The sequence below is a fragment of the Astyanax mexicanus genome, chromosome 3 (assembly GCF_023375975.1).
Source record: "Astyanax mexicanus isolate ESR-SI-001 chromosome 3, AstMex3_surface, whole genome shotgun sequence".
In the NCBI taxonomy this organism is placed as follows: domain Eukaryota; kingdom Metazoa; phylum Chordata; class Actinopteri; order Characiformes; family Acestrorhamphidae; genus Astyanax; species Astyanax mexicanus.
The window spans coordinates 34,137,899-34,194,153 of NC_064410.1; the positions used below are offsets into that span (position 1 = coordinate 34,137,899).

At 35.2% G+C, this 56,255-nt stretch overlaps 3 protein-coding genes across 5 annotated transcripts; 1 reads left to right on the forward strand and 2 right to left on the reverse strand.

The window, feature by feature from the left end:
- Positions 1-6,397: 6,397 nt before the first annotated feature.
- Positions 6,398-11,416, reverse strand: polr3gla (RNA polymerase III subunit GL a). Its single transcript, XM_007254700.4, has 8 exons — positions 11,066-11,416; positions 10,557-10,675; positions 10,008-10,137; positions 9,125-9,193; positions 8,910-8,966; positions 8,638-8,708; positions 7,799-7,930; positions 6,398-7,250 (listed from the first exon to the last, which is right to left on the reverse strand). Exons 2-8 carry the CDS (start codon positions 10,668-10,670, stop codon positions 7,164-7,166), a joined length of 660 nt encoding a protein of 219 aa, XP_007254762.3. The 5' UTR covers positions 10,671-10,675; positions 11,066-11,416; the 3' UTR covers positions 6,398-7,163.
- A 12,098-nt stretch (positions 11,417-23,514) lies between these two features.
- si:dkeyp-92c9.4 (mucin-2) lies at positions 23,515-30,746 on the forward strand. The gene is made up of 8 exons (XM_022683424.2): positions 23,515-23,635; positions 24,522-24,694; positions 25,261-25,334; positions 26,661-26,803; positions 26,892-27,451; positions 28,238-28,408; positions 29,199-29,290; positions 30,520-30,746. Exons 1-7 carry the CDS (start codon positions 23,581-23,583, stop codon positions 29,259-29,261), a joined length of 1,239 nt encoding a protein of 412 aa, XP_022539145.2. The 5' UTR covers positions 23,515-23,580; the 3' UTR covers positions 29,262-29,290; positions 30,520-30,746.
- Positions 30,747-43,067: 12,321 nt separating this feature from the next.
- On the reverse strand, positions 43,068-55,702 carry si:dkey-81h8.1 (uncharacterized protein LOC100034657 homolog). 3 transcript variants are annotated; one of them, XM_007254705.4, is made up of 9 exons: positions 55,190-55,702; positions 52,723-52,862; positions 52,407-52,523; positions 52,212-52,268; positions 51,536-51,673; positions 48,279-48,329; positions 46,845-46,958; positions 46,000-46,068; positions 43,068-44,458 (listed from the first exon to the last, which is right to left on the reverse strand). In XM_007254705.4, the coding sequence occupies exons 2-9, from the start codon at positions 52,816-52,818 to the stop codon at positions 44,327-44,329; spliced, it is 774 nt and encodes a 257-aa protein (XP_007254767.1). In that variant the 5' UTR covers positions 52,819-52,862; positions 55,190-55,702; the 3' UTR covers positions 43,068-44,326. The 3 variants fall into 3 exon arrangements, with proteins under 3 accessions (XP_007254767.1, XP_007254766.1, XP_007254768.1); XM_007254704.4 differs by having other exon boundaries at positions 43,068-44,461; positions 55,190-55,699; XM_007254706.4 differs by lacking the exon at positions 48,279-48,329 and having other exon boundaries at positions 43,068-44,461; positions 55,190-55,699.
- Positions 55,703-56,255: the final 553 nt, after the last annotated feature.

Genomic DNA, 56,255 nt, shown 5'->3' on the forward strand with positions numbered 1-56,255 from the left:
TATGAATTGTCATCACTGCTAAAGGAAAAAAGCAAATCTGCTATTAATAGAAGCTTTCCTGTCCTCAATGAGTTTACTGAGACAGAAATATTAAAAACTGTGTGTGTGTTTTTTACTCACTCAACCTACATCACTGCAGAATACTGCAGATCACATCAGCAAGAGCACATGTGTGTTTTCTGGTTTGTACTGTGGCTGTCTGTACACTGTGTTCCAGCAGACTCATTGTAAAAGCATACTGAGTACAGAGGAAGTCACGCCGCACACACACTCACACACACCACACATGCGCGCATATTTCAACACTACACACATAACCGAGGTCATAACCCAGCTCCTGCTGTAACTGGTTTGTTTACTAACAGCTTCTTAAACTCTTTAAAAAGGATATAGAAACTTGGTTCTTGGTTTAGTTATTTAGAGAAGATTTTGGCCTAAAACACATTTTAAAATCCATTCAAGGTGGAGGTATATATGCATTTTTTTTTACAGATTTACCACATATTTAGCTTCAACATTACGTATAAGATATGATGTACATGTATATACTGTATGTATAAGTCTTATATATATGAAAAAAAGAACATGCATCAAGCATCTACAGACATCCCAAGTTGCAAAAGTTGATTTCAGGGAAAATCAACTTTTGCAACTTGGGATGTCTGTAGATGCTTGATGCATGTTCTCCCCACCCCCCCAAAAGAAAGAAAAAAAAATTGCACACACACCAAAGGATAACGAAACTTTACTTTTATATTAATTAATTTTACTTTTTTTTTTAAGTAAATTTAGAGTATTCAGAGGTGAAATGAGTTTTATCTTTTTCCTTTTTGGAAGGCCCTGCCTCTGCTTTCCTTTTTTATTTTTTTTTGAAAAAAGCCTTTATTTGACAAAAATTGACAGTTACAATATCCCAAAAATTTGCACAACTTCAAAAACATTTCATATCATATTACAATAATTATTAATATCTGCTTTCTCTCACTCACTGAACAAATCCCGTTCGGGAGGGAGGAAAAACACTGCCCGCCCACACTAAAAACTGATTGGCTGTCTCACAGACTCTTAGCAGAGAACAGGCCAATCAGAACCCTCTCTGTTTTCTCTCTCTCCTTCCCACACGCGATTAGAGAAAAAAGGTCTGTCGCCTGTGTGCGCGTTTGGAACACTCGTTCTGAATTCCGGGAGATTATATGTGACTTGCGGGGATCAGGGAGCCGCTACCAAAAGTTTCAGGGAGACTTGGTTTGTCTGCATCTATCTATTGGATCTAAGAGAACCAATATAACTCAAATGTTATCTAAACTCAAAACTTAGTAAAGCCTAAAAAAATAAATAAATAAAAACTGCAGAATATGGTTTGGTGTAACATGTGAGTAAATGATGCTCTTTAACGTAAACCTCTACCTTCCAGTCAGGCTGTGTGTCAGTGGGCTCAGGAGTAGAGTTAGTGAAAAATGAAATATGGAGCTGTGCTGTAAAATAGTTAGAGTTAAGTTGTGTACATGACCAGTTGACAGAGTAAACAGAGGTTAAATTAATACATGCTGTCGGAAGCTGTAAATCTATTTCTCGCTGCCACATGCTGACAGACACTAGATCTGACCTGGCTGTTACAGACCGCTCTCGGGCCAGAGCCCACAGCCAGAGCCATGTGACTCAAATTACAGCTGGACATTTACACCAGGGGTTCCCAGGCTGTGTTCCTGCCAGAGTACTCATGTACAGGTAGTGTTAGTCTCACAAGCCATTTAATAAATAGCAGCATTTAATGAAAAAATCTTGAAATGCATGGAATGTTACATTGCTGCACTGTAAGCTTGTGTAAATAGAATTAAATGTTGGTTGCCTCAATGTTTTTTGTTTACTGAAATCTTTTAGTAGACTTAAAATGTTTTTTTTCTTGCTAGATCAATTTCTTTGCACAATAATTCTCCTCCTCTGTTCCTCCAGCAGCTTTCTGAGATCCAGTATTTTGTGCACTTTGCCCAAACAGGCTTTCGAATGAGTGAGACAGGGCATAGTTGTCCCCTGCAAATAAATGTAAGATGGCAGCAGGGCTGTAAACAGTGTTTTTAATAAACGTATAAATAGTTTCTATGGCTTCTCTGTTTTAAATGTCAGAGCTCTCTGGATTCTGCCAATAAAGTGTGGAGCTACTTTGAGCCTGGATAACAGTAGAAAAGCAACTTATCTGCAGGGGCAAACTATGCCCCATATCACCCATTCTAAAAGCCTGTTTTGGCAAAGTGCACAAAATACTGGAAAATGCATGCAGTGTTATTCTAATTTGAAAAGTAAATAAAAGAAATTTGTATTTAGTCTTTTTTTCTGGTGTATTTTAAATAAAATAGAAAAGAAACTAGAGAACACACCCAGTATGCAAATAGACTGTGACAAAACCAATAAAAAAGATCTCAATTTGAATGTACATGTGGCCACAAATGTTCATCTAACTCAAATTAGTTGAGTAATGCTTGAAAATATTTATTTTTACATAAAATAGACTTGATTTATTTAAGTTCAAGCTAATTGTGAGTTTACAGTGTGCATGTCAGATGTATTTGAACAGTGTTCAGAGCTGCTCTGTGGGGGACAGAAAGGCATGTGTGGAATTTAACGTACAGTGGTATGCAAAAATTGTAGCACCTCCGGTCAAAATACTGTATCAGTTACTGTGAAAAGCTGAGCAAATTAAAGATGACCCAAATTCTAAAATGAATAAAGTTATTTTTTTTCCTTTAAACCAGCTCTTAGTTGCATAACATTATTGGACCATCTTGCATCTTGCACTGCTCCTTTGAGGTTGATCCACAGAAAACGTTTAGTCCGTGCATCTTGAGGTGCTCCAATGTTGTAGATTTTGAGAGCATCTTCAGTTTTGTTTAGAGGCAGTGGTACTGCTGGCTTCCAGAATCTGTGAAGAGAACCTGTGAACGTTTTTTTTTATGACACTTTCATTAAGGTCATATTTGTGTAGGTGTTGCACAGTAGAATAGTGTGTCAACCGTACAGACCCTGCTAAATCTTCCAGAAGGTTTTTGCAATCATAGAAGTTTTTTAGTTTGTCTTTCTAACAATGTTATCTTCAGTCCTGTTTGACCTCACGTTGATCATTTCTGTTAACTGTTACTTAATGATTATGTTACAGACTGAAGAAAAGTAATTTTCTTTGTTCAATAGCCCTCCTCTGCTCCTCCAGCAGCTTTTTAAAATCCAGTATTTTGTGTACTTTGCCCAAACAGGCTTTAAAATGAGTGAGACGGGGCATAGTTTTCCCCTGCATATAAATTTAAGATGGCAGCAGGGATGTAAACAGTGTTTTTAATAAACGTCTAAATAGTTTAAATGGCTTATTTGAAATGTCAGAGCTCTCTGGATTCTACCAATTAAGTATGAGCCTGGATAACAGTGGAAAAAGCGATTTATTTGCAGGGAAAAACTATGTCCCATATCACACATTCTAAAAGCCTGTTTTGGCAAAGTGCACAAAATACTGGATCTCAAAAAAAAGTGCGGGTAAACGGAGATGGCCTATTTAACTAAGGTAAACACTTTTTTTTTTATCACATTTTAATACAAGGCAATTTCACACCAGAGATCTTCTTTAAAACAATCAATAAATGCTTATAATATGCTTACAATAATCTAGTTTTTAGATTCCAAGATTTCACATACTGGTGTGTAAGTGTAAGAACTGAACTAGTCACAGGGTACTGTATAATCATTTACTCTAAACTGATCACATAAAACCATAAGTCCGCTGATCCATGTTTTACTATCCAATATCAAGGTATAAAACACAGTTTTATTGAAGTTGTTTATCAGATAAGTGAGCTTATGCTAGAGAGTAGGGTGGGAAAATAAATCAGGGGAAAATGCAGAATGACCACTGATGGCTATTTTGCAGTCTCTGATGTCTCTCAGGTCATTAAGTCCTACAGAAGTAAACAAGGTTGCCAATTAACCTTTACAGCCTTTACAAGTCCTCCTCTCCTCTCACATGACTGTGGGAGATATTGTAGGGGAGTGGTACACACAGTATTGCACTAATACAGTTTAAAAACTGCAAATTTAGGTAGCCTATGAACCAAACTGATATAGTTCATCATGCTTGTCTATATTTAGCACAAGAAACTCCCTGTTATTCTGCTATCTTTACTTTTACTTTTACTTACTTTTTCATCCTGCAGCCTCCTGTTGCTTCTGACTGTGGTTGTCAGAGTTACATTTAATTTCACAATGATATTGTCAGTTTAACCAACATATGTTTTATATATGGACTATATGTACTGTACTGTTCTGTGTTATTGGTTATTTTCTGTATGTTTTATGAACAATGCTTTATTCAAATTTGTGGTCCTGATTCAAAGATTTGTTTATTTTGGCTTTCAGAACAGACAGTTCACTTAACACTGACCTTTAATAAATATAAGCTCATTAGCATTTAGATTTGATTTCATTTTTTAAATCCAGTTTATTCTGTTATTGAAAAGTAATTTGTCCACTGAGACTTTGTATTGTTTTTGTAATATAGTAGTTTAAATTGTATTATTTTGCTTTGTGATTAAAAAAAATATATATGTCTAATTTTATCCTACTTTCTCCCCAATTTGGAAGGCCAATATTCCAGCCCACTGAGGAAAGTGTGGCAACTCAGCTCTGATACTTTAGCTAACAGAGGCCTGTGCTGATTGACATTTTCTTGGGAGCGATGAAGAGAGAGAAGAGAGAGCACCATCTACCCACCCAGGAAAATTTGCAAGGCCAATTGTGCTCGCTTGGACTTGAGCTGCTGATGGCAAGCCGCGTCATCTGATGCTGTTTAACTTTTGTTTTGCCTTCAGTAAGGCTATTCTGTAATTACTAGGGCTGTCAACATTAAAGCTTTAACGTACGCGCTTAATTTGGAATCAGTAACTAGTATTTTAATTGACACCACTAATATAAATAAATTTGCATTTTACATTTCTTCAATTCATTTTTTATTTACATTTAAATATTCACTATAAACAACATTTGTCTTAATGAACTAAATGTTAGTTGTTTTCCACATGCCAGATTGTTGAGGGACCGCTGCCCTGAAGTGTTCGTTACAGAATCTCCAAGGTCACACCACTTAGTCCTGTTTGATGACCCGCATTGTCCACCTGCCCTTCAGAGTGTGTTTCATAACATGTTTATCTCCCTCAGTGATGGAAAATGGTTCGTGCAGGAGACTGGAGCGGGGTGTGTGTATGTGCGTGTGTAAGTGTGTACATGTTTGCAGAAACTACGTGCTGTTGTTCATGTTCTATTCTGTACATGGTAACCTGCATGCAGTTTAACACGGCGGCACATTATTTCTATATGTATGAATATTGCAGGATCACTCTAAAAATCAGACACGAAGCTTCAAATGTGGCACAAAATACATTAACCGAAACAGTTAATTTCAGACTATGTCCAAATGTATGGCTCATGCACTGCACAGTGCAGTATTTAGAGTTATTCACATATTCACAATTGCAGCATATGTACTGTACACTGCACAATTTGTGTCCAAAACCACAACATTTTCAGTGCATAGTGCTGGGATGTATCTAAAATGTTAGTATATTCACTTTCCAGTGCACTATACTGAGCATGATCTCCAAATATGCAACTTAATTACAAAATAGTGCATTACTTGGGGCTATTTGCAAATATGCAGCATATTTACAATATAGTACACTATATTGGGATAGTGTCCAATAACACAGTATATTTACTGTACAGTAAACTCTTTATGCTATGTCCAAAACTACAGTATGTTTACTGTATAGTTTACTGCATGATACTGGAAAGAATTTACATTCCAATTTTCCTTTTTTCAATGATAAATATTGCAGCATTAAACAATGCAGGGTCCATGACGTCACCAGTCCCGCCCCCACCCGCACGCTGTCTCGCATCCTAACCGAGCAGAGTTGCCAGGTTCGCGTTTTTTTCGCCAAATTGTGGCGGGTAAAAATTAAGGGGTGGCGGGGTGTGGTTTTGGGCTACTTTTAAAAATTACCACGGCCAAAAATGTACAAGTCGACACGAAAATCAATCTTATTCATATATATATAAATATAAATAGGAATACTAATAATAAATCACTTATAAACAAAATACTAAGTCGTACACTCAGTTGTTTTGCCATTTGCTTCAAACATGCTAAAGAATAGACTGACTTCGGGTTGGATAACGGGTTGGAGATAGAAAGAAAGAAAAAAGGGGATAGAGAAAGAAAGGGAATAAAGATAAGTATCTGCCCAATCTCTGTGTATATGTGTGTGTATAAGAACATTTAGGTATGGTGCTAGATGTATGGGATGGTTATCTATGGTGGTAAACTATGAACTTCTGCATGCAATGCATCACATTATGCAAATTTAAATCAATGCAGTTTATTATGGCACAGGTTTGGTTGCATGGAATGAACAAAGTAACTGAACTTCTTTGGAGAATTGAATGCAAACCAGTCAAATGTTCTCTGTGAACACACAACACCATATCACACAACACCCCTCTAAACTTTACAGTCAAGCGAGTACACCCATGGGTGCAGATTTGCTCCTTTATAAAGCTTCAGCATGACCCCTGCTGGAGGATTTTATATAGCACAGTGTAGTGATCTTTTATACAGCACTTTATCTTCTTCACTCAGACATGTTAATACAGTACTTGACACAAGCATATTCCAATGAACACAATATCAATACATAATCAGTTGTACACAAAATATGTGTGAACAAAAGGGATGTTTTCAAGTTACTGTAGTAAACAATAAACTGCTCTGAAAGGCACATGATGAAATTATATCCCTGGGTTCTCATAAACTCACTAAATGCTACTAGTTCAGCAAAATACGTCAATATATGTCAGATCTCTGTAAACAGCTTAAACTGTATATGTCATAAAATCGAACTGCAGTAAAATCATATAGTAACAATTAAATAGCAGCATTGTTGCAGCAGCACAGATTTTTTTTTAATGTGGTTCTGGCAACACCAGAGCTAAAGGCATTCAGTGTTCAGGTCCTTAAATGTGTTTTCTGAACAGTACAGCAGCATTGACATCTCATATTGGTGTGTTAATAATAAAAATAGCTCACAAACACTCATTCTAAAATAAATAAAATGTTCCCCAAGAGGTCTTTAGTAAGTGGCTTCATCCATATTGTCGTCACTATCACCTCCGAAATCCTCACCGTTGTCAAAGTAAGACATGATGTAATCCGTCTCCTGTAACACACAGTGCAGCAGCGTGGTTGATTAAAGAGGTGTTTCAAAACAGGAGATTTACAAAACATCAAAATAAAAATACATTTAGAACACAATTCACATTGGTTTGGAAATGTTCATTATTGATTAGTTTAATTTAATGAATGTTTTATGGTCTCTTAAATATGAAGCATAGTCCTGTTAGATCAGGCATTGAGACAGCATGTTATTCACAGCAAAAAAATCATCAGGTAATCATGTGAAAAAATATGTTAGCTCATTATGTAAACTGTTCACTAATATTAAAGTGATTTTACTGTGTTTTTAATTTATAGCAATTTTAACCTAAGTATCTGGGCTTTATTAATAAAAGAAACACAGGAACTTGACTGGGACATCCCTACAACACGCCACATGAATTTGTTTGATCTTGCTGGCATTTTCAGAGTTTCTTAGCAATGTTAGCCTAGCATCTCCTGTAGTAGACTATAACGACATACATACTGATTGGATTTGAGATTACTGACTAATTGCAAACAATTGCCACTGTTTTTTCCCAAAAAACTTACTTCCTCAAATTCTTCTTCATCATATTGTTCCCCTTCTTCAGACTCTGCTTCTTCCTCTGCTGCTTTCTTCTTCTTCTTTTCCTCATCTTGCTCCTCCTCAGAATGGTTCTCCTCCTCTTTCTTTTCAAGAGTCTGTACAAATGTGATAACCAAATCACAATGAATACATGTTTTCATCATATTTAACTCCAGGTCTGCAGTGCAGTGTGTAAAATGACATAGATTTATCTTTTTGTTCCAGTTGGCATTGTGGTCAATAAAAATGTAACAGATTATGAAAGACAATGAAGACCTATAACTGATAATAATGTTCAGTAGTTCACCACTGTGCTTTAATTTTTTATAAATTAATCATATATTAGATCTTCAACAAAACATTTATAACAAAAATCACAGCTATAATAACAGAAGGATTCTGATGAGTCCACTTGGACATTTTGCATTGGGCTAGTCTGTGATGTTTTTTGTATGTGTTGCAAATGAAACAAAATAACAGTCTGGAAGTAGGCTATCGTATTTTTATTTTTTAAAAATCTTTAATTGGTTTCCTTTTAATCTAATTCTGGAAATCAGCTTTTCCTCAGTTTTTGAAAGCCATTGGTTGTTGATGCAGCACAACAGCTGTACTTATCTGAATTGGCTAAAATGTGCTCTTGCGGCAAGCCAGCTTTCGCACGTAACAGTTTTCTCATGTAGCAGCTCTCACATGCAGTAGCTCTCTTATGTGGCAGCTCTCACATGCAGAAACTCTTACATGCAGCAGTTCTTTCAATTGGAATTTCAATAGGATGCAGTGAGGTAAAGTGTCAAGGAAACAAGTACAGTAATATAATATTTACCTCTAGTTTTTGGATCAGTTCTGCCTTACCAGTAGCATGCTTTATTTTAGGCTTCACTTGTGACCTGGCCTCTGTGGATATACAAACAAACATCACACATGTATAAAAATGAGGAACTTTTTTTCATATGGTGTTAAAATTAAAAGGGTTCAGCAAGGCTCAGTAATTGATTGCTATAAAGTGTGTAATTTGCAATCTATTACTATGTGATAACTGTTTATTGCTGAGCTCTGAAGTTCTTATGAGCTTTTAAAATGTTTTCATTCACTTACTTGCTTTCCGTGGCTTCTGTTCTTTGATGCATAGCTCTTTAGGCAGCCGGCTCCAGTCTAAAACAAACATACAAACACACAAATATGAATCACATTATTTAGAAATGCATAAAAACTGTAAGTACATGAACTGTATGCAGAAGACGTGTATTGTAATAAGCATTCACTTCCACTGGTACACTGGTATTACTGGTAAGCTCTTTACAGTAGCTCACCTGGGCTCCATTCGATGCTGTTGTTTTTTGGTTCTCCAGTTTGGTATTTGTCTGAGTAACGATCCACATCTGTAACACACATATAAAACATGGCTTAATTGTAAATTCTGCCAATACCTTTACAGCCAAGACACATCTGGATCACTACTGTGATGTTATTACCTTAAATAACATATACATAATGTAACTTAATAATAATATATAGTACAATAAATGAATAAGAATTAAACAGTGTGACTGTATTCTGATTTATTTCCCCAGAGGAGTTTTAGTTTTTAGAGAGATTGCTGAAGAAGTGGACTTTGAACATGATACATCATGTTCCATATTTTTGTATATTTTATTGTTATTCTTCTTTCACTGATCTTATCAGTACCTCTGTATTGGTTTCACATAAGAGCACTGATTTGAAGTTTTAATAACATTGATAGACTGCAAATGTGCACTTAACTGTAAAGTGAGTAACTTGCTAGACAACAATTCATTTACATATGGAAACTGTTTCCATTACATTTGGTTATCTTTTTGCAAGAATGTATGAAATTTATATGCTGGGGCAGAAGCTTAAGTTTAATTCATTTATAATTTAAATATATCACAGTTCTATTGTATCAGATGTCATATAGTTAAGCACTGACCATCAGGCATGTGGTGGTCAAGAAATCCTTGAATACTAATGTTTTGCATTCACACGCTCATTCACACTCTTCATTTAAATGCAAAATCGAAGCCACTCTTGTCAATGTCATATGCATAAGCAGTACAACTGTAAGTGTTTAGCACTACTACAGTAAGGACTTTTATATAAAACTGCTCACTTTCTCTCTAAAGATGATGTTCTAGATTTACATATGCGTGACTCCAGTGTGATAATCCTCCTCACCTCTCTTTGCTCTGGCTGGGCGAATGTGGAAGGGCAAGTTTTTGCTGGACGCTCTCAGTTCTTGTTTTAGAGCCAGCATATAGTCCACCTCCTCCCCTGTGTGCAGCGGAACCGGCCTGAACTGCATCGGCTAAGAATACAGACATTACAGTTCTGTCAGAAAGTATACCTGCAAGCTACATTATAATTGTTATTACAGCTTACACAATAAATGTATTACAAGATTACTATAATAGAAAAGCAATGTTTTAAATGACATTAACTGCAAAAATATATTTATTAACTACTAAGATATTATCAGTTCTGCATATGAAAGTTATTACATTGTTAATACAGAATTGAATTTATATTACAGCTCTGGATATTAATATTCTTTGTGGTTAATTTTGGACATGAATAATATTAGAACATTTTACTGTATGGTAATGTAATTAGAGGTTCAATCTGGATATTAATGTAATTAGAGGGTTATTCTGGATATTAATGTAATTAGAGGGTCATTCTGGGTATTAATGTGTATTAATAAAATAAGCAAAATCAAGTCCGTACTGGGTACAGTGGAGAAGGGGCATGGGCACTGGTGGGTAAAGCCTCTCCTCTTCCAAATCCCAGAGAATCCACATTAAAGGTGAACAGACTTCTTCCTCTTCCTCTACCTGCCATGTTTTCTACAGAAATAAACAGAGAGAAACACAATATTTCAAATCATCCTCTGTGGAGACAAAGAAAAGTAACTCTCTAAGCATTTTAAAAGCAGGGTTGTAAACTATTGTTATTACAACTCTATTACAAGCGTATGGTCATTAATAACGGAACAAATAGTTATATATAGATATAACATCCCCTATATAAGTTACCCCAATATACATAAGACTATGTTATAAACAACTATTGTTATTGGAGCTATTTGCTGCCTTTTTCTACAGATACAACACTGTGTACAGTGCAGTAAAACTAATCTATCTAACATCTTCTAAATATAAATGACTTACACAAATCACAGCACAGACACATGCTGGTACTGAAACAGCTGTCCTGCAGTGTTCTCTCTCTCTTACCTCTGCTGGTGTTGGTCTCTCAGCTCCTCTGACTCCTGAGCTCCTGTGAGGTTTCCACAGAGGTATCTCCGGCTATTTGTTCATCTTCAGGATTAGTGTTTATGAATTTACCTTCTGCTTTCAAACTGAAAATGAGAGGAATCTGCTCGACCACGTGAGTAGTGTTTACAGTACACGCGTGTTCCTGCTGTGTCTCAGTTCCTGTCGGTATGTGCTCCGTCATAATACGCCCCCCTACAAATCCTGCCTCCCTAGGACCGTTTGGTAGCTGTGCTGTTACATAGTTTACAATTATCACAGCTGTAGATTGGTACATTACTACTTACCGTAAAGCCTTAAATGCACTGTTAAACCGCGGTTTCTTTATTTTTATGTGATATATGTGTTTTATGTAAAGTTACCGAATAACCGATATTTATCCCATGTTTGACATTTGTGAAGCAGAGCCGAAATAAATTATTTATAGTCAATAAAATTTACTTAAGTTACCCATTTCTAACGTGTTTTTAACGTGTAAACTATTTTTTACCTTTAAATATAATTAAAGCTAATACTGATATACTAATGTTGATGTATCAATACAGCTAATGAAACTAATAAAAATGTTTTAAAGTCAAGAAGTCAAACCTTACAATCAGGCAGGTTCCCAACTACCTAAAGATTAGAGCACCGCCCAACGCCGAAGTTCCTCCGCTTTTAACCAATCAGATCGCGGCTATAATCGTGAGGAAACGGATTTCAGCAGCATACTCCCTGAACAGGAATTTAATTTAATAATGTAATGTAATGTTTTTTTTAATGTAATCTATAATATAATATAATATAATATAATATAATATAATATAATATAATATAATATAATATAATATAATACACAGCTCTGGAAAAAAAAATAAGAGACCACTTCAGTTTCTGAATTAGTTTCTCTGATTTTACTATTTATAGGTATATGTCATATTATCATTTAGAGCATTATTTGCAGAAAATGTGAAATGTCTGCAATAACAAAAATGCAGAGCTATTACCTCAAATAATGCAAAGAAAACAAGTTCATATTCCAACATTTTAAGAGTTCAGAAATAAATATTTGGTGGAATAACCCTGGTTTTTAATTACAATTATCGTGCATCTTGGCATGCTCCTCCACCAGTCTTACACACTGCTTTTGGATACCTTTTTGCCACTCCTGGTGCAAATATTCAAGCAGTTCAGCTTGGTTTGATGGCATGTAATCATCCATCTTCCTATTGATTATTGATTAAAACCAGAGGTTTTCAATTTGGTAAAATCAAAGAAACCTATAATTTTAAAGTGGTATTTTTTTTTTTTTTTTTTTTTTCAAATCTGTATATATACAATACAATATATCGTGTAGAGGAAATAATAATATAATTATCCATACACAACTAGGTAAATTATTCTTAATATGAATATAAAATCATAGCTCATTCTTTATAGAACCGGTAAACTAGTGCCATACTGCACAAAAAAGTAAACCACTGTGTTCCAAGTCCACGTGCTCTGTTCATTAGAAGTGTTTTTATTGTAGCATGTGGACGGTCATTCCGCTCTATGACCGGTAGGGGGCAGCAAGGTACTGTTTATTATAAAGCTTAGATTAAGACTTTACTACTCTGATAAACAGGACTATTTACACTGACTGTAATGGGTGAGTAAGAGCCTAAGTGACCCTATGTAGCCTCGGCTAATTCAAATATTAGTGAAATTGATTTATTTCACCTGTTTACAACTGGCAGTTTTACAGTCTAGAGTCTCTCTAGATATCTCTCTTCTTTTTAGGTGTTTAATTGAACCATGGTTAACATCCTGAAAAGTACATTGTTTGAAGTACAGGGTAGACTGGAGAAATTATTGAAGGACTAGAAAACAACTCAAGTGACATTATTCATTTATTAGCTCAAAATTCCTGTCTATTATTGCAATTTGACAGATTAGTCTTTTTTTTTTTTTTTTTTACTTTATTAGGTTTTTTTATAATATGACACAGATGTGTTACACCAAATCTGACATTTTTGGTTTTGATATGGGATTAATATGATTTTTTGTATGTGGTATTAATATCCAATACATATCTGATACATGGTAATGAGACTTAGTCTAAACAGCCAGATAGGAATTAATTAATTTAATCCTACTTAACATTCATCATACATGCATCTTAAAGAGTTGGGAAAATGGAATTCTCAGACAAATGATGGATAGTGGTCTCATAGCTGTGTGAAGATAGCTTTAGAAACCCATAGTTTGAGGTCCAAGTTTTGTTGATGTTGTCTTCATTTGTACATGCATATACAGTGGCCAATAAATAGAAGCTCAATGAGGAGTGTTTCTAAAAATGTTCAGTGACTTCAAATATTTAGTAGGTGTTTCATATAAAGTGGTCAGTGAGTCAAATCATAAGGGATTCTAATAAAATGGCCAGTAAATGCTATTTTTTTTATTGTTTTTTATAAAGTGATGAAAATGTGATGTTTGCAATTATTAATTTATTGATTAATTTTATTATAATGTCTTGTACAAAAAACTATGGAAATATTCTATTTAGAATCTATTTGCTAACTTAAAAAGAGAACTAAAAATAATTATAGTGACACTGCACTCAATGCAGAATACAATACTGTTAGGGTTAGAAATTGGAGCAAAGTGTGATGCCTTTTTAAAGTTTTGCCTCTTGAAATAGAAACACATGTACAGTAAAAACACTAGACCAAGAGAAAAATAAATAATTCACTGACGTGTCAGACCACTTGCCCTGCCTTATATTCACAGTTTAAATCAGTTCATTTGTAAGCCATAACAATAGACCACAAAGCTGATCTAAAATCAGCGCACATTATCAACATCCACCCGCAGACCCTTGAGATAAAACCCTTAGAGCTGACTGCAGTGCAGCGTCAGTAGTGCTGTAATTAGGGTGGATGGAGTTTACTAATCAGGTCTATTATTGGCACAAACTTGGACCACAATCATACAAACTTCCGCACTGCAGGGCTTGTTCAGTGCAAACATTTAAACAGGCATTAAAGTCTCATTCTGCAAACAGACAGCAGCCCAGAGACGTCAGAGGAGAGGCCACACTGTGCCCTGCCCACTTTCACTTGACGGGTGAGCTGTAACACTGCTACTGAAATAAAACCCAGCGTTTACTAAAGTAGTAAAGTAGTAATAAAATGTAACAGAAAAAAAATCATGATACACATTAGTAATAATTATTGAATTAATGATGTATTTTGTAGCAGGGTTACATTCTGCAGATGGAAAACAGCTACTAGCTTAAGATCATGTACTTAGAAAACAGAAAAATATCAGAAATAGACGTAATAATCTATAGCAAATCTGATCTGATGGATTTAATAAAGTGTCTAAATCTAATGGTGTGCCAGTGGTCAAGGCTTAGTATTCAGTAGCAGTGCTTCTGCTTTCTGGTTTGGAAACTACCAATCAAACCATTAGACTGTATATTTGTATCCTTCTCATGTCTGCACAAGTAAATTCATCTATGCTATGTTTTCTTTTTCAGCTAATGAATAGATTTTGTGGCACATTTAAATCTGCAGTCTGTAGTGGATTTGTCCATTTGTTTACACTTTAAACAGGGAATCCCAAACTTTCTCTTTCTCGCTGCATTTGCTTTTTGTTACTGTAAAAAATGACATATGAAACCCTGTGTGATTCAAAGATCAACAGTTGTCACATGTCACATGTCATGATGGTTTGGTGTCATGTTGTGGGGTAAAATTTTGTACAATGCCTAATCTTCATTACAGGCACTTTGTCAGCCCAGCATTACGTTAATGAGATCCTGCAACCAGCGGCCTTACCTTTACTGAACACATATTCCTGTGTGCTATTTCAGCAGGGCAATGCTCGTCTACATAATGTTGCTATCTCAAGCGATTGTCTTGAATACACAAGCTGCATCCAAATTGTGTAATATACACTTATTCTATGAGGACTATACTATATAATAATTTAATAGGTCTTATATATTTGTTTTCATTTTACTTGTGATCTGTAGAATGAATAAACGCCATGTGAGCTGTTTTTTGGGGGAAAAAAGTGCTCCGGTGATCCGGTATAACAGTGCTCTACACTCTAAAAAACAGAGGTACGACATGAGTACTTTTTTGTACTCGAAGGTACACTCTTTATAATTGTACCCTCAAAGGTACAATATTGGTCTTTACAGGGTCAGATTTGTTCCCTCTGAAGTACAAAGTCATTTCTAACAGCAATAGGTACAAATTTGTACCATTTAACCAGCCAAAGGGTACATTCAGTATTCTGCATCACTGTACTAATAAACAATATATATTTAAATTGCACATTTTTTTATTTGAAAGCCAGACAATTTTGGATCATCAAGTTTTTGAGCCATATTTAGTTGATGATAATGTTTATAATCTTTATGATCTTTACTGGCACAAAAACCATGGGTACAAAAAAGGACTTTCACTGAAAGGTACTTTTTTGTGCCTCAATATAAGGTACAGCCCCAGCGACAAGCTTTGTACTCTTTTAAGTACAAATCTGTACTTATATTTCTTAGAGTGTAGTCTGGTGGAGGAATGGAGGGAGAAACATAGATTTCGGCTCTTGCTCATGAATATTTATACATGCAAACATATTGCCTCTGATTGGCTAACAGCACTGCGACACCAGCGAGACTGACAACAGTTAGAAACATTTTAATATAAAGAGATTTTTAAACTAATGACGGTCTTTGCAATGTTATATTTTACTTTACAACATGTGTTATCCCCTACTAAGTGCAGTTCAGCCACTGACCTAGCCTTAAAGTCTCTGTAAAAAAGTCTACTGGAGATCCCATGTAAACCTATAGTTACACACAGAGGTGGGTAGTCCAGATCCAGAAAGTTAATATCCACCCCGGGGTTTTGTTGGCTGAGCTATAGCAGAGCCGCCCAGGCAGTTTGAACAAAACCCCTGGGTGGATTTTTACTTTTAACTAGTGTAAACAGAACATCTTAAACATACACCTACCTATCTCAACTCTACTTCATTGGTGGTTGTAGATATAGACAAATTCTAACCATTTGTTCTTTAGCTGTGAGAATAGCATATAAGATATTTAACGTATTTGCACAAATAACAGGAACTAACTCGCTGTTAGCTCCTGTCTGACCAGCCGTGCCTGGTTCTAAGTATGTATTGTTGATATTTAAATACACTTAACTTTTACACTTTTATCTTTTCTATAATCTACATACTCAGAAATTAGTTAGTATTAGTAAGTAGTAGGCAATTGGGATGCACCCACAGAGGCTGCTAGAAAAAGAAATTTTATATCCAGAAATAAATATATAAAAAATATATGCAGTTAATTTGTTTTTAATTAGTCTCCCACTTCCTTTAAGGCAAAACATTAAGGCACAACAGGAACCCTTAGCTGGGATATTTGTTTTGCATTTAATGGCCCCTGAGCAATGAGAAAATTGTTGTAAATTGATTCTGTTATATAATGTTCATTTACACACTGTAGACTGTACCTGCCATATCAGTATTGCAAAAGATAATATTGCAAAAGCAATGGAGACACTCTTTTAGCTCTCTTATTGTACTGTAACACTGAGTAGCTCTATTATTGTATTGTTAAGTGGACCAGGAGTTTTTAAAAGCTTTCTTGTAAAGACAATAGTTAATGACATAACAGTAAATGAGTCGTACAGAATGAAGTGCTGCTACACAACAAAAAACATTAAAGCTCCAACAAAAAGCAAGAGAACCACACCATAGTTCACCTTTACACTTAACAAATAATTTATGCATGAAACTTAGAAAAGTTCTAAACTACAAACTGAAGAAGTATGAATATTAAATGAGTTTATTTATAATCTATTGTGAATATATATTTATGTATAATGTATCTTATAAAAGAAGGTGTTGAGCTGAACTCAACCTGATTGTTCCTTTTCTACCAATCAGCAGAGGTATGTTAGGCTAATAAAATCCACTATAGGTCACTGTGTTTTTTAGTAGTATACCTGTTCATGTCTCATCTTCACACATGTGAAGGGTATTTATATAATCAGCATATTATAATTTTAGAGGTTTGTTTAATGTACTTACTTTATACAACATACAAAGTGTCTTATATAGAGGTATATATTAAAAAAAACTGTGGGGTCTTCAAAAAACATTTTTCCATTTATTATTCCATTCCATTGCTTTTTTTTCTTTGGTGTGGACGTGAATGGGTAAAACATTCTAGTCTATAAAGCAACAGTGATGAAGTCAGTCTTGGTTATTTTCCATCTCTACAAGTTTGCAATGTCACATTAATAAGAAATCACATTATAATGAACTGAATGAAGTGCAGCATAATCAATTACATTTTAAGTTTTAGAGTGACTCATTACACATATAACAAAACCCAGAGGGTTTCTGGAGCTTCTTTCATGATTTTATTCATTTTTATTAATAAAACATGTTTTGATACAACTGTTTATGAGTTATGCAGTGGCCTAATGTTGTGTGTTCATACATTAATTATTTTTGTAATTAATCTTAACTTGTTAATCTGGTGTATTTTAAAGGCTACACATTTGTCTTGAAGGCATGAAACCAAAACCATGTCTGTATTGTATTCCTCAACGCTTAAGTGTGTTTTACGAATAGAATAGAAACTATTGACTGATCACTGAGTAAACTGGGTCATCAGGATGGTCAGTGTGGTGGATAAACTACTTCATTAACACTGGCACAGGAGAATGGAACAAACCTATTGTGGTGTTTTGATGTTTTATCTGTTTTGCACATGAACTCTTAATGTAGGCAAATATTTATTTATTCTGTGATCAGTATCATCACTGTAAAAATTAATTGTGGCAACAATTAATTTAACTAGGCTGATTCAACACATAGAAATACTCAAATGAATTAATTTTTGAGCTGGATAAACCTAGTTAAGCCACTTGTTACCACATAAAGTATTTTTTTTTAATTAAAGTGAATTAAAGTCTGTAAACATTTGTTTGGAATGTGTAATTGCACTGTGCATGCTAAAAAAAAACGTTTTAAACATGTGCGAGGATTAGCAGCAACACGGTTCCTCAGGTAACCAGAAAAAGCTGTTAGAGTAAGAAAAAGGTCCCAGAACCTACCAAACCCTCTGTTTTTAAAATTAATACATGTGGCTTTGCAGGAATGGTATACAAAGCACATTGATGCCATTTATTATAATATTTTGCCTTCTTCCCACTCAGATACAGTGCTTCTTAAAATTTAAAAGAAAAAATCTTAAATGTACATTCAGAAGGAAATGAGTGTGAAAGTGTGAAATAGCTACAGCAGTCCAATTTTTAAAACATCACGGAGAGTTTTTGAGTGAGCTCCCCAAGCACAAAGCTCACTCGGGTTGTCAAGTTGAGGAGGCTGAATCTACACAAATCAGTGCAGGACTTCTAGGTCCTCTATTGATAAATGTACATCATTATAAGTCTTTTTGGATAAAATGGTTCACTAAATGCTATGTAACGTAATTTAATGTAATGCAATATAATATAATGTAACATAAAAAGTTTAACAGAAGAATTTTATTCTGCTTCTAGGTCATAACCTGGTTGATCAACTGACTTTTCTATGCGGTTTTATCAGAGTTTGAGAAATATTCTGAAGCATCAAGAAACATTCTATATTCTATGATTCACACTGTCAAGCGTCATCGTTTAACTAGGGTTTGAGTTGAGTGATATGAGTCACATGCTCAAAAAGAATTTCGAAAGCTTAGTGACATCGATTAACTAATTAATCTTCTTTGTCTTTAAGCGTCAGCCACCCATGAACTAGAGAGATTATTACTAAATACCTGAATTATAGATAAAGAGTCACAAAAAGGTGTGAAGATCTTAGGGAACAATGGCAGTGTTTTACTTATCACTTTTCTCCACTTATGATATAAGAACTCCAATTAGTGAATGAAACTCTTATAATATGAATTTTGAGACGTTAATAACTAAATTGTTCAGTGCTTATTAAGATTTATCCAGTCTCTACTGTGAATTGATCAGTATCCACTATGATTTATTTAGTGTCTACTATGGATAATTTAGCACAGCAACTACAACAAATTATTCAATATCTAGTTTGAATCTACTATAAATTATTTGGGATTTGGTTTAAATGAGTCAGTAACTGCTATAATTTATTCAGTGTCCACTGTGAATTATCTGCACAGCAAAAACTGTTAGTGTTAAATGAATAATGTGGGTGTATTCTGTATCTGTATGAATTTGTAATATGTATTATTCAGTCTACAGTATACATTTTCTCAGAACATGCTATGGATTTTTTTATATCCACTATGAACCCTTCAGTAACAGTGTCTACTCTAAATTATTTGGCTTGTTCAGTACTGAATATGGATTACTCAGTAACTGCTATGAATTTAGTGTTTCATATGAATACAATTTTAGCTAATATAAAACTAATACAAAAGGTAGGAACCATATTACAAGTTTGTGATCATATAAGCACCTACAGTGATTCATACAGATTGATATTAAATGTGATAAACAAGCTGATTTCTTTCATAATGCATTGCCATATGCATTCTAAATGTTTGTCCATGCAACCTTGCAGATTACAATACACATCAATAAGACAATTAGCTTTTCCCAGTGTAAAATTAACTTTTAATATGGCCAAAAATGTGTTCTTGCAATGTATATGTACATCCACTGGCCACTTTATTAGAAACCTCTACCTCATCGCTGCACTAAACAGCTCTGGAAAAAAAAATAAGAGACCACTTCTGTTTCTGAATCAGTTTTTCTGATTTTACTATTTATAGGGTATGTTTGAGTAAAATGAACATTGCCGTTTTATTCTATAAACTTCGGACAACATTTCTCCCAATTTCTGAATAAAAATATTGTTATTTAGAGCATTTATTTGCAGAAAAAGAGAAATGGATGAAATAACAAAAAAAAAAATGCAGTGCTTTTAGACCTCAAATAATGCAATGAAAGCAATTTTATATTCATACAGTTTTAAGAGTTCAGAAATCAATATTTGGTGAAATAACTCTTATTTTTAATCAGTTTTCATGCATCTTGGCATGTTCTCCTCCACCAGTCTTACACACTGCTTTTGAATAACGTAATGCCACTCCTGGTGCAAAAATTCAAGCAATTCAGCTTGGTTTGATGGCTTGTGATCATCCATCTTCCTCTTGATTATATTCCAGAGGTTTTCAATTTGGTAAAATTAAAGAAACTCATAATTGTGGTCTTGATTTTTTTCCAGAGCTGTATATGTGTACTGACCATGGGGCCACTACTGGAATATTATTGAGGTGGTGGGTCATTCTCTGCACAGCAGTGTAACATAGAGTAAAACTGTTACTGTGATACTGGTGTGGTGTTTGTTTGTGTGTGTGTGGCACTTATTTGAGTGTGTCAGGCACAGCGTTGCTGCTGGAGTTTTTATACACATTAGTGTCACTGCTAATATGAGAGTTAATCCACTACCTAAAAATATCCAGACAAAATGATCTCTGACCACTGACGAAGAACAAGAGGATGACTAACAGAAGCTGTACATCAACTAATAAGCTACAATCTCTAACTAAACACCAGCCAGGTGGAACTGTGAGGGAGGGGTTTCTATGTGGGGAGTGTATATGTTTCCAGGACAACACATCCTGAGGAATGAAAGGGAAATGTCTGTGTGAGAGTATGGGTGCAGCCGGTTATTGACACAGGAATATGTTGATAATGTGGTTTTGACGCAATCCCAATTCAAGTTGCCGTGCTGCATGCAGAACAAATAAACTATCCAAGATGCCACACTCTATGAATCAGATTCAAACACACAAACTCACACGCATGCACACACACATATGTACGCACACACACTTTTAATTTAAAGCCAGAACATGGGGTAGTGTGCATACAGTGTACACAGAAGAACACAGTTACAAAATCACAATTGGAGAGGTTAAGATAGCGACAGATAAAAAAAGACAATTAGAAGATTACAGCTGAATGGAATACAGGTTTAGAGTTAAAAGGACAACAATAGCAGAACACAAAATAGTTTATACAACAGTTTATTTCAGGTAAAGAAACACTGTTAGAAGAAAGTTAGTTAGAAAAGCTCTGTTAGAAGAAAAGAGTTAGAAAAGCAATGTTAGAAAAAATAAGTTATAAAAGCAATGTTAGAATAACAGAGTTAGAAAAGCACTGTTAGAAGAACATAGTTAGAAAAGCTCTGTTAGAAGAACATAGTTAGAAAAGCTCTGTTAGAAGAAAAGAGTTAGAAAAGCACTGTTAAATAAAAAGAGTTAGAAAAGCACTGTTAACACTGTTAGAAGAAAAGAGTTAGAAAAACAGTTAGAAGAACACAGAAAAGCACAGTTGGAAAAGCACTGTTAGAAGAGAACAGTTAGAAAAGCTCTGTTAGAAGAAAAGAGTTAGAAAAGCACTGTTAGAAGAACATAGTTAGAAAGCACTGTTAGAAGAAAAGAGTTAGAAAAGCACTATTAGAAGAAAAGAGTTAGAAAAGCACTATTAGAAGAACATAGTTAGAAAAGCACTGTTAGAAGAACACAGAAAAGCACTGTTAGAAGAACATAGTTAGAAAAGCATTGTTAGAAGAACACAGAAAAGCACTGTTAGAAGAGAACAGTTAGAAAAGCTCTGTTAGAAGAAAAGAGTTAGAAAAGCACTGTTAGAAGAACATAGTTAGAAAAGCACTGTTTGAAGAACACAGAAAAGTATTGTTAGAAGAACACAGAAAAGCACTATTAGAAGAGCACAGTTTGAAAAGCACTGTTAGAAGAGAACAGTTGGAAAAGCTCTGTTAGAAGAACAGAGTTAGAAAAGCACTGTTAGAAGAACATAGTTAGAAAAGCATTGTTAGAAGAACATAGTTAGAAAAGCACTGTTTGAAGAACACAGAAAAGTATTGTTAGAAGAACACAGAAAAGCACTATTAGAAGAGCACAGTTTGAAAAGCACTGTTAGAAGAGAACAGTTGGAAAAGCTCTGTTAGAAGAACAGAGTTAGAAAAGCACTGTTAGAAGAACATAGAAAAGCACTGTTAGAAGAACATAGAAAAGCACTATTAGAAGAACAGAGTTAGAAAAGCTCTGCTAGAAGAACATAGTTAGAAAAGCACTATTAGAAGAGCACAGTTTGAAAAGCACTGTTAGAAGAGAACAGTTGGAAAAGCTCTGTTAGAAGAACAGAGTTAGAAAAGCACTGTTAGAAGAACATAGAAAAGCACTATTAGAAGAACAGAGTTAGAAAAGCACTATTAGAAGAAAAGAGTTAGAAAAGCACTGTTAAAAGAACATAGTTAGAAAAGCTCTGTTAGAAGAAAAGAGTTAGAAAAGCACTGTTAGAAGAGCGCAGTTAGAAAAGCACTGTTAAAAGAACATAGTTAGAAAAGCACGGTTAGAAGAACACAGAAAAGCACTATTAAAAGAGCACAGTTTGAAAAGCACTGTTAGAAGAGAACAGTTGGAAAAGCTCTGTTAGAAGAAAAGAGTTAGAAAAGCACTGTTAGAAGAAAATAGTTAGAAGAGCTAAGTTAGAAGAAATTAGTTAGAAAAGCTCTGTTAAAAGAGCACAACTGGAAAACACTGTTAAAAGAATAGAGTTAGAAGAGCTAAGTTAGAAGAAAATAGGTAGAAAAGCACTGTTAGAAGAAAAAAATTAGTACAACACAAAACACATTTGGTTGCTGAACCAAATTTCAGTCTCTAAACTGATTTTTGTTGATTTCCACTAGTTTATCACTGATTTATTTTTCTAATAAACAAATATTTAAATGGGAACTCAAACTATTGTCCTTTATTCATTAGAGTTCCATAAATAAGAATAAAAATAACCTTAAGTGCCAAAAAGGTTCACTTCCTATGAGTCAAATCATTCTTAACTGTGAAGACATTTTATTCTAAGCTGTCTGGGGGCTTTTGATGGCAAATTTAGAATTAATTTACTGTGTGTTTTTTTTTAATTATTATTACATTACAATGATGTTTAAACAATTTTACAAGAAGGGTCATCCACAGTACGCACAAAACAGTGTACGGTTCACAAAATGTAACTTCTCACTCTTATTATTCACATATTGCAAGTTTAACACAGTTTTTCATTGTTAGGGCTCATTTAAGGTGTTTTTGTGTATTGTGAAAGTTTGCATTACACACAAAGCACTCATATGCACACATACAAACAACACAAACAAACAGTTACATCTACTAACTGTACCAGTCTGTGCCCCTCCCAGACACACCTCTCTCCATATCAGTCACTTAATAAAGGCCAGGCCAGGTATCTGCCTCTTCAGAAGATAAATTACTGTTCTCTCAGAGGACTCCCATTCACTTAAAACTCCCATAACCACCCCACATACTCCTCAGACCGCCACTGCTTCAGTCCAGCACTGAGCCGCAACTGCATCCTTTAAACCCTGAGAATTTTATCCGTTATCAGAGATTATTCCTAGAGTGCAGTTTTTTCAAGATGGAGCTCCGATTATCTTGGATTATCTTGATCTTCACAATCTTCATGATTTCAGGTAAACTGGTGATTTTTATTATTTATTTCTTATTTTGCTTTATTGATAGTGATATTCATTGAAACAAATTATATATATATATATATATATATATATATATATATATATATATGTACAGTCTAAAAAATAAGGGTGATTCGTAAGATTCTTTTGCACAACAGGAAACAATTTTACCAATTTTAAGAGTCTTTTTGTGGATTCAAGGGGAGTTCTTCTATAGAATTGCTCAGTGAATCCTATAAGGCACCTTTATTTTTAAAAGTGCATACAACATGCCCATGTTGTTCTCTGTGTGCACCTGCAGCTATCAGTTGTATTGTACTAAATCAGATATGAATCATCTGAATTATGATTGATGTAACAAATACAGTTTAAAAAAATAAAATGCAAAAAAACTGGGCCAAATATACCAAATCAATAACAAACCAAATGCTTTAATTATGTAGTTATTTTACAGTAATCAAAATATCCATTGTTTTCCACAGATATGTTTACATATCAGATATTATAACTATAAAACTACTGGATGATTTATTCTCTTAGGTTTTGCATTGCCAACAACTATTTAATAATAATAAAAAAAAAAACTGTTTACATTTTTACACAATTTGCTCTGATCGTGATCTAAAGATTGTATCTGCACAGTATTTGCCAAAATATCAATAGTAATTTCAATAAGTTTCATTTGAAATGACTTAACTTAATATTTGAGACTTTAAACACTGTGATGCCCAACACAAGCCTGAGTGAAGCCTGGAGGCCTAATTAAAAATGAGGATTTTGTTAGTGTGCTACTTAATCTCTGTGGATTATTTGTAAATGAACAGCCGTCACAGTGGGTACGGAAGTCAGTCAGATAGTGCTTATCATTTTGCCCTCTTTGCAGGATCTCCTGCAGCTGCTAGTCCAGCCAGAGCATTGGAAGCAACGACCACAGAAACTGTCCCTGAATATGCCTTTTACCTGTGCATTGAGGTCACCAACCGCATCTACAACAATTCCCTCAAAAATCAGAATTCAGCTGACTATAAAGCCATGTATGCAGATATTAGCGGAGTGGTGAGTACCTGTGTCAAAATTAATGAATAATTGAGTGTTAACTGCTTTTCTATTATTTTCAACATCCAGGGGATTGTACTAATGCTATATTAATATGCTTATTTAAAGCAAATATTTGTATTTTTGCTCTATTACATTTGCAAGAGAAAGAACAACAAATTGTTACATTTTTATTTAGGCATTCAAAGTATGTACAGCATATCTGTACATTTTCAATATTGCAAGCAAATCAAACATTTATTTAAATTCAGAAAATGTTAATTGAAAAAGCTCATAGCTAATCTAAACATTTATTTACGCAGTGATCAGAGACCCAATCTCTGCTGTTTTGATTGAGTTAGATTAAGTTAGAGTTTCTGTTTGTATAATTGAGCTACGCTATAATACAGAACCTGTGCTTTTACAATGGTACAAATTATTTTATTGTAATTAAATTTTGATGCAGCACCAACACTTTCCTCATATAACACTTTCTTCTCTTTTAATTGAGTTAAATTACGATTCTGAAATGAACACTCATTGTTGTAGTTCCCTGTTCTAAATGTAACTCTGCTGTGTTTTTACAGCTGGAGGTAATCTATAACTGCACTGAATGTGGCACATATGGAGCCTACCGGGGGATTGCAGAAATGACCTTCAGGTACCATCTTAGGACTTTACAGCTTTACTAAATACTAGTTGTTTAAGTTTTGGGTTACACAGTGTAAAATATTACAAATGTTTTAATAATACTTAAAATGAGTGCTAGTGTTAACATTTATTAATAAGATACTTGATGTTTTGAAACTGCTGATAAAACCTGTTTGAGAACAGTCTGGCCATTGTCCTATTATTTTACTAAGCACACTTTTGACATTTCTATATTTAACACTCATAGAAGCCTGCTACTGAACTTCTACAAAAATAAAAGGAACTGTTTATTTCAGCACAATCTTAAATGCAGAAAATAGCACATTTGGAGTGCACTCATGAAAAAGTATATCGATAATCTGTTAACAAGGTAGGATTAGCATTAGCTGGCTAGTTAGCTTTCATTTGCTAAGCACATCCAACAGTCTGGTAGCTCCGGAATGGCAACAGTTTAATTGTAATGAATAAACAGTAGAATTATTTGGAGAGGAATTAGTACCAAATTAAAAAGCAAACCCTGCTGTGGAAAAATGTAAATGCAATCCACAAAATGCATTGGTGTTTCTCAATAACATGCAGAATAAAAATAAAAACTACTATTACATTACATTCTCTTCTAAGACTTACTGACTTAACTTAGATAGTTAGGACCAGAGCTTAGACTTTTTTGATCAAGACCATTTTCTTGTGTGTCTAAAATCTTGCTCCAGACAAACAGTTTCTTGATTTACTTACTTTGCTCAAAATAATGTCCCACACCTGGCTTAGCCCCTCACCAAACACTTTTATAATAACAATTTTATAATAGATTTACAATAAAATACTTTTTCTTTCATTTCTGAAATAAAAGGGTGTCTGCCTTGCAACTTTTGACTTACCCTGTTCATTTCTAAAAATGGTCAACAGTCTATCATTACAGAAAAAGGCCTCATGCTTTTAGAACCACTAATACATTCTGATCTCCTCTTAAGAGGGGTTTAGTAATAAGAATTTAGAAACCATTTGTTAGATCTGCCAGACACACATTCACAAAAAAATCTTTAGAAGGATCTTTAGTTTAAGTTGAACGAGCAAACAAACTGCATATTAACCTTGTAACTGGTGAGGGTACTGCTTATTTAAGCATTTCCAAGTTTCCTTAAAAGCAGAAAAAGAAATACAATAAAACATACAGTATGGATTATTTATTTGTCTCATGTTGTAATATAAAGTGTGTGTCCACAAGGGAAGATAAAGCAGATAAAAAAAAAAAACAGGGACTTAAATTTCCTAGGGCTTAAATTGTATCTAATCCTGATTTCTAATATGATCCTTTTGGTCCTTTGTTTGGTGACAGCAATGGCTCTGTGATTGCAAACTGTACCATCGTGTTCCAGACTGTGTATATAAACGCTGTTTTGGTCAAGAGTCTTTTCGGCTTTAAACTCCCAGCCAACAACATGATCAATGGCCTTAACATCAGCCGTGAATACACACAAGGTAAGTGTCAACTGGGTGAACTACTATAGGAAAAAAAAAATCTTGTAACATCACAAATAATAAAATAATAACACCAATCTTTCCACAGATAAGGTCACACCTGTACCAGCTGCAGTACCAACCACCACCACACCTCTCCCGACCACAACCCGTACCACCAGACCAGCAACCACAACAACCACCCAAAATACAACCACAGCGACTTCAAAACCCCCCAACAACACCACAACCTCTTCAGCTCCATCCAGCACAACCACAGCCCACCCTAACACCACCACAACCACACAGCCTGCATCAAACTCCATCACCAGTCCCACAATACCCAACAATACCACAAAACCCTTTTCCAACACAACCACAAGCCACACATCAATCACCAGCCCCAGCACACCCAACAACACTTCCAAAACTACTATCACCAGTTCCAGCACACTCAGGAATACCACCACCCCCACACCCACCTCCAACTCCACATTCAACTCCACTACTAAAACCAGAAAAACCGAAGCCGTTAGAATTCCCACCACCGCTTCTCCAGTGAGTCCAGGTGGGGCTTACTACTATAGAGGAGTCCCAGGCTGGGCCATTGCTTTACTTGTACTGGCCTGCATCATCCTCCTGCTCCTCATCATCCTCCTCATCATCACGGTGAGCATGAGCTTTGCTTTCCTGAACTTGCAGTTCATTACATATCTACAGAAAATTAAATATGAAAAAAAAAACATAAAATTAATTTAGCTTCTTATGGATTGGGTTTTTAAAAGAGTTAACTGTTCTATCAAAAGAAGGTTTAGCTATTAATATAACTGCATTTGAATAAATATTGTCAAATTTTCTGTATATTTTTTTTACATTTATACATTTCATAAAATTTCAACCTTCGACTGATTACTCTATACTGTCAGCATGTATGACACCACGACTGAATTGCTTTAGATCTGAGTAACATATTCTTACTTTATGTATCTGTGTGTTTTTAGCTCTAGTGCAGAAATAAAATGTATTACAGAGAGACTTTGTCAGTGGCAAAAAAAATGCACTTTGGCAGAAAATGCTGCTGTATATGGAAATCTTAGCCTACTTAGCTAGCAGCATTAGCAACAACAGCTAAAAATGTTTATTTTTTGTTTCTGCTGTGGGTCAAAATGGCATAAACATGGCATTAAAAGACATGGGCAAGTCTTATAGAATGTTTCGCCTATGCAACAGTGGCTAGAATTGGAAGCTATGAGGTTAGCTTTGCTAGCCACCTAGCTAACTAGCTTTTAAACTCAGATTCTGTCCAAACTAGCCTGCAGTCACTATAAAAGAACCCTTTTTGAGGGCAGAACACAACTCATTCAGCTCAAGTAATACAACACAGTTCTTTTTGTATTTTTACTTTGGTAATAAATAAATGAATTCATTCTTTTTTTCTCTTCCTTTTTTTTGTAGCTCATCCGATGTTGCTGTTGGGATCCAGAGAGAGACCCAGAGCCAGAACCTTTACCCCCACTACCAGAGCAGCACACACCTTATGAGAGAAAAACTTTCAAAGAACCACTTTCTACCCCCAGCTACAGCCCCCAGACCCCACAAAAGAGCCCCATCCCCGCATCTCCATATGTAAGAGAGCCTCTTTAAATGCCAATATGTTCCTATGTAAAGTGACAGTCTATGGTAATGAGACATGATTCAGTGCATCACAAATGTATTTACTTCACCATTCAAGTTCAATAAAACTGCTAATAACAGTTGTAAACCCTTAATTTAAATGTTAAATACAATACAGCTCTGGATAATATAAGAGACCACTTAAAACAAGAGTCTGAATGAGTTTCTTTGATTTTTCCAAATTGAAAACCTCTGGAATATGATCAAGAGGAAGATGGATGATCACAAGCCATCAAACCAAGCTGAACTGCTTGAATTTTTGGACCAGGAGTGGCAAAAAGTTATCCAAAAGCAGTATGTAAGACTGGTGGAGGAGAACATGCCAAGATGCATGAAAACTGTGATTAAAAACCAGTGTTATTCCACTGAATATTGATTTCTGAATTCCTGTTATTTTGTGGTCTGAAAGCTCTGCATTTTTTTGTTATTTCAGTAATTTCTCATTTTTTGTAAATAAATGCTCTAAATATCAATATTTTTATTTGGAATTTGGGAGAAATGTTTTCCGTAGTATATAGAATAAAACCACAATATTCATTTTATTTAAACATATATATATATATATATATATATATATATATATATATATATATATATATATATATATATATATATATATATATATAGCAAAATCAGAGAAACTGATTCAGAAACTGAAAGGATTTCCTAATTTTTTCCAGAGCTGTATATGTATTGCTAACTTATCTGGGTTAATTGTATATGTCTGTTTTATGTTGACTAGGAGGATCCAACAAAGCCTAGAGTGAACCGAACAGGGATGTATGTGGTGAACCCAGAGAGCTGATGAAGAACAGCAGCACCACATGGTGAGAGGTGTGTGAGTTTGTTTCCTCTTACTTATATGAAAAACATCACTGACTGACAACAAAGGGCAAAGAACTACCAGCTCCACCTCTGGTGATTACTTTAAGGTTAAAAGCTTTCACTGTGGAACAATTATTGAGTTAGTGAGCAGAAAACATCTATTCAGTCTGAACAAACACTTCACAGAATAACAATACACAGCCATGAATTCCAGTCAGCTGGGTTGAGGCACATTAAGCAAAGCAATGCATTCAAAGAGGCTTTCACTTCTATTTGTCAAACACTTCTACCAGTACTGTTATACAGCCATTCTTCAATGCAGGCAAACAGATTGTGTTTGGCTTTAATTGAGGCAGGCTTAACGGTTGATTCTGTCTCTTTCCGCCCATAATAAATTCACTAAGCAGTCTCATGTGTCAAGTGCAGTGGGTCTGATTCAAAGCTATCACTGGGAGAGGCTTGCTATACATGAAAACTGATAACAGATCATGTTTAAAGGAGCTATACTAGAGCCGGAAACTACAGAAACACTTTCAGGCCATTTCCAGCCCTAGCCTAGAGTGTACCATTCAAATAGCCACATGGCTATGAAAACTAAAAAATGTAAATATTAAACTATATTAAAAAAAATAAAAGTTACAATATTAAAATTTGGTAATAGCAGAACGATTTTAAAATAAAGTACCTAAAAACATGAGTTAAAAAATATTGGTCTTTTTTTCTATAATTTGGTTTGGCGCAACGTCTACAGAGACAAGTCTGCATCTATGTGCCTTCTCCGAAACAATACTCCAAACCATTAAATGACTAATACCAGTGTCTTTATTTATTTTTGCAACATTATGTAATCAATTATGTCACACCTTCGGCTTAAATGTCACTAATTTGTTTCTGTAAACCCTTACCAATGCTATTAGAGTGAGAGAGCTGGGGATGGGCTAATGCAATCAGAACTCACCCTCAAACTCCATTCACGCAGCTCTGTATGACTCACATAATGACCACGCTGTCTAAATGACTCATTTTACAGCATCTGTACAAGTGTGATCTGGCAGACTGCATTAGCAGATGTCAGTACTGAAAAAGTCTCATGATAGCTGCACTTTTTAAAATAAAGATGCCAAAAAGATTTTTTAGAGTGAGGCCATAGAATCTCTTCTGGATCTGTACATATCCTTTTTTAGTGGACTTTAATTTCATGTATAGTAATGAACACATTTTCATATTTTCTCTATCAGATTCCTGTGGATTGTAAAAACATTGTGGATGCCCGTTACTCTTTGACACATCCTTCCAAACACCACTGCCCCAGGGCAATGAAAAAGGGACTTCACGTGGAACTGTGAGAAAAAACGTGCAAACCCTTTGGAGCTATATGGAGTTCTGCAGCAATGATTCCTAAAATGTAACCTGATTTTTTTTTGTTAACCAAACACTTTTATTAAAAAATGTATAATTAGTCAAGGCTATTGATGGAAAAGTATTTTAACTTATTTTTTTTTAATTAACCAATTGTTCTCCATAGTCTCTGCAGAAATGTCTAATGCTCTAATATTTTACTCTGTAACACTACCTCCACCATGTTTCACGGCTTAGTGTGCAGGATTTATTTTTTCATATGTAACAGTAAACAATTAGCACAAGTTCAACTTCTGTTTAATCCATATGAAGAACACTGTCCCTGATAAGCATCCAGGTAATTCTTAGTAAACTTAGTAAAAATACTCTTCTGAAATTGTTTAGCTGTTGGAAATGTCTATTTATGCGACAGATCATTTAAAACACACTTGAATTAATCTGGATACTCAGTTTGATTTGTATTTTCAATCTGTGAAATGCGACTGCAATTACTTTTGGTGAAGATCAGATTTTAGGAGTCATTTATGCAGCAATGGAAAGAGGTTTGAGTTTGATGTGTAAGTTTTGTATTATTAAAAGATGGTTTATACTATTTATTACTAAAGTATTTGATACGTGAAAACATCCAAAAACATTTTATCCCAATTGTGAACATTGATTCCAAATAATCAAATCACGTAAATTAATTGAGCAGCCCATTAAAGTCACATGACTTCTTCTGTAAATGTGTTTAGGTTAAAATTAAAGACAAAACTTGTTTGGACCTGCTAATGTATGAAATTTTATTAAAGTATTTAAATTAATATTAAACGTGTTGGACATGAAGGACAAAGTGCTGTAAGGAACTTCCCACATGTTTTAAACAGGGTACACTGACATTTATGTATATGAAAAAAAATAATAATAATAATGTTAGCTTTTTAAGGATGTTTTTACAAAGTGCTCCCTATTTATATACTGTCAGTACATTCTAATTTTGAGATTTGTGGTAATGTTAGTTTGGGGACTTCTTCCACTATACTTTCGATATATATATATATATATATATGCACACTGATGGTGTGTTTTTTAATTGCAATTGTAAACTAAAATTTTATTTTATATATGTCATGTTTATGTTAACTCTGTGCATTTGTAGTGTCTGTGGGGAAATAAAAAATATTTTGGGATAAAAAACTGTGTCCTTTCAATTGCAAATATAATATTGCTGTTTGTGTTAAATGACGTAAAGCTTTACTCTGTGCTTTACTAGGTATAGATCTTTATGCAAAGGTTTTGAAGGTAAAATTTTCGTACACAGATTTACACTGTGACAGGTTATACTGCAAATGTGTATGGACACCCCTTTTAATGGTTGCATTCTACTAGTTTAGATTACACCCATTGCTGACACATATGAGCAAATTTAGTTTTTTGGATTTTTACTGGACCAATCTGTTTCTTTGTTGGACAGCAGCAAAACACACACACAGCTTTTCTAATCCTTGGAGATAATACAAATGAACTTATTGGCTAGTGAGTATAAAGCCCCCAGCACTGATCTGTGGAGCTGTGAAACTGTGGTCCCCCATCCAATGGAATGATGGTCCCTAATTCAATACTTTTGGGATGAGCTAAAGAGAGTTGGGGTGAGGTGGTTAGGGTGGTGATCATCCAAAATACTGACCTCACTAATGCTCTTCTAATGCATTCAAATTCTCACAGCAAAAGCTCCAAAATAGAGTATATAGTCTTCCCTATACAATAGAGACAGTTACTCCAACAAAAGCAGGATACACTTGTGATGAATAACTTTGAGGTAACAATGAATGAACAGGTGTCTTAATACTTTTCTCCATTTAGTGCATTAAGGCAAGGTTGAAAGCTGTGGCACACTCTCCTATCACACACTTGTATTTTGAGTCATCTGTATACTTTAGGATGATTCATATATTAAAGCCAGTGTATGTAAATACTAACTTTGGTGTTAATAAGTATTACAACAGTTCCATTAATGGGGCAATGGTGTCTCAGTGGTTAGAGCACCAGGTTATTATGTAAGCTGCCACTATTGGGCCCTTGAGCAAGGGAATATTGAACCCACAACCCTGTTATTGACGGCCTGGTGCTCTAACCACTGAGCCACCACTGCATCAAGGGGTGGACATTGGGTAAATGGGAGGTAGTTGGTCCTGCTGTCGACTACAGAGAACACTGAATACAATCTGTGGTTTGAAAGGGTTATAATAACCATACATTTCTGAGATCTTACAAAAATGAAGTTAAGAATCTCAAAACACTGATCACTTGCTCCTTGTTATAAATGTGAATGCCTTGATGTTTGACAATTTTGAAAGAAAATGCCACACCCCCACAATTAAGGCCTCAATGGACAGCCCAGAATATTCTTTTGACAGTATAGTAGGATTTAAACAGATGACTTGAATGAACCCAGCAAAATATTGCGTCCTTACCTTTTCTAAAAGTTTATATATACTTTTTGAAAGAAATGGACATAAAAAAAAAAAAAAATTATTATTTTCCTTCCACTATTGCCTCCAATTAATCCAATTATCAGGACCTAGCTCTCTTCTTATCATACAGTTCCACTGGTAAAGGGAGACTAAAAAGCTGCACGTGTTTCCTCCAAGTCACATGAAGTGCTACTTGGGAGCCACTGTACATTTTCATATTCTAGGAAACATTCAGGACAATAAAAAACAATAACTATGATAACTGGTTGTTTAGGTTGTACGTTCTAATTAGATATATGAGGTTATGAAACTAATCCAATGTCATCGATCAAAAAATGTATGCTTGGTTGTCAACCTGAACAAATCCAGTGTAAAAACCTTTGGCGCCTCTAAACACCTAACAGATAAGCACAAAAACACTCGCACGTGCTGAACTTTTGGCACTGTGGAACCCCTTGTTCTTTAAAATACATTGCACAATGCATTATATCAGCTGTAGCAAGATTAATGCAGTTTAAATAACCATAGAATAAAAACCTAGGTTCACACCCTCATATGTTCCTGCACCTCAACTTATCTTTGCTTCCTGCCTGTCACATCCAGTCTGACATTAAATTAACCGAATGGAATTCCACTTGAAATATTGGTAAAGAACTTGAATTGAATTCAGCTTGAAGTCAATTCAGATGTGAAAAGTCATCAAAAAATCTGTAATCTTATCCTTATCTGAAGGATAATCTATTTCCTGGCTTTGTGACCAAAGAAAAATATTGTGTGTATCAAAAAGCATGCGACCTGACAGCCAAAAACGTTTTATGCATTATGTAAAATACTTAAAGTCTTTGGGCTGCACCAATGAAATCACTGCTTTGAAACTATTGCATAATAAAACCATTTAAAACATGTGCACAATTACGAGAGCACTATTTTTTTTATGTCCATATGGTGAATCACATGTACAACCACTGCAAGCATTATCAGTTACTACAAACAATTACTTCTCCATAGTGAGGCATATGGTCATTCCTTGATAAGCATCATTTACATTGTGATTAATAAGCTCTCCACTGAAGAACGGATAACAATGAAGACTAAAAGGTCAAGCACACAATAGTAGGTGTAACCAAACACTGTCCTCAACAGTTACCAAGGAAAATGTTTCTCACAAATTCTCCCACAGGTGGTGAAGATATTATAAAGTCGTAAATACAAATCAGCAGGATTCAATAACAGCTGTACAGCTGACCAATTCACAGAGAACCTTCCACAACTTCAGTTACAGAATCATAGGTCTAGTAATAAAAAGTTATAGCTAGGAGTTCAACAATTTATTAATATAATTATATGTATATTATTGGAAATACAAGTACAGTAATATTACCTATAATCCAACAAGCAAATACATCTAGTAGATTTGGTGAACTAAAATATTGTTAGGAAATAAGAGATTGCTTTGGTAGAATATGCAATGATTGGTATCTGGGTTTAGTTGGATTCATTCATTCAGCAGGTTTAGCAGACGACACTCTATTTAATACCTATGGCATGAGATTGAACGCCAAAACACCACTAAACACCAGGAATGAGTTTTAAGCCACTTTAAACAACGTTTAGCTGTGGTTATAAAGTATAATGACTTAACCTTTGATATTTGCTAATGTTATGGAGCCTTGTTGAGTAACTTACATCTGGAACTACTTGGAGTAATCAGGCTCAATTGAACTCCATTAGAATTAGGTGGAGTGGTTTTATTGGTCCAGACCAGAGACTGTAAAAAAAGATGGACGCTGTGTCGCCGTTCCCATTCATTCAGTGAAAATGAAGCCAAAATCTTCCGCCATGTTGGCGATCCTGAAACCCGAGTCTGCACAGTAGAGACCAGAGGAGGGAGAAAGACTGTGGAGAGACAGCCTACTCATTTAAATAAACTCGCCCCTGAGGGCTGCCTCGCAGTCACAGGCTGCAGAGCTGAGCCGACGGTCTGTTATTGGTCTCGCCCATAGACTGTATATAGCTGGACAGAGCATCGTCTCTCAAAAGTGAAGCCACCACAGGTCGGGCGCCCCCTGCTGTTCGGCTGCAGAAAGCTGTGTAACTCCACCCATCCCCATAGGTTTCAATGGCAAAACAGACAACTTTTAATCACGTTTTTTTCTAATATACTGTAATTCTACCTCCATTATTTAAATGCAGCAGCTAGTGTAACCTCTGCTTATATTGTCAAATTTTTATATTCTCACAGAGTTCGTTTTTTAAAACGTTATTCAGCTCTATTAAAAAAAGGTGTGGTTATGGTAAAAGGGCTGGTTATGGGCGGGACCAATAACAGACCGTCAGCTCCGCTCCGCCCCGCTCTGCAGTCTGTGACTGCGAGGCAGCCCTCAGGGGCGGAGTTATTTAAATGAGTAGGAGCTTTCCACAGCCTTTCTCCCTACTCTGGTCTCTACTGCGCAGACTCTGGTCTCTGAATCGCCAAAATGGCGGAAGATTTTGGCTTCATTTTCATTGAATGAATGGGAACGGCGACACGGCGTCCATCTTTTTTACAGTCTATGGTCTCGCCCATAACCAGCCCTTTTACAATGACCACACCTTTTTAAATAGAGCTGAATAACGTTTTAAAAAACGAATTCTGGGGGGATATAAAAATTTGACAATATAAGCAGAGGTTACACTAGCTGTTGCATTTAAATAAAGGAAGTAGAATTACAGTATATTAGAAAAAACGTGATTGAAAGTTGTCTGTTTTGTCATTGAAACCTATATAGGGATGGTGGGGTTACACAGCTTTCTGCAGCCGAACAGCAGGGGGCGCCCGACCTGTGGTGGCTTCACTTCTGAAAGACGATGCTCTGTCCAGCTATATACAGTCTATGGTCCAGACCTACCATATTTTCAAGCGAGCACTGGATGTTAATCTACACAGAGAGTAAAGCACTTCTGTGAGTAAAGCACTTCTGTTTATTTACTGTAAGCTTAGAATTCCAGTATTTTGTCTAAGGGTGGATTTTCAGTGAAGTTTCTCTAGGTTGGGTGCAGCAGTATTAGCTGCTAACTGCAGCACTAGTGAACGTAAATGCTCCAGATAGAGCTAATTTACACTGAGGAACCCTGAGTGTTCCGTAATCCAGGGCGCTATCAACTAACGGTTCGTCTTGCTGTAAATGCTGAGACTACAGTCAGATATACTCATCTCTAAACACAGAACGAGCTAGCACTTAGCATGGTTAGTGGCTAATGCTTAAAACACAGTTCTTCAGCGGAGTGGCTTTACTGCTCCTTAATACCTGACCAGTAGAATTCAGCACAGTGCATTATATTTAAGGAGGTTTTTTAAAAACAAAAAAGTCTACAGTGCTAAGCTCAAGTTTCTTTTATACAGCAGCTTACCTTTACTGTTAATACAGTTGACCTGTGTTTTGGTCAGTCAGCTGAAATGAAAAAAGTCTGTGGGTTTTAAAGCTTACAGACAATATACAGTATGTAATATCCAGGTAATTTTAATCTCCCTAAAATAGTATCCCAGCTAACTAGTTGTAGACAGGTCGCATTAATCATTACTTTTAACAGATGATAATCACTCTAAAGTATCTTGCTTAGCTCGCCAGGAGGCGCTTTCCTCATTTTACTTCTGCTTTCAATTCTCCAAATTATATACAAGAAAAACAAGTAATTAGAACCGTTATTAATCTTATTTTTGTAATAAAACTTTTTATAAAGTACACACCTCCTTGTCCGTTTTATCAGCTCTACTTAGGAGCATTATGCAGGTCTATAATTACGGTTAAAAGTTAGTATACGTCAGTCCCAGAGTTTTCTCAATGGGCATATGGCGTAAATACATGCGTAGACTGGACTTCTCGGCCTACAAGTTAACAGATCAAGTTCACGTTAATGAGTGGTGATGTAACGAAACTGAAATGAGTGATTAATTTAGTGATTAATCAGAGTAGCAAAGATAAGAGGGGATGAATGTAGAAGAAATGAACGATACAAATTAAAAGCATTTCCGTTATATTCAAATTTTATTCTAAGGTTAGATATATTTTAACCGAACTGTTCAGTCTCTTTTCAGTACATGACAAAATACTGTAAGCCCAGTTAAAATGAACTGATTATGTAATCGAAAGTATGATAATGATGGAGTACAGCCATATTACCCACCAGGTAAAGTGTGATTTCAAAGAAGATCTAATAAAATAAAAACTAAAAGTGTATATATTCAAATACATACTGAAATAAAAGTGTACCCCATGAAGTCTGTAACATTTGCACAATATTTGCAAGATATTTAGTTTTAAGTTTCTAGTCCTGAATATATAAAACCTATGTGGATGTATAAAAGACTTTTTAAAATTTGAATTTAAAAGCCGTTTGACCAGTGGTAGGATGGTCCCCCCTTAAATGTGAGTCTTGGTCCTCCCAAGGTTTCTTCCTCCTCCTGCAGCTCTGAGGGAGTTTTTCCTTGCCTCCGCGCTCACTGGGGGTTCTGTATTCTGTATTTTCTATGTTTAATGTTTTGCCTGATTCTTTGTCCTGTAATCATGTTTCTGTAAAGCTGCTTTGTGCCAACACCTGTTGTAAAAAGCGCTATACAAATACATTTGATTTGATTTTTACTTTGAGGTGTAGGTTAAGTTTAGGGTTAAATTGAGGTGTTAAGTTACTTAGTGTTATATTTAGATAAAGGTTGAGGTGTAGGTTAAGTTTAGGTTTAAAATAAGATTTTAAGTTTTAAGTTGAGGCTTAAAAAAGAAAGAAAGAAAGAAAGAAAGAAAGAAAGAAAGAACAAATGTAACTTTTAATAAAATATAAAGCAAAAAATATTTCATTTGACAAAAGTGCTTCCAAACTCAACAACCAAACTCATTAATCATGGTATTATGAGATAAATGTTCTGGCAAAGCTAAAAGGGGCTGGGCCTGCTTCTATCTTTAGCAACGTTTTGCGTCACAAGATAATTATTTGAGGATAATTATTCATCCACATTTAGCTTTAAACGGACATATCTAAAAAAGGAATGCTGGGGGGGGGGGGGGGGGGTTCTCACACACACATACTCACTTCATCAGTAGAGACAAATACTAAAACCCCCTAATAATGAATTATTCTTTTTTTTTTTTCTTTTTTTTTAAATAAAAGTTAATAAACACAAATTATTTGTTTATCATTTGGGGACGGAAATGTATTTACACAAAAACTAAAATTGCCCTTCTTCTAATGTTTGGTCCTTACTAAGACAACAAACCATGTATCCATTCTAAAAGTGTGGCTTTTTTGTCTCATCAGTCAACTCTGTTCAATATATTTTACATTTTTTAATTACTGAAACATTTTTACATACAATACATAATAAAAAAAACATGTACAAACTGTGACTGTATAAAAAAATAACTGTAAATAGAGTAAACAAAAAAAAAACCATTAAAATAAAACCAAATTATTTAATGTAAAATGTAATGTGTAATATATAGCTTAGGTAATTGAGTCATTTAGTTACATTTTGGTGTATAAATTCTGAGCAAGGCAACCATATACTGTATGTAATGTTCTAGCATAATCCACACAAATAGAGACTCAGAAAGAGAACAAGAAATTCAGACAAAGATTTTCTGAAGAGCTTTGAAATGAGCCAATCAGTGTTCTGTCTGATTATGTTATAAGTGTGTGATGTGTGATTGGAGAGAGCATGTGCGTCAGTGTTTTATCAGTCCTCTGCTTATCAGTATGGCCTGCCTATATAAAAGACATACAAACCAAAATAGGGCTATTGGAGCAAAAGCCCAGTCAGAATTAGGGTTTTGGGCTAAGGGGCAGATTTAGAGCTTTATGATATTTATTAAGCTTTATGATATTTATGATATTATGATATTTATTATGTTAAATGTCCCCACAGCTTTGGAAATGGAATGTCCCATCCCTCTATCAGGATTCACTTAAGGATCAATAATTTATGTCAGCTTGCAGATACCAAGCTGGTTACTGTCCAACCTCACTCACAAGATAACACCTCAAAACGTATACAAGTGTGGGCACTCTTAAGCTGTTTCCTAAACTAACACTTCATCATTAAGTTACAAAGTGCTACAACCAATATTGTGATGATTAATAATTATTGATATATAATATGACTAGTATTTGGTTTGAATATTTTCACTATTGGTTATAGTTCTGAAGAGTGCTCACTATTTTCATCCTTTAGAAATGTCTTCATAAAACTCATTTTCTGAAAGAAATGGTATATATGGTAAAATATGTAGTCATAATATGTTCACATTCTCTACTGACAAGAAACTAAAGCATACTTACCCCTTATTTACTGAATTTAACATATTGCAAAAACGTATTATTTTTCAATATTTAAAATTTCAGCAGAATTTTGTCTAAAATGTACAAAATGCCATTGTTTTTTTTCCCCTGTTGATTGCTTTTTTTTTCAATTATTTGAACATGGATGCTCAAAAACCTAAATTCTTTGACAATTTTTGCCATTTTTACTTTTTTATATAATTTTAATATGTCAGTTTTTCTATACTTTGATTAACAGACAAGAAAAAATGCCCCAAATGTATGTGAATTAAAGCTTTTCACTCTTCCTTCTCCTGCAAAGTTGCTATCCTGGAGATTCGTATACACATAGCTCAGAATACTGTGTTTTTACATTAGAATGTTGTTTTATGGGTCAACACTTATTATAATTGACGAGATACACAATGTTTCTTCACATTCACACTGTTACTCCAGTTACATCTGCTGCCATCTAGTGCAAAAAAAAAATACAGTGCAACAATTCTCAAATGACATTAATGGCACAATACAGAATGTGAAATTGAAAGAATAAAATGAAATTTAAAAACTGAGACAGTGACAGGAGTGTAAAAAACTACAAGACAAAGTGAAGGAGTGTCACACTGCACCCTCCTCTGATCTAAAACACTGTAGTCTGTAGTTCTGTGGTCTATATAGGGACTGTGGTGGCTCTGGTTCTGACATATTGAACTGGTTAAAAATTAAAACATGCTTTGAGTGTCCACAAAAATGTCAAGATAATACACTTAAGTATTTATTTTCTGTAATAAAAAACCCAGCTGTATGTGTAGCAAACAAACAGGATATGATGATGATGATGCTGTTACAGTTCCACAGACACTGGATTAAACTTTACATTGAAAAAACTACCCCTGCGTCTCAGTGCCGGCTGTACACCAGATTCCTAAACAATAAACTATTTATCTTAGTATATAGTGCTAGGAATTTTGCACTAAAGGAAAATTATGAATTTAATATGTGGCACTTGTTAGCTGTTATCTCACTAATGTTAATGTTGTTATCAGAACATTAACCTATTTCTGTTCATTTTAACAAGCATGTCATTACATCAGCCCTCATAGTAAAAATTACTGTAGAAGCATGTCCTTATAATGAGAATTTTAATATGAATTAGTTTGGGGCCTTAAAACCCAATAGAACATTCTAGTGGTTTTATAGCTATGTATAAAACCAGTTTATTAATTAAAATTTATATATATATATATATATATATATATATATATATATATATATATATATATATATATATATATACATATATATATATATATATATAAATTTTAATTAATAAACTGGTTTTATACATATATATATATATATATTGTGTGTGTGCTATAGTATAAATGTGTATAGTATAGTGTGCTGTAGTATAAATGGGTGCTGGGACATACAGTGTTGTTTTTGTTTTATTTACATATTTTAAAAGTGCACTTTTTTTAAAACAGTCAACAAACACATCAAATAAAACATACACCACTGTAACACGTTTTTTTCAGTTACAATCTTACTAGCGCTTTTTTTGCTATTTCTCATACATTAGCACCCTAAAAATGGTTCTCCAAAGTGTCTTTAGGAAAGGCAATATTTAGAACTGTGACAGTGATAAGAACTGTTTCAATGTTAGTTTCATGTTTCTGGGAAGGGTTAAATGCTCATTATGTCCATTATCCATAATGAAGAACCTGTATATGGTCATTCTAAATAATAAAAAAAAAATGGTTTATATTGTATTACTATACAATTGTTCATTTTATAACCCTTTTTGCTAAATGTGCACCAATTGAATATGAGTAAATTCAAAAAGACCTTTTAAACATCGTATTTCAGGAGTTCTGTGAGCAAAAGGTTAAAATGATAAACAATACAGTGTAATACTCTATTTACATTATTAATTTTTTTTTTTTGAAATATGATTAAATCTGGATATTCATTTTATTGTAACTTAATTTTCCAGTGCTATGCAATTTAACTCATTTTACAATCAGCATACAGCTCTGTTCCTCATTCAGTACTCATCTAACATGGCATTATTTTTATTTACAGCTTGCCAACAGTTCACATTGTATCACATTGTATTCCAAAATTATAAGTGCAGAATGTATTAGTGCAGAAATTGTAAGTGCATAAAAATAAAGTGCCATAAACTAATTCAAATATGAAAATGTTAGTGCCACATGGCTTTAGCTTTTCCTCACTGTAGTTCGTTCACAATTCCACAGTTCAATTTATTTACATGCTCTAGAACATTACAGTCATATGAAAAGGTTTGGGCACCCCTATTAATCTTAATAATTTTTAGTTCTAAATATTTGGGTGTTTGCAACAGCCATTTCAGTTTGATATATCTAATAACTGATGGACACAGTAATATTTCAGGATTGAAATGAGGTTTGCACTTTTACAGAAAAGTGCAATATGCATTAAACCAAAATTTGACCGGTGCAAAAGTATGGGCACCCTTATCATTTTATTGATTTGAATACTCCTAACTACTTTTTACTGACTTACTGAAGCACAGAATTGGTTTGATAACCTTATTGAGCTTTGAACTTCATAGCCAGGTGTATCCAATCGTGAGAAAATGTATTTAAGGTGGCCAATTGCAAGTTGTTCTCCTATTTGAATCTCCTCTGAAGAGTGGCATCATGGGCTCATCAAAACAACTCTCAAATGATCTAAAAACAAAGATTGTTCAAAATAGTTGTTCAGGGGAAGGATACAAAAAGTTGTCTCAGAGATTTAACCTTTAACTTTCCACTGTGAGGAACATAGTAAGGAAATGGAAGACCACAGGGACAGTTCTTGTTAAGCCCAGAAGTGGCAGGCCAAGAAAAATATCAGAAAGGCAGAGAAGAAGGATGGTGAGAACAGTCAAGGACAATCCACAGACCACCTTCAAAGAGCTGCAGCATCATCTTGCTGCAGATGGTGTCACTGTGCATCGGTCAACAATACAGCGCACTTTGCACAAGGAGAAGCTGTATGGGAGAGTGATGCGAACGCACACCACAAACAGAGTCGCCTGAGGTGTGCTTTTGCAAAACTGACAGGTAAAATCTCTGAGACAACTTTTTGTATCCTTCCCCTGAACAACTATGTTGAACAATCTTTGTTTTTAGATCATTTGAGAGTTGTTTTGATGAGCCCATGATGCCACTCTTAAGAGGAGATTCAAATAGGAGAACAACTTGCAATTGGCCACCTTAAATACCTTTTCTCATGATTGGATACACTTGGCTATGAAGTTCAAAGCTCAATGAGGTTACCAAACCAATTTTGTGCTTCAGTAAGTCAGTAAAAAGTAGTTAGGAGTATTCAAATCAATAAAATGATAAGGGTGCCCATTCTTTTGCACCGGTCAAATTTTGGTTTAATGCATATAGCACATTTTCTGTTAGTACAATAAACCTCATTTCAATTCTGAAATATTACTGTGTCCATCAGTTATTAGATATATTAAACTGAAATGGCTGTTGCAAACACCAAAATATTTAGATCTAAAAATGATTAAGATTAATAGGGGTGCCCAAAGTTTTTCATATGACTGTATATAGGTTGTGATGTATTTCCCTCTATTTTCACTGTTTGTTTTGTACTTGAATTACGACATTAGAATAATTAGGAAATGATTTGCCACCATATGATGCATTAAATCCTCTACAGGATTTATTGTGGAGAATACAAGACCCAAAAACATAAATTTACAACAACCACTTATGTTCTTTCACACTATAGTGCAAGTGTCTGATTAATTGTGGAGATTCACATAGTTAAGAGATTCTAGTTAGATGTCTAAAGGTTATTTAACAAAAATGTTTGTTATACACTTGTAATAGTGTTTGATTCAGATTTAATTTTAAGCAAAAAAAAAACTCTTTACAAGTTTGTATATTACAATATGTACCAATATATACTGACTGATTGGACATTTCTGTACAGTACTTCTTTATGTTAAGGAATCACTGTTTGGCGTTGTAGTTCAGGACTTCTCCAAAGCACTGACCATGAAGTCCACCCTGAGGTGTCCTCCAGCAGTTGAAGGGCAATCGCCCATACTTTTAAAAATACTTAATTTTCCCCTTTTATAACTGTGCCATTAAAACGCATTATGTAATTGAGCATGGTTCTGATATGCTCTATTCAGTGCCACATTCAATCAGCAGTCTGAGCTAAAACATAGATCAATCTATTAAGTTTAGACTGAAATCCTCAGGGCTCTGGAACCTTTGGAAGCTGGTGAGATACTTTTACGTCCCATCTAACAGGAACGTACATTTAAGTTTATTTTTCTCTGCCACAGTCTGCAGTAACATTTTGTAAGCGTGAATGGGCATGGCAAAACAGCTGTAAGCAGAATCATACAAAAGCTCTCACGGTTGTGACATCACAAAAATTAAGAATTCCTAAAATGCCATTTTTGAAAATGGCCTGGGGAGTGAATGACATTACATTACATACTTACATTCTGAAAGTATAACAATGTTAATGTACTCTATCAAACAACTTTACTTAAAAATATTTTTTTTTATAATAAAGTCCCTTTTAATGCAGTATTAGGGACACTATGCTTCGGCCAAAGCCACTTCCCTCTTAACAGGACATTACCTGTTGCTCAAACATAAAAAAACATTGGTAATGAATGACACTAAGTGTTACTGACTGAAGTTTTTAGTCAGGAGTGGAAGTGTACCTCCATCGTCTGGGAGATGCTTATGAACCACTCAAGTCCATATCACTGTTGTAGTTACAGCAGCAGATAATGCTCCGTTATACAGCCTGATTCAGCTCTCTGTCGAAAACCTCCAAATGTCCTGAATTACAAACTCCCAACAGTGATCCTTACTGATCCCAGTAAAACAGACCCTCCCCTCTGACAGCAGGAAAGGGATCACATGACCCTGGGTCAGACCTCTGCTATAGAGTCTATGGGCGCCACTTGAGGCTCGGTTGGAGGGGTGGGCACTTCTTCTACTATTGATTCTTCCACTACTTCTGGAACTGGTTCAGGCTCCGGCGCTGTTACCACCACCTCCACCTGCTAAAAAACGGAAACATTATAAAAATCTATGTAAGTACTAAAGCCAATAAATATTAAAGGTCTTATTCCATCGTTTTCTTTATTCATTTTAAAATGTCTAGTTGTGGTCTATAGCAGTGTTTCTCAACCAGGGTGCCGCGGCACCCTGGGGTGCCATCTGGCTTCATCGGGGGTGCCGTCAAAATATTGCGCCTCACGTGCATATTTCCTTTCCAGAGTCAGCTCGTGTCGGGGTGTGTCCCAATTCACAGGCAGCATACTCTGCAGGATGCGACCCACAGAGGCGGTGTATTACTGCGCAGCTGTGACGCAATCTGTCTTCGAATACAACCTCTGAAGGATGCAGCCCCTAAATTGGGACACACTGTAAAGTTTTTGTCCCCGCGATGCACGCGCTATTTTATTTCATATTCCGCCAGCAACACCACTAAACCCCCCCCCCCCCCCCCCCCCCCCGGGTCTCACCTGAAGTACTGCGCCAGCACAACCACCAAACCCCCCCCCCCCCCTTCTCACCTGAAGTACTGCGCCGGGTCCCCCCCCGTTCTCACCTGAAGTACTGCACCAGCAACACATCACCCCCCCCCCCCCCCCCCCCGGAAACTGGGGTGCCTTGACATCTCGCTTATATTTAAAGGGTGCCGTGATAGAAAAAAGGTTGAGAAACGCTGGTCTATAGTATGAATTAATGCCATGTGCTCTGGTGTTTCTGTATAACCCTGCTTTAATTCACTGAATAAGTGGTCTCTGGAGAAACACAGAATTCCTGCTGTTGCTCAGCACTGCAGCAAAAAACGCCTACCTGCCTTCCCCCACAGTCAATTTTACAGCTCTACAACTCAAAAGGACAACATTTTTCAGAGATACAGCCTTAGTTATGTAAAGATATAGCACTGAGGGCTAGGTAAAGTTAACCCTTAAACTTTGCTTAATATCAGACTCTTAGCATCGCTCAGCCGAGAGTCCCCCGACCGAGCGTGTTCTGTCGAGTTTAAACCTATAATTACTTACAGAAGATAGCTAACGCTAACTAGCTGGTCTAAACAGTAGCTGTGTGCTCTTTAGTTAGCTAACAGTGTCTGCTGCAGCCTGGTATTGGCTCTGCCTATGGGCGGCCCGAGCCAAGTTTGGCGAGGCCATGAACTCACGGGTTGACTTAGACACGGGTGCTTGTTTTTGTGAACATTTTCTTTTACTAGTTACTGCAGACATAAAGATGAGAAAGAGTTTCATGTGCAGTATGCATATACAACTCAGAGAGACCTATAGTATTTCACAAAGAACAAAAAAAATAGATTTTAGCTGAAGGAAACACAAAATGTATTATTCTTTATTAAAAAAAACTAAAACTCGTTGCTTACAGTATCAAAACATAGTGATAAACTAAATTGTAAACCCTTAAAAATCTGTACAGATAATAAGTTTGATGTGTTGGAATAAATACAGAAAGCTAATTCTGGTCCTCACTTATTATTATTCTCTCATTTCTGTGCAGAAAACATGGATGTAAGTGAGTTGTGTGAGATGTGTTTGCATACCTGAGTCGGCACAATTTCAGGCTCGGGCTGAGCTGCGGGACGTTCCGCTTGCTGACCCACACCAGGCAGCTGAGAAAGGACAAAACATCAATATTTATTAATATTATTAGAACTTCATTCTGTATATTACTGTTGGTCTTTATGGATATTATTATTAATGTATTACTGCTATTAGACTGTCATCACTGATATTAAGCTTATAATAACTTTATTCTGCTTATAATGCTATCAGCTGACATAATGTCATAACTGATGATTAAAGATTCATTATATATAATAATGTTATCAGAATGTCTGTATTGGTTGCTATTAGAACTTTATTCTGAAAATTTAATTAAGAGTTTAGTTCTAAATAATAATGCTAATAGAAAACACTGTTTTCTGTAATAAAAAGAGATAGCTTCTGACCATTTTATCTTCACATTATGTATACCGTAAACGTGTTGTTTCTGCAACAGGATGCTTTTATACAATACTGTTATATTCTTCAGCAATTTGATACCTTCAAGATCTTGAATGTCAAGGAGTTATAAAATCTTCAAATATTATGAAGTTGTCATGAGTCATTTTCAAATTGCTGAAGAATTTATCAGTATTTTATAAAAACTGTTGAATTCTCCTTCACATAATAAGGTTTCAGAATTTAATTTTCAATATTGATGTTATTACAACTTTATTCTAGATATTAAGGTTTTTAAATCTTTACACATAAAATTTCAGTTTCACAAATAGTTCAAATGATAATTAATTACTACTCTACTTTTACACAGAAAAGAAAGCAAGTGAATATAATTTAACAATATATGAGAAGTTATTTATAGAACACAGTTTTAAGCATTGCTGACCTGCAGGCCTCCTTTAGCCAGAACATTCAGTCCAAACAGTATCGTCACAATGCAGATCACCAGCTCCACCACCAGGAACAGCACCAGAGTCACCAGTATGCCGTCAATCACAAGCTAAACCCACCCACACCCAGAATCAACACAGACATGATTAGTAAAAAATCTGCGGACACAAAAAACACAATTACTCCTCAGTCACAGCTCCTTAATAACTACACAAACATCTGATTTAAAGTCAACTTGAATATTTTTAATCTTGTTAATTCATGGTCAAATTAAGCACAAAGTTATTCAGTTCTTTCTGAAAACATATGAAAAAGCGGATTTCTTCTGATCCCTTTAAGATTCTAGTAATATGCTAGTGCTAGACTATTGTCACAAAGTATTTAAACAATTCAGCCTTTACAGTGAACAACTATTTAACTCAGTTATTTTCTTTACTAGACTTTACTAGTGTAGGATTTTATTTCAAGTGCCTTTACAAATGCTGTCCAAAAAAAAACGACATTATTTTTCAAGTGGCTCGTTATATATTTATTTTTTTTTATCTAAAAAGGAACAATTGAAAAATTATTAAAAATATTTTTTTTACATAAATTATTATTTTTTTTTACATTTCCTATTTGCACAGTTTACAATTTATTAATTTATGTTTGCATGTTTTCACTTTATGTTGTCTATATTGTACTGTTTGTTCCATGTTGCATCGTGGTGTTGCAGAAACTACAGAAAACTAATGCGGATTGGCTGATAACTATATAACTATACAACTACTTTGTTTCCAACCTAGACCTAACAATACAATAAATACTGTGTATTTCTATCAAACCTGAATTTTAACTACTGCTGATCTGACTGTTACTCTGATATGTCTTGGTACTGAAGGAAAATGCATTGATTCGTGTTGACTTTAAATACCATAATATAAACCTCATTCATTAGTAACATTCATCATGTTCATGAATAATTACACGCCTGATTAACTGAGGCTTGTTGATTTTTAAATTACAGTGCAGTTTTTAAAACACTGACCCAAAGTGCAAAACCAGGAACACAATATCAGTTTATCTCAAAACAGACAGCTCCCAACAGTTTCAACGGTTATATTTTGTCACGTTTGAGGTTTAAGGTTTGGGTGATTCTAGACTTCTTGTGTTTGTTAGCTGCATTCGTCTTTTATCTCCAATGCTAAATTAAGGAAGCAGATTCCAGACATTTAACATGTCTTAAATAACTGGAACAATTGAACTATTAAATTGAACTGTTTCCTTTTGCTATAACAAAATTAATTTCCTGAATATGAAAAGAAATGTCTAAACCTGTGAAATTGTGAAACACTACACAAATCCACATTCACTGAATTACTTATTTTCCAAATTTAGGCTGTTAAGCAGCTACATCACAAAGCCTAAAACACAAGTGGGTTTTACTTACTTTACACTTTCCTTCGACCGTATAAGTGCATTTCTTGTAACAATTCTGTTCCTTTGGGAGAGCAGACACAAGAGACAAAGCCGAGTTAAATTTTGCAAAAGACCTTTGCAAAATTTAACTCTGAACTAAAGCCCTGTCTGAAACCCTTCATTAGAAACTGTTACAGTTTTTTAGAATTGCTGATTAGAGTTATAATTTCTCCAGCATCAAAAACCTGTACCAAGTGCAAATTATTATTATTATACTATAAACGCTAAACAAAGAGTTTACAGCGGGATAGAGAAAAAGAAGCATGAGAGACAGTTGCCCCTGTTTTAAGCATTTTTGGTAGTGAATAAAGCCTTTCTTACTTTTTGTACAGAAAAGTATCAAAGTTTGCCTTTTTTCACTTGCTACAATAGAACCCCTTCATTGTTTTTTATCTTAGAACTTTCACATCTTGCATATTCACAACCCAACAAAAATAGAAACAACAGAATATAAAAACAATGTGAACGTGTGACAGCTTAACTATTTCCAACACTCTCCTAGAGGAAGTATTTCTAATGTTCATTCAACACCTACCTTGTCTAATCCGTCCTTTATTAAGTTATTAAGGTAAGCAGCTGCTGTAACTGAACAAATTCATACAGTCTAACTGAAAAATAAATCAGCAATCAAACCTGCAATCTTTCACCTGTGTTCTTCTGACTGTGCCCAGCAAATTCTACTACTGACCACTGGCTTTATTCTTATATATTTTTGTTTTTCTGTCTTAAATAGTTCAGCAGATAGACACACCCTCACTGTTGAGTTATTTATACAGATTACAACATGCTGGTTGAGATTTCTCTGGTTTAGCTTTCTGAGATTTTCTAATCTCTAATATTAAGGAATACAATTAGAGTTAAGCTAGTTTAATTGTTGTGTAGAGGAGTTAAAACTTATCCTACAGTAAAATACTAAAATATTTATCTGCATCTACCTGCATTTAATAGCTTAAGTAAAAGAACAAAAGCAGCAGCTCAGGAAATCCTTAAGTTTAGTTAACGTCTTAAACTACAGCAGAACTTCTTAAGTCCGTTCAGCCTTTTTCACCACAGGGACAGAAATTTGGCACACTCTACTTTTTTCTTGCCCCTGGTACTGTGAATAGAAATGATCCATGTAATATAACTCATTAAAACTCATTAAAAACCTTTAGAAAAACAAACAGCAAACAACTCACAATAAGTAAAAAAAAACTACCTAGAAATGTACATACTATAAGCTCAGCCTGTGTCAGCTTGGTGTCTTTTTTTCATCTGCACGTTTTTTGCAAATGTATTGTTTTGCACTTCGGTACAGTGCTTTGAAAATGCATTGCTGCAATTGTATCAAAAAACTGTAACAGAACATGTGATGCAATCATGTGATCACTTTCATAAAATTCAGATTTAAAAAATCACTTCATTCAGATCTTTATACTTCTCTTTTAAAATCTATCTAATCTATATACTGTAACTCTTACTGAATACAGCATGCACAACAGGCTTGATTTCCATGAAGGTGTCTGGCTCTGGTACAGTTTTCCCCACAGAGCTCAATGGAAGGTATAAGAATCTGACCACAAGGCCCAAAGAGACTCACTTCCTATTTCATTACTGGTTTTAACAGGCCCTCATTTACTCGTCCTTTAGAAGCAATCAACACCATGTTATAGATCTTTCCATTGCTGTACAGATTCAAATGAAGTTACTGATATATGGTTTTGGAAAGGAGGTTAATCTAAAACACATTGTGGACAAAAATGAATGAATGTATATGACGATAAACAGTCTTTTAAAAGCCTCTTTGGACTTCTTCATTTTATAAAATAGCTTACTTGTAGAATATTAAAACTTTTGTCTCACTTCAGTCGTCACTGATGCATGCTGACTCTCTTGCAGAAGCTTAATGATAAAACATATTAACTGCACTATTACTGTATATTACACTGCTTCTCCTGCTTTTGGCCACAATCTGAACTCTACTAAATGAATAGGTGAGTCTGGTTCTGCTTCTGGTCTCTACTGCGCAACCTTTGGTTGCAAATTCAACAATATTGTGTATTTTTATTGTGTATGTATTTTATTGACAAATGGGAATAGTACCATTTATTGCTAAACAATTCATTTCATACTTTATCTGTAATGTGAATGCTTAAACTAGATTGCTAATTAGTGAGCTAAAGGCTAAAAAGCTAACAACAAAGTTTACACACACACTAAGCAATTATAAAAAAAATGTTAAGTTATTTTCAGATTTCTAAAAATCTGAAAATAATGTTCTGCCATTTTGCTACAAATCTCCTCTCATGTAATAAGTTACACTTGTAAATAATTGGTCAAAGTTGGTGAGGGTATGTTAAAAAACAGTACTGAAAGAGTTCATAAGAGTACATTTTCTGATAAATCTGCATTTGTTGATCACTGGTATAGTATAGACACTGTTATGGTATAGACAGTACACTGTTTCCCTCTGCCTGGAAAACTAATCACTGCTGAAGCAAAACATTTTGCTATAATGTGAAAATGCCAGCTGCCATTAATCTGCTACTGAGATTAGAATAAAAGTATTTTTTTCTTTCTTCTGTAAAGTTACCATTTGGGAGATACAAGTTTTTGTTCCAACTATTGTTCAGGGATCAGGATGAAAAACATTACAATATTCAGTAACACTTTACTGTAGTACACTATTAATATGGATAACAGTGTCAATTATCATAGAGGCTGGTTATGTCACCTTTGATGTCAAGTTGACATAAAAACTATGCTATGTGATATAAATAGGCATTTATAAATGTTAGGCCAGTTGTCATGAACTGCTTATGCAGTTATACATTATACATTATATACATTTAATTTAACCATATATTATTGTGGTTTGCTTTCATGAGGAAATCAAGACAAATACAGACCATACAGCATTCAGGTACTGTAAGAAGCCATATAGTCATATGTCATTAATGACATATCGAAACATGCAGATGCTCATAAGAAAGTCATTACGCTTGTGTTACTGGAAAGCAGAAATGGGATCACTTGAGCTGTGATTAACTAATTTGTAGTCTAACACTAGGCATCACACAAAGTGATCATTAACAGCATTTAATTCTCTTAAAGCTGATTAGCTGCAGCTGAAGTAATGCAGGGTTGTTATTAGCTGGTCATGCAGACACAGACTGAAATGCTCCTATCCTTTTCATGCATCTACTCAGCAGTACAGTGAGGAGTGTGTGTGTGATTTGTGTGTTTTACCACAGTGAATATCTCCAGTCTGCGGCAGTGTTCGCAGTGGTAGGTGTCCTGTCGGTAGGGCAGGTGTCGGGATAGAAGGCCTAGAACGGCTGTGCTGAACGCAGCGCTCACCAGGTGGACCACCAGCGTCGCTTTCACCTGCAGTCAGACAGAAGTAAACAGAGAGATGGTACCATTTCTAAGGTCAGGACTAAAGCATGGGCTGATTATGGTAGAGTAACAAGGTTGCACAAAATGACATTATGTTAATTTTTTAGCATATCATGAGCTGCAGCATGGGTCATAAACATGACAAACACAGATTAATGGCAGCAAGCCTGAACACAATAACCAATGATGTCACACTGTTAAATTATACACACACACCAAAAATGATAGGTATCCATTTTTCTTATGATATTACTGGCAGTTTACTGTACCAATTCAATATAGACAATTCCATACAGAACCACTATTGTTTTCTATTTCAAAGCTTCTTCTTAAATAAAAAAAAGTGTTACTTGTATGGCATTGCTCACAAAACCCTAAATAAATTATTATTTTTAAGAGTGTAGAATTAATTTAAAGAGCCACAATTCAGCAGTAGTGAAGACAAATTGGTTTAAGGCCTGTAGTTTGTAAAACAAGCCCAAGCTGCCCACAGAACAGCAAACTAGCACCATTTATTGTGACTCACCCAGAAAAGAGTGGGGAACCTGCCAGCATGGATCAGGATGGAGCCAGACGCTAGCAGCTATAAAGAAAACCACAGAGTAAATCTCAGCACTGAATGCATACATACTGTACATAAACTATCCTAAACTAAATCCACATGCATTACAGTTAAAGTCTAATAGAGAGTGTTAAACTACTGAAATGTTGTTGAGCTTACCTGCACTACGATCACCACCACTACAATGAGGTCAGGAGTGAAGTGGACCTCGTAGTAGATCTGGAGGATGGAGATACTCAGACACAGACACAGAACAGCGATGATTATCTGGATTGACTAAAAGAGAAAACAAAGGGGAAACTTTATTGGCACTTAGTAATAGTACACATTTTTAATACAAATACAAAAATGACTAAAGATTTATTTACATGACAGTGCAATTTAGACTATTCACATTTTAACTAACACATCAAGCTTTAAATAAAAAACAATAAAATGGTTTACTATTATTTTATTGTTTTGAACTGTAACTCACCCCCAGGGCTTTGGGCTCCACGCTCTGGAATGTTTTCACCTGCTGGGGCGTGAGTTGTCCTGCAGGGCGTGTCGGACCCTGACTCTCAATCCCCATTCTGATGACAATTATTAAAAAACAAGACTATGCAAACTGGAAACCTGTAAAAGGTGGTGATATGGGACAGAGATGTGATGTATAGGGTTTGTAGAGAAAAAAAAAGATTAAAAAAACTTGTCAAGGCCTCAACATTACCTGCTGATAATCATGATTACATATGGTTGAATCTCTGTGCCCAAAGTAAAAGAGCATTTATCGCATTGACCTACAGACAGTATAATAGAAAAGTCCAAGGAGCTCAGTGCAGATCCGAAAAGCGATTTTTGCATGATGTTTACAAGAACTTTCAAAACACCAGCCTGCCATTAACTACAAGCTATAAGCTGTCACTATATACAGTCAAACAAGTTCGGACTGAGAGACTGTTGTTCAAGACAGAAGCCACTGCTCCAAAATTGACATTCAAACAATTAAAGTTTGCATCTAGCTGGGTGGGGAAAAAGCAGAAAAGTTACATGATCAAACGATACAAATATTTTTTTTTACCAGAAGCATGTCTGGCTGTGAGACATTCAAACTCAAGAACACACTACCAACTGTTAAGCATGGTGGTGGTAGCATCCTGCTCTAGCAGGCGAACTTTAAGATGTTGGAATGGCTTTCCCAAAGTCCTAAACTCAACCCTGGGGAAAATATATGGACAGTTCTTAAATATACAAACACATATACAACCTGAATTGTGGTAGTCATTTGTTGATGGCTGCCAAAACATCTGTACATTAAAGTTTAGTTTCAGGATGTTTGCAGGAAATGACTGTATGAAATCCTGAACTTGACATTGGCATCATTGACACTGACACCACCAGATACTGCACATGGCTGTCATAACAGACTGTTTACCCCGTAAGAGCTCAGACACATTTCTGAATATAGATACCAAATTCTAAATTTAACCAAATAAGTTCAGTGAGCAGCTCATTCGGGTTTTTTTGTTCTTAATTGTGGGCACATGATTGTACACATGTTAAGGTAAAATCCTGATTTAACATACATTTTTAAGAATTTGTCCTCTATATCATGTCAGAACCAGTTTTGTAGAATGCAAAACATTTCATTAAAGCATTAAATCGTTCAAAAGTTTGGAATAGATCAGTAAAAGCTAAATCTACAGTTTTTAAATACAGTAAAAAATACTGCTGTTACACATTCCAAAAATAAGGTCTTATGAACAACCACATTTACACACTGTCCTGTAGTGTAGTACTCAGGATGTTCAATATATGTCAGTTAGAGACAAAGTGATGTATAGTACACATTTTTAAAGGGCCTGGGACACACGTCACCATGGGCTCTTTTGGGTTAATTCTAACGAATAAAGGAATAGAGATTAGAATGCCATGTAAAATGAACTGTTTTTGGTAGATACAGAAACCAATCAGTCCTGCTTCAGCAGATCAACCACCCTGATCACCCTGACACAGCTGAACCAGGTGATGAAGAACATCAGGGGTATCTGAATATCACAGCCAGAGCTAGTGTGCTGGATTTAATCTCTGCAGGATGGTAGATGCCCAAGACCAGGAGTGAGGATCATATGCATATGGACCATTCCACCATATGGGTGCCATTTCTGTCCCCAGGAAATTACATGTATAAATGTGCACACAAAATAACTTTAAAATACATTTTATTACTAAGCATAGTGTCTTGAACCTAACTGCAAAAATATTTTTTCATGTTTTTGCTAATTCTATGCTAAAAACCTGAGAAAGCAGTCAACCATTTCTTAAAATAAAGACCTTATTTAGAGAAAATTGAAGGAATTAGTGGAATTAGTGGCTTTTAAACATGCTTTTTAAATGTCACATAAGAAAAATGTAACCATCTCGGCTTAGAAACCTTGTACAAATTTAGAGATTGACTAGTACAAATTTTAAATAGTTAAATATGTGTTTTTTTTTAGATTCAGAGATGAAAAAAAAAAGTTAAATTGGAAGAGTTACAACAAATAAATAGCACCCATTCTGTGGAATGGCCCATATGCCACATGAAGATCTGACAGCACATTAACAAGCACATTAATTATTTAAGTTAAGGATGAAACCTTTCAAGGTAACAAAAAAAAAAGTTAAAGAGTTAAATTGGTAAGTTGGTAACAGTGCACCACTGTCCTCCAGGTAAACCAGCAGATTCACTCATGAGGTCATTTAGTTAGCTAGCTAGCATGCTGTAAAATGAGGATAGCATCCAAACCAAAAGATCTGCATCACCCTCACCATCCACAATGACAATCCACACACACACACACAAACACTGTGACACTGGTCATATAACCCAACAACTGACCTTAAATAAGTCTAGCTAACTTCTGCCCCCAGTGTCTACTGTTCTGCAGGCTCTGCACAGACAGACACGCACCCGCGCTTACCTCTCAGCCTCCCTGCAGCTCTGAGGGATGAATAAAAGTGGAGATGTAGGTAAAAGTAAGTGTTGAGGATCTGAATAATAAAAGGTCTGCGCTGCTCCTGGATCCTCCAGCGCCGCCCGAGCACGAGGCACAGAAGTGGTTAAAGGCGCTGGCTGGGGTGGGGGGGCTATACCGCATTGAGGAGATGGCAGGTGCCCGGATGTGTGAGAGGAGAGGAGACACTGCGGTGCTCTGGTAAATTCCATGACTCAGCCCTTTTCTACCACTGCTGAGCAATGATGCAGCTGGGCATATACATAATACAGTGTGTGTGGGTATTAAACACGAGATTTAAACAGTCGGGACAGTGATTAAGCACATGATTGGCTGGGAAACGAGTCTACAAAACTATAAGCATCCCATAAAAATTAAATAAATAAAAATGCAGCTTAAAAGTAGTGCAGTGTTCCCACAGACAGACAGTATTGGCTGTTTGGATTGTTTTGATGGAGCACGCCCATGTTAACCCTGTACAGATACAGCTCTGGGAAAAAAAGAAGAGAGCACTTACAAATTTAGTTTCTTTGATTTATCAAATTGAAAACCTCTGGAATTTAATCGAGGAACATGGATGATCACAAGCCATCAAATCAAGCTGAACTGCTTGCATTTTTGTGCACCAGGAGTGGCATTAAGTTACCCAAAAGCAGTGTGCAAGACTGGTGGAGGAGAACGTGCCAAGATGCACGAACACTGCGATTAAAAACCAGGGTTATTCCACCAAATATTGATTTCTGAGCTCTTAAAACTTAATGAATATGAACTTGTTTTCTTTTTATTATTTTAGGTCTGAAAGCTCTGCACCTTTTTGTTATCTTAGCCATTTCTCATTTTCAGCAAATAAATGCTGTAAATGACTTTTTTTGGATTTGGGAGAAATGTTGCCCGTAGTTTATAGAATAAAACAACATGTTCATTTTCGTCAAATATACAGAAACTGAAGTGGTCTCTTAATTTTTTTCCAGATACTGAATAAAGCAAGGCAAGAAGCACTGGAGCAGCGAATACAGCAAAACCAGCACAGCAC

Excerpts from the sequence above, each read along its gene's own strand:
- polr3gla (XM_007254700.4), bottom strand. The coding sequence starts at position 10,670 with ATGGCAGGTAGAGGAAGAGGAAGAAGTCTGTTCACCTTTAATGTGGAT. Across the intron at positions 10,138-10,556 it reads CCCCTTCTCCACTGTACCCA|CCGATGCAGTTCAGGCCGGT; the intron begins GTACGGACTTGA and ends CTGTATTCTTAG. Across the intron at positions 8,709-8,909 it reads ACAGAAGCCACGGAAAGCAA|AGGCCAGGTCACAAGTGAAG; the intron begins GTAAGTGAATGA and ends GTATATCCACAG.
- si:dkeyp-92c9.4 (XM_022683424.2), top strand. The coding sequence starts at position 23,581 with ATGGAGCTCCGATTATCTTGGATTATCTTGATCTTCACAATCTTCATG. Across the intron at positions 23,636-24,521 it reads CACAATCTTCATGATTTCAG|GATCTCCTGCAGCTGCTAGT; the intron begins GTAAACTGGTGA and ends CCCTCTTTGCAG. Across the intron at positions 28,409-29,198 it reads CCATCCCCGCATCTCCATAT|GAGGATCCAACAAAGCCTAG; the intron begins GTAAGAGAGCCT and ends TATGTTGACTAG.
- si:dkey-81h8.1 (XM_007254704.4), bottom strand. The coding sequence starts at position 52,818 with ATGGGGATTGAGAGTCAGGGTCCGACACGCCCTGCAGGACAACTCACG. Across the intron at positions 52,524-52,722 it reads TGGAGCCCAAAGCCCTGGGG|TCAATCCAGATAATCATCGC; the intron begins GTGAGTTACAGT and ends TTTCTCTTTTAG. Across the intron at positions 46,959-48,278 it reads CGGTCGAAGGAAAGTGTAAA|CTTGTGATTGACGGCATACT; the intron begins GTAAGTAAAACC and ends GGGTGGGTTTAG.